The 72,089-nt window shown below is 40.5% G+C and overlaps 1 protein-coding gene across 4 annotated transcripts; it reads right to left on the minus strand.

Moving 5' to 3' along the window:
- Positions 1–19,542: 19,542 nt before the first annotated feature.
- Positions 19,543–25,836, minus strand: CTSV (cathepsin V). 4 transcript variants are annotated; one of them, XM_027550286.1, is made up of 8 exons: positions 25,687–25,836; positions 24,183–24,319; positions 23,697–23,819; positions 23,447–23,593; positions 23,114–23,338; positions 22,270–22,435; positions 21,599–21,716; positions 19,543–20,867 (listed from the first exon to the last, which is right to left on the minus strand). In XM_027550286.1, exons 2-8 carry the CDS (start codon positions 24,306–24,308, stop codon positions 20,768–20,770), a joined length of 1,005 nt encoding a protein of 334 aa, XP_027406087.1. In that variant the 5' UTR covers positions 24,309–24,319; positions 25,687–25,836; the 3' UTR covers positions 19,543–20,767. The 4 variants fall into 4 exon arrangements, with proteins under 4 accessions (XP_027406087.1, XP_027406088.1, XP_027406089.1 ...); XM_027550287.1 differs by having other exon boundaries at positions 25,520–25,786; XM_027550288.1 differs by having other exon boundaries at positions 24,903–25,786.
- Between the last annotated feature and the right edge of the window lie 46,253 nt (positions 25,837–72,089).

Genomic DNA, 72,089 nt, shown 5'->3' on the forward strand with positions numbered 1-72,089 from the left:
ATATATCAACATAAATTGACCATAGGTATATATATGTCCCCTCCCTCCCACCTCCCACCCCACGCCAATTACTATAGTTTTATGGTAATTTTTCAAATCAAATAATATAAGTTCTCCAATTTTATTTTTATTTTATAAACTGTTTTAGTTATTTAGATCTTTTGCATTTCCATCTGAGTATTAAAAACTTTTCTTGTTAGTTTGATAAAAAGTGCCTGGATTGCATAAAATGAAATATTTTGGAAATGTGTGTGTATGTTTATTCTAACAACATATTATCAGAGATCTAATAAAATGTGGAAAATCATATTTAGATTAAAAGTGTTCAGAATTTAGTCAATTACTTGACATTTATGTAGATTGATTTGACCAAAAAATAGGTTAAGTCCAAGGGACCTAAATTCATGAAAAGTCAGTTTGTATTTTAAGAATCGCCAGTCCAGGTTCGATGCATAATACAGGGTGCTCACAGCTGGTGCACTGGGATGACCCAGCGGGATGGGATGGGGAGGGAGGTGGGAAGGGGGTTCAGGATGGGGAACACATGTACATCCATGCTGGATTCAAGTCAATGTATGGCAAAACCAATACAATATTGTAAAGTAAAATAAATAAATAAATAAAATTTAAAAGATTCTACAGTTTTCTGTGAACATCAGGATTTTAAAGGCTCTGAGAAATGTGGCTATCAGTTCAGTTCAGTGGCTCATTCATATCAGACTCTTTGCGACCTCATGGACTGCACAACACCAGGCTTCCCTGTCCATCACCAACTCCCGGAGCATACTCAAACTCGTGTTCATCGAGTCGGTGATGCCATCCAACCATCTCATCCTCTGTCATCCCCTTCTCCTCCCACCTTCAATCTTTCCCAGCAACAGGGTCTTTTCAGATGAGTTAGCTCTTCGCATGAGGTGGCCAAAGTATTGGAGTTTCAGCTTTAGCATCATTCCTTCCAAAGAACACCCAGGACCGATCTCCTTTAGAATGGACTGGTTGGATCTCCTTGCAGTCCAAGGGACTCTCAAGAGTCTTCTCCAACACAGCATTTCAAAAGCATCAATTCTTTGGCGCTCAGTATAAAGATATTGTCCAACAACATAAAGATATTTTTCAACTCTCACATCCATACATGACCACTGGAAAAACCATAGCTTTGACTAAACACACTTCTGTTGGCAAAGTAATGTCTCTGCCTTTTATGCTGTCTAGGTTGGTCATAGCTTTTCTTCCAAAGAAGAAGCGTCTTTTAATTTAATGGCTGCAGTCACCATTTGTGGTGATTTTGAAGCTCAAAATAATAAAGTCTCTCACTGCTTCCATTATTTTCCCCACCTATTTGCCATGAAGTAATGGGACCAGGTACCAGGACCTTAGTTTTCTGAATGTTGAGTTTTAAGCCAGCTTTTTCACTCTCTTCTTTCACTTTCATCAAGAGGTTCTTTAGTTCTTCACTTTCTGCCATAAAGGTGGTATCATCTGCATATCTGAGGTTATTGATATTTTTCCCAGAAATCTTGATTCCAGCTTGTGCTTCATCCAGCCCAGCGTTTCTCATGATGTACTCTGCATATAAGTTAAATAAGCAGGGTGACAATATACAGCCTTGACATAATCCATTCCCAATTTGGAACCAGTCTGTTTTTCCATGTCTGGTTCTAACTGTTGCTTATTGACCTGCGTACAGATTTCTTAGGAGGCAGATCAGGTGGTCTGGTAATCCCATCTCTTTCAGAATTTTCCACAGTTTGTTGTGATCCACACAGTCAAAGGCTTTGGCGCAGTCAATAAAGCAGAAATAGATGTTTTTCTGGGACTCTTGTGTTTTTTTGATGATCCAACGGATGTTGGCAATTTGATCTCTGGTTCCTCTGCCTATTCTAAAACCAGCTTGAACATCTGGAAGTTCACATACAGTTGAAGCCTGGCTTGGAGAATTTTGAGCATTACTTTGCTAGTGTGTGAGATGAGTGCAGTTGTGCAGTAGTTTGAACATTCTTTGACATTGCTCTTCTTTGGGATTGGAATGAAAACTGACCTTTTCCAGTCCTGTGGCCACTGCTGAGTTTTCCTAATTTGCTAGCATATCGAGTGCAGCACTTTCACAGCATCATCTTTTAGGATTCTTAAATAGCTCATCTGGAATTCTATCACCTCCAGTAGCTTTGTTTGTCATGATGCTTCCTAAGGCCTACTTGACTTCCCATTCCAGGATGTCTGGCTCTAGGTGAGTGATCTGGGTTATCTGGGTCATGAAGATCTTTTAGTTTTTAAAAATATAAACTACTTGCTGAGTTATTGGAGGGAAGCAGCCCTAGTTATTTAGAATTATAGCATATTTATTTATTAGTAACCATGAGGAAGGAGAAGGCAATGGCACCCCACTCCAGTACTCTTGCCTGGAAAAACCCATGGATGGAGGAGCCTGGTAGGCTGCAGTCCATGGGGTCGCTAAGAGTCGGACGTGACTGAGCGACTTCACTTTCACTTTTCACTTTCATGCACTGCAGAAGGAAATGGCAACCCACTCCAGTATTCTTGCCTGGAGAATCCCAGGGACTGGGGAGCCTGTTGGGCTGCCATCTCTGGGGTCGCACAGAGTTGGACACGACTGAAGCGACTTAGCAGCAGCAGCAGCCACCATAAGGAAGACATATTAGTAGCCTTTAACCAGTAAGTTTTTCATTATTTCCTTATGCAAATTTCAAATAATAAATTCCTTTTAAGCTTGAGTACCAATGGAAAATTGGCCATTTCTAAAAGAAGGATAGGCTTCCTTTAATAGGGATTTTGAATTATCCTTTGATTCTCAACTAGAGAAATTAATTTCTTGATAAAATTACTTTCTATTTCATTTTAAAAGATGACTTTCTTAGACTTATTTTAATCTCTATTGCTTGGCAACTGTGGAACCAAGCCTCTCACTTAAAAAATTGCAAAAGCATTAGTACGGAAAAATCAGTCTCATTCTTAGTCATGTGGCAAGACTTTTATGTATTAATTTTAACTGGATGCATATTTATATTATGCCTAATTATAAAATGTTACTGTCAATATAGAAATTTTAAACTTGAAAAATACATCCCATCTTTCCACATTGTTGGATGTAAAAGACTAGCTGAAGTTTCCTTTACTTCAATTATCACCATTGATAATTGAATTGATACTAATTGATAATTGAAAATGATAACTCTTTTTCTTCTTCTTCTTCTTTTTTTTTTTTTAAGGGAACCATTGTATGTTTAATTTACCTTTTTTGTCTATTGGTCTCCTCTTCGTCATGACCCCCTCCTCCCTTTTCCTAATGAAAGCAGTGTTAAATTAATCACTGGATAAACTGCTTCATCTTTTTATTTTAGTGGAATGTATGCCACAGTTGTAAAGCAATGAGATTTGAGGTAAACATATGAAATTTTGCTTTTGCTAAATGGTAGCAAGTTCAACAGTAATCAAAAAATGTAGAAGGTTTTAGTTAAAAGTTATTGGTTCTTTCTCTACCTGAATTTTTAAAAAATCAGTTATCATCTAATACGAATTTATATTCTATATGCAAAAATATGGATGTCCAAAAAAAATCATGACTTTGAACTTCCATTGATGGGTCAGGTAAGAGATAAAGATAAATTCTGAACTGCTACCTAAAGTATTCATGTTTTTTACCATGGGGCAGGGCAGGGAATTGAGGTTGCCTAAACTTGTTGGGAAATAGATGGGGAAACAGTGGAAACAGTGTCAGACTTTATTTTTGGGGGCTCCAAAATCACTGCAGATGGTGATTGCAGCCATGAAATTAAAAGATGCTTACTCCTTGGAAGGAAAGTTATGACCAACCTAGATAGCATATTCAAAAGCAGAGACATTACTTTGCCAACAAAAGTCCGTCTAGTCAAGGCTATGGTTTTTCCAGTGGTCATGTATGGATGTGAGAGTTGGACTATGAAGAAAGCTGAGCACCGAAGAATTGATGCTTTTGAACTGTGGTGTTGGAGAAGACTCTTGAGAGTCCCTTGGACTGAAAGGAGATCCAACCAGTCCATTCTAAAGGAGATCGGTCCTGGGTGTTCTTTGGAAGGAATGATGCTAAAGCTGAAAGTCTAGTACTTTGGCTACCTTATGCGAAGAGTTGACTTATTGGAAAAGACCCTGAAGCTGGGAGTGATTGGGGGCAGAAGGAGAAGGGGATGACAGAGGATGAGATGGCTGGATGGCATCACTGACTCTGAGTGAACTCCAGGAGTTGGTGATGGACAGGGAGGCCTGGCGAGCTGCAATTCATGGGGTCGCAAAGAGTCGGACATGACTGAGTGACTGAACTGAACTGAAACTTGTTTAGGGATGTGGGTTTGCTTGTTTGTTTTAGTTTGATCACTTGTTGTCTCTAGGAGACTCGGAGCCAGTGATCCTTTTATTCTGCTATAGTCTTTAAAAAACTTAAAAAAAAAAAGCAAGGGCCACCAAAACTTAAATCTTTCTTGATTCCCTATTTCATTCTCTAATGGTTCATGTATCTATTCTGTTTCTTGGATAAAAATTTTTTATCAAGGATCAAAAGAAGAAACCCTAGAATTTAGATGGAGAGATCTATGTATCTCAGTGGATTACTTCTCAAACTGACAATGCTTAGGTTGAAAGCAAATAAAGTCCCAGTTAATGTGAAACTCAATCACAAAGACTTGAGATTTTTGCTTTATGAAAACAGAGATTTGAAATTCTTTTATGCCATAAATGTGCATTCACAGTCCATGAACTGCACTCTGTTTTAATTTAGGGATAGAATGTTTCCCTGTCAGACCTGGCTCTTCCCATTTCTTGGTAGAAACATGGTGTGGAGTGCATCTCTTGGCTTCTTGGTAGTGCACAGGACACTCCTACACAGCCTACTCGCAGTGCCCACCAGCCCTCTCTAGGACATGATTTCTCCATTCTGTTCTTCACTTCATATCCTGTGCTTGATGGGAGTATGTGAAATGCTGCTCTGACACTATTTGATTAGCATTTGTCTTTATACTGGTGCCCTTGCTTACTGCATATGTCCCTTACAACAGCAGTTTAAGGAGCTCTGTGGGATAGAGAAACTATGCATTCAGGAGGCCTGTGTGCAGTTGATAAGAGACCAGTTACATGCCTTAGGAAAGCAGTCAGGAGACAGACCTGTAGGTTTACTTCTCCTCATTCTGATACCATGAGCTAATAGGAACAAGGTTTAGGGGGTCTTAAAGTGAAAGAGGAGAGTGAAAAAGTTGGCTTAAAGCTCAACATTCAGAAAACTAAGATCATGGCATCTGGTCCCATCACTTCATGGGAAATAGATGGGGAAACAGTGGAAACAGTGTCAGACTTTATTTTGGGGGCTCCAAAATCACTGCAGATGGTGATTTCAGCCATGAAATTAAAAGATACTTACTCCTTAGAAGGAAAGTTATGACCAACCTAGATAGCATATTCAAAAGCAGAGACATTAGTTTGCCAACAAAGGTCCGTCTAGTCAAGGCTATGGTTTTCCAGTGGTCATGTATAGATGTGAGAGTTGGACTGTGAAGAAAGCTGAGCACCAAAGAATTGATGCTTTTGAACTGTGGTGTTGGAAAAGACTCTTGAGAGTCCCTTGGACTGCAAGGAGATCCAACCAGTCCATTCTAAAGGAGATTGGTCCTGGGTGTTCTTTGGGAGGACTGAGGCTAAAGCTGAAACTCCAATACTTTGGCAACCTCATGTGAAGAGTTGATTCATTGGAAAAGACTCTGATGCTGGGAGGGATTGGGGGCAGGAGGAGAAGGGGATGACAGAGGATGAGATGGCTGGATGGCATCACCGACTTGATGGAGGTGAGTTTGAGTGAACTCTGGGAGTTGGTGATGGACAGGGAGGCCTGGCGTGCTGCGATTCATGGGGTTGCGGAGTCAGACACGACTGAGCGACTGAACTAAATTGAACTGAACCGAATGCACTAATGGGCTTCCCAGGTGGTTCAGTGGGTAAAGAAACTGCCTACAATGCAGGGGATCCCAGAAATATGGGTTCAATTCCTGGGTTGGGAAGATCCCCTGGAGGATGGCATGGCAACCCACTCTAGTACTCTTGCCTGGAGAATCCCCATGGACAGAGGAGCCTGGCTGGCTACAGTCCATAGATTGCAGAGTTTACTGGACGCAACTGAAGTGACTGAGCACATCATCATTGAACTTGTGGGAGGGATGGCTTAAATCAGTCATTGACTCAAAATGAGAATTCTCTCTTCTGTTTGGATAACCTGTGAGTACCTGTGATGCCACTTTATCCATGAAGAAACAATGGAGAGAGAGAGAGTACCACACAGACTGTTCTGAGAAGAATGAATGATAGAAAATAAGAATGGAAAGAGAGATGGGATTCTTGGAAGACAATGAAAGTGGCAAAAAAGTTGTTTAGTCATTCTAAACTACTACATAAAAAAACAAAACAACTAGATATCAAAACAAAACTAAATATCAAGCATCAGGGATAAATTTACCCCCCCCCAAAAAAAAGAAAAGAAAAAAGATGACAAGATAGCCCCATAAATCCCAAAATATGGGTGTAGAGACACACCATCTGCACATTAGTAGCATCTGTGAAAGAGAATGCAAGGGAAACAATGAGATGGGCTAGTTTGAGAACAGCAGCTCTAAAAGGAAGTTCATTGTCTCCAGTACCACTTTAGTGCAAGGGGCCTATGTTAAGATAGAGTAAAAACAGAGAGAGCAATATAACTGCTATGAACTCTGAGTTGACCTGCCGGGGTTCCCTTTTTGTGAGACAAAGTCCCACAATGAAAAGAAATTGTTTGCAGTTGAATCAAAATCAAGTGTGATAAGGAAAACAGAGATGATGAAAAGAGGAGATTTAAATTGAAATGAGAGAGGAGAATAAAAACAGGAGATCTCACAAAGCAAAGCCATCATATTTTTGAAACCCAGACACAAATAAGGAGAGAAAGAGTAGTATTTGAAAGGGCTGAAATTCCATACTTTCCTAGATGCAGGCAGTGGCCTGATTCCCCTCTGCTTCTTCAGGAGAACATCAGTGGGGTCAAGCCTTGAACTGATCCTCCACTCCCACATGCTAACAGTGAAACTTCACAAGGTTGTACAAGGGAGATGTAGTTACAACAAGGCTTCACCTCTCTTACCCCTGTCATCAAGGCCTATTGGGGACCTAACTCTCTACCTTATCTGGCATCAGAGAGGCAGAACGGACTAGTACAATGAGAGGAAGTTCATGCTTTGCCTCTCCCCTCGCCTTATGTCAGTGGGGCCCCATGGGGAGCTGACCCTTTACCCCTACCCACAGTAACAAAATGGTGTAAGTCAGACTTCTGCTCACTCTTCTTTCCCACCTGGAAGGCAGTAGAGCCAAGCAGTGAACTGATCATACAACATCACTCAGAGAAAACAATGTGATGTGAGTCACTGCCCCACCTTTGCCTGACAAATGACGATGAGGTGATGAGGGATCTGAACTTTTACCCTACCCATTTGCAATAAAGGAGCATGAGTCAGTGCCCCATTTTGGCCAGGATGCTTTGGAAGATCCTGACAGGAAGCTGAACAAATACACCCACCTGGCTCTTGAACTATGACTGCTAAAAAGAAGATTAAATAAGATCCATAATCTCATAATAATATATAAAATATCTCAGATATAATAACAAAACAAACACACACACACACAAAACACGTGTTTTACCAAGACCAGGAAAATCACAAAAGAAATGAGAAAAGACAATGAACAGATACCAGCCCCAAGATATATATGATATAATTATCTGACAAGGGTGTTATTTATTTATATATTTTATTATTATTATTATTATTATTTTTACTTTACAATATTGTATTGGTTTTGCCATATATCAACATGCATCCTCCATGGGTGTACACATGTTCCCCATTCTGAACCCCCCTCCCACCTCCCTCCCCATACCATCCATACCTCTGGGTCATCCCAGTGCACCAGCCCCAGGCTTCCTGTATCCTGCATCGAACCTGGACTGGCGATTCGTTTCTTATATGATATTATACATGTTTCAATGCCATTCTCCCAAATCATCCCACCCCCTCTCCCACAGAGTCCAAAAGACTGTTCTATACATCTGTGTCTCTTTTGCTGTCTCACATACAGGGTTATCGTTACCATCTTTCTAAATTCCATATATATGCATTAGTATACTGTATTGGTGTTTTTCTTTCTGGCTGACTTCACTCTGTATAATAGGCTCCAGTTTCATCCACCTCATTAGCACGGATTCAAATGTATTCTTTTTAATGGCTGAGTAATACTCCATTGTGTATATGTACCACTGCTTTCTTATCCATTCATCTGCTGATGGACATTTAGGTTGCTTCCATGTCCTGGCTATTATAAACAGTGCAATGATGAACACTGGGGTACACGTGTCTCTTTCAATTCTGGTTGCCTCGGTGTGTATGCCCAGCAGTGGGATTGCTGGGTCATAAGGCAGTTCTATTTCCAGTTTTTTAAGGAATCTCCACACTGTTCTCCATAGTGGCTGTACTAGTTTGCATTCCCACCAACAATGTAAGAGGGTTCCCTCTTCTCTACATCCTTTCCAGCATTTATTGCTTATAGACTTTTGGGTTGCAGCCATTCTGACTGGAGTGAAATGGCACCTCATTGTGGTTTTGATTTGCATTTCTCTGATAATGAGTGATGTTGAGCATCTTTTCATGTGTTTGTTAGCCATCTGTATGTCTTCTTTGGAGAAATGCCTATTTAGTTCTTTGGCCCATTTTTTGATTGGGTCCTTTATTTTTCTGGAATTGAGCTGCAGGAGTTGCTTGTATATTTTTGAGATTAGTTGTTTGTCAGTTGCTTCATTTGCTATTATTTTCTCCCATTCTGAAGGCTGTCTTTTCACCTTGCTTATAGTTTCTTTTGTTGTGCAAAAGCTTTTAATTTTAATTAGATCCCATTTGTTTATTTTTGCTTTTATTTCCAATATTCTGGGAGGTGGGTCATAGAGGATCCTGCTGTGATGTATGTCAGCGAGTGTTTTGCCTATGTTCTCCTCTAAGAGTTTTATAGTTTCTGGTCTTATGTTTAGATCTTTAATCCATTTTGAGTTTATTTTTGTGTATGGTGTTAGAAAGTGTTCTAGTTTCATTCTTTTACAAGTGGTTGACCAGTTTTCCCAGCACCGCTTGTTAAAGAGATTGTCTTTTCTCCATTGTATATTCTTGCCTCCTTTGTCAAAGATAAGGTGTCCATAGGTGCGTGGGTTTATCTCTGGGCTTTCTATTTTGTTCCATTGATCTATATTTCTGTCTTTGTGCCAATACCATACTGTCTCAATGACTGTGGCTTTGTAGTAGAGCCTGAAGTCAGATAGGTTGATTCCTCCAGTTCCATTCTTCTTTCTCAAGATTGCTTTGGCTATTCGAGGTTTTTTGTATTTCCATACAAATTGTGAAATTGTTTGTTCTAGCTCTGAAAAATACTGTTGGTAGCTTGATAGGGATTGCATTGAATCTATAGATTGCTTTGGGTAGTATACTCATTTTCACTATATTGATTCTTCCAATCCATGAACATGGTATATTTCTCCATCTATTTATGTCATCTTTGATTTCTTTCATCAGTGTTTTATAGTTTTCTATATATAGGTCTTTAGTTTCTTTAGGTAGATATATTCCTAAGTATTTTATTCTTTTCATTGCAATGGTGAATGGAATTGTTTCCTTAATTTCTCTTTCTGTTTTCTCATTATTAGTGTATAGGAATGCAAGGGATTTCTCTGTGTTGATTTTATATCCTGCAACTTTACTATATTCATTGATTAGCTCTAGTAATTTTCTGGTGGAGTTTTTAGGGTTTTCTTTGTAGAGGATAATGTCATCTGCAAACAGTGAGAGTTTTACTTCTTCTTTCCCAATCTGGATTCCTTTTATTTCTTTTTCTGCTCTGATTGCTGTGGCCAAAACTTCCAAAACTACGTTGAATAGTAGTGGTGAGAGTGGGCACCCTTGTTTGTTCCTGACTTTAGGGGAAATGCTTTCAATTTTTCACCATTGAGGATAATGTTTGCTGTGGGTTTGTCATATATAGCTTTTATTATGTTGAGGTATGTTCCTTCTATTCCTGCTTTCTGGAGAGTTTTTATCATAAATGGATGTTGAATTTTATCAAAGGCTTTCTCTGCATCTATTGAGATAATCATATGGGTTTTATTTTTCAATATGTTAATGTGGTGTATTACACTAATTGATTTGCAGATATGGAAGAATTTGATTTGCGAATATTGAAGAATCCTTGCATCCCTGGGATAAAGCCCACTTAGTCATGGTGTATGATCTTTTTAATGTGTTGTTGGATTCTGATTGCTAGAATTTTATTAAGGATTTTTGCATCTATGTTCATCAGTGATATTGGCCTGTAGTTTTCTTTTTTTGTGGCATCGTCTGACAAGGGTTTTAAAGTAGTCATCTTAAAAATGTTTCAACAAGCAGCTACATATTTTTGGAAACGTGAAAAATAGAAAATCTAACCAAAGAAATAAAAATTCAAAAAATAAGCAAATGAAGATTAAAGAACTGAAAAATACAATAATCAGAATGAAAAACTTGCTGTATAAGCTCAATAGTAAGGTGGACACAACAGAAGGTAGATTCAGAGATATGAAGACAAATCAGTAGAAATCACCATATGTGAGAAACCACAACTACAAAATAGAAGTTTAAAAAAGACAGCATCTCAAGGACTTGTAGGACAATAACAAAAGAGTTAACACACATGCCATCAGAAACACAGAAAGAGAGGCGAGAAAGAGTAGCACTGAAAAAGTACTTGAAAAAATAGTGTCTGAAACTTCTCAAATTTGGGAAAAGATATAAATCTTGGAGTGCAAAGTCAAGTGGGCCTTAGGAAGCATCACTAGGAACAAAGCTAGTGGAGGTGATGGAATTCCAGCTGACCAGGCTCCTTTGTCCATGGGGATTCTCCAGGCAATAATACTAGAGTGGGTTGCCATCCACTCCAGGAGATCTTCCCAACCCAGGGATCAAACCCAGGTCTCCTGCATTGCAGGCAGATTCTTTACCAAGTGAGGCACAAGGGAAGCCCAAGAATACTGGAGTGGATAGCCTATCCCTTTCTCCAGGGGATCTTCCCGACCCAAGAATCAAACTGGTGTCTCCTGCGTTGCAAGCAGATTCTTTACCAACTGAGCTATGAGGGAAGCTGCAAGAACTATGGCCCAATTAGAGTATTTTCCTAGCCTCTGGCAGTTAACATTCCAAGGGCCTCTTTGGCTGGTTCTTCTCTGTTGCTGCACACATTAGGCACTTAAAGGGCCACCCTCTATGGAGTCTTTCTCTATTTCTCTGTTGCTGGTGCTGGTGTGTGGGAAAAGAGAGTCTACAGTGATGGCTCCACCCACTGTGTGTGACTCAGGAGTATTGCCTTGCCTCCATAGCTGCTCAGCTTTCCTCCACAGGCATTTCAAACTGCGATCTCCTGACTCACATCCGCTTTGGCCGTTTACCCATAGTCAACAGCAGACTTCACCCTGGGACTGCTCTCCAATCCCTGCACTTGAGCTTCCAGCCACTGTGGTTTTTAGGAACTGTCTTCCTGTCCAGGGTATGTAGGGCTACAGCAAGAATTGCTGACCCCTGTGTCAGTTCCCCCACCCACTGGATGCAAATCCAGTCCCGCTCACTCTCCTTTCCACCCCCCCGCCTCTTTCCTTCATCTTACCAAGTTTTATATGGATCTATATATTCCTTTCTGGTGGTCAGGGACTCCTGGCCACTCTGAGCTGGTATTCTGCAAGACATTCTTTGTCTAAGGTGTATTCCTGATGCATCCAAGGAGAGAGATGTACTCCACGTTCACCTACTCTTCCGCCATCTTGTCTCTCACCCTCATCAAGAGGCTCTTTAGTTTCTCTTCACTTTCTGTTATTAGAGTGGTATCATCTGCATATCTGAGGTTGTTGATATTTCTCCTGGTAATCCTGGTTCCAGCTTGTTATTCATCAAGGCTGGCATTTCGCATGATGTACTCTGCATATAAGTTAAATAAGCAGGGTGACAATATACAGTCTTGATGTACTTCTTTCCCAATTTTGAACCAATCCATGGTCCCATGTCCAGTTCTAACTGTTGCTTCTTGACCTGCATACAGGTTTCTCAGGAGATAGGTAAGCTGGTCTGGTATTCCCCTCTATTTAAGAATTTTCCACAGTTGTTGTGATCCACACAGTCAAAGGCTTTCATGTAGTCAATGAAGCAAAAGTGGATGTTTTTCTGGAACTCACTTGCTTTCTCTATGATCCAATGTATGTTGGCAATTTGATCTCTGGTTCTTCTGCCTCTTTTAAACCCAGTTTGTACATCAAGAAGTTTTTGGTTCACATACTGCTGAAGCCTAGTTTCAAGGATTTGGAGCATAACCTTGCTAGCATGTGAAATGAGGGCAATTATATGGTAGTTTGAACATTCTTTGTCACTGTCCTTCTTTGGGGTTGGAATGAAAACTGACCTTTTCTAGTCCTGTGTCCACTGCTGAGTTTTCCAAATTTGCTGACATATTGAGTGCAGCATGTTAACAGCATCATCTTTTAGGATTTTTAAATAGCTCAGCTGGAATTCTATTACCTACCCTAGCTTTGTTTGTACTGACGCTCCCTGAGCCCACTTGACTTTATAATCCAGGATGCCTGGCTAGAGTTGAGTGACCACACCATTGCGGTTATCCAGGTCATTAAGACCTTTTTTGTATAGTTTTTTGTGTATTCTTGCCACCTCTTCTTAATCTTTTCTGCTTCTTTTAGGTCCTTACCATTTCTGCCCTTTATTGTGCCCATCCTTGCATGGAATATTCTCTTGATATCTCCAATTTTCTTGAAGAGATCTCTAGTCTTTCCCATTCTATTATTTTCCTTTATTCCTTTGCATTATTCACTTAAGAAGGCTTTCTTATCTCTCCTTGCTATTCTCTGGAACTTTGCCTTCAGCTGGGTATATCTTTCTCTTTCACCCTTGCCTTTCACGTTTCTTCTTTTCTCAGTTATTTGTAAAGTTTCCTCAGACAACCACTTTGTCTTCTTGCATTTCTTTTTCTTTGGGATGATTTTGGTCACTGCCCCATGTACAACGTTATGAACCTCCATCCATACTTCTTCAGGCACTCTGTCTACCAGAGATAATCCCTTGACTCTATTTGTCACTTTCACTACATAATCATAAGAGATTTGATTTAGGTCATACCTGAATGGTGAAAGATTGTTGCTGAACCATGCAAAGACTCCAGGATTCTTGGCCTCCGGAGGAGAAGAATTCAATCCAGGGCCAGAGACGAGGCTTGATCGTGCAGAGCTTTTGTGTAATAAAGTTTTATTAAAGTATAAAGGAGATAGAGAAAGCTTCTGACATAGACATCAGAAGGGGGTAGAGAGAGTACCCCCTTGCTAGTGTTAGCAATGGAGTTATATACTCTCCAATGAATCCAAAGAATGTCTGGAGGTTGTAAAGTCCTCACCAGACCTACTCCCATAATTTACATTTTAAGATAACAGAATTAGCCAGAAGGTTTAATCCAGAGACTGTCCTCAGGCAGGATACATTATTGTTATATCATCCTTGTAAAGACCAGACCTACTCCCATAACTTACATTTTAAGATAACAGGATTAGCCAGGTTTAATCCAGAGACTGTCCTCAGGCAGGATACATTATTGTTATATAATCCTAAGGAATGTGGAGGGGAAAAAAAGTTTGTCCTTTCTTCCTCCTTGAGAATTCCAGACCCCTCTCTCCTTGGGGACCCCTAGACTTCTTATCAACCTGCCTAGGAAATGACTCTCTCAATGGTCTAGTGGTTTTCCCTACTTTCTTCAATTTAAGTCTGAATTTGATATAAGGAGTTCATGATCTGAGACACAGTCATTTCCAGGTCTTTTTTTGATGACTGTATAGAGCTTTCCCATCTTTGGCTGCAAAGAATATAATCAATCTGATTTTGGTATTGACTGTCTGGTGATGTCCATGTATAGAGCTGTCTTTTTTATTGTTGGAAGAGGGTATTTGCTATGACCAGTTCGTTCTCTTGACAAAACTCTTACCTTTTTTTCTAAACTCTATTACCTTTTTTTCTGCTTCATTTTGTACCCAAGGCCAAAATTGCCTGTTACTCCAAGTATCTCTTGAGTTCCTACTTTTGCATTCCAACCCCCTATAGTTCTAGAAGGTTTTCTAAGTCTTCGTAGAACTGGTCAGCCTCAGCTTGTTTGGCATCAGTGGTTGGGGAATAGACTTGGATTACTACGATGTTGAATGGTTTGCCTTGGAAATGAACTGAGATCATTCTGTCATTTTTGAGACTGCACCCAAGTCTTGCATTTCAGACTCTTTGGTTGACTATGAGGGCTACTTCGTTTCTTCTAAGGGATTCTTTCCCATAGTCATGGATATAATGGTTATATTAATTATATTCACCCATTCTTGTCCATTTTAGTTCATTGATTCCTAAGATGTTGGTGTTCACTCTTGCCATCTCCTTCTTGACCATATCGAATTTACCTTGGTTCATAGAACTAACATTTCAGGTTCCTATGCAGTATTGTTAATAGCATCAGACTTTACTTTCACCACCAGATACATCCACAACTGAGCATTTTTTCCACTTTTGCCCAGCCTCTTCATTCTCTCTGGAGCTATTATTAATTGTTCTTCCTTCTTCCCCAATAGCAAACTTCCAACCTGTGGGGCTCATCTTCTGGTATCATATACTTTTGCCTTTTCATACTGGTCATGGGGTTCTTACAGCAAGAATACTGAAGTGGTTTGTCATTCCCTCTTCCAGTGGAGCACATTTTGTCAGAACTTTTCACTATGACCCATCTTTCTTGGGTGGCCCTGCATGGTATGGCTTCATTGAGTTATGCAAGTCCCTTCACCATGACAAAGTTGTGATTCATGAAGGGGTTACATGTGGGCTGAGGGCTATTATGGTAGGAAAAGCCTATTGGAAGCCACTAGAACTGCCTCTATCAAGCACAATATTAATAATAAACCAAAAGGAATGACTCATTCCCTCAAGATTCCAATGATTAGTACCACCATCAAGAACTTGATGGTTGCAGGGGTTGTAACTTTCACCCCCTTCTCATTCTACTTGCCTATTTGACCTGTGAAGAAAACAGATGTATCTAGGGGACATACAGTGAATTATCATTAATGTAACCTGGTGGTAATTCCAACTGTAGATGCTGTTCCAGATGTTCTGTTAAGTAGCTTAAGCAAATTAATAATCCCCTAGTTCCTGGTATACAGTATATTAATTTGGCAAATGCTTTTCTCTCCATACATATTAGGACAGATCACTAGAAACAGTTTGTCTTCAACTGGTAAGGTCAGTAATACATTATAATTGTCTTGCCTTGGGTATATATCAACTTTCTAGCTCTATTTCATAATTTAGATTGCATGGGTCTTGATTGTCTTTTCCTTCATCAAGACATCATACTGATTCATTACACTGGTGACATTATGTTAAACTAGTGAGCAAGAAGTAGCAACTACCATAGACTTATTTGTCCCATTAGTGGAGACACTTTCACAAAGGGTGGATAATAAATTCTACAAAAATTCAGTGGCTCCTCATTTCAGTTAAATTTCTAGTTGTTCAGTTGAACCTGTCAAGATATCCCTTCTAAGAAGAAGGATGAGTTGTTTCATCTGGCCCCTCTTATAACCAAAAGAGAGGCGGGCCCAATGCTTAGTGTGCTTCTTAGGATTTTAGAGGCAGCATAGTTCTCATTTGGGCAAGCTACTTTGGTCCATTGATTGAGCAACCCAAATAGCTTAGTTTTGAGTGGGACTCAGACAAACACAATTGCACTCATCTCCCATGCTACTAAAGTGATAGTTAAAGTTGCTCAGTCGTGTCCAACTCTGCAACCTCATGACTATACAGTCCATGGAATTCTCCAGGCCAGAATACTGGAGTGGGTAGCCTTTCCCTTCGCCAGGGGCTCTTCTCAACCCAGGGATTGAACTCAGGTCTCCTGCAATGCAGGCAGATTCTTTACCAGCTGAGCCCCACCGTGCTAGTAAGGTCATGGTTAAAATCTTGCATGCTAAGCTTCAGCTTTATGAGAACCAAGAACTTCCATTGTCTAAGCTGAGTTTGGGAAAGGAAGAGGAGCCAGACATCAAATTGTCAATATTTGCTGGATCATAGACAAAGCTAGGGAATTACAGAAACACATCTACTTCTATTTCATTGACTATACCAAAGCCTTTGACTGTGTGGATCATAATAAACTGTGGAAAGCTCTTAAAGAGATGGGAATACCAGACCATCTTACCTGTCTCCTGAGAAACCTGTATGCAGGTCAAGAAGCAACAGTTATAACCCTGTATGGAACAACTCATTGGTTCAAGATTGAGAAAGAAGTATGACAGAACTTTCTGCTGTCACCCTGCTTGTTTAATCTGTATGCTGAGCACATCATGAGAAATGCTGGGCTGGATGAGTTACAAGCTGGAATCAAGATAGGTGGGAAAAACATAAACAACCTCAGATATGCAGATGATACCACTCTAATGGCAGAAAGTGAAAAGGAACTAAAGAGACTCTTGATGAGGGTGAAGGAGGAGAGTGAGAGTCAGCTTAAAACTGAATACTAAAAAAACTAAGATCATGTGATCCGGCCCCATGACTTCATGGCAAATGGAGGGAGAAAAGGTGGTAGTGACAGCTTTCCACTTCTTGGGCTCTAAAATCATTGCAGATGATGACTGCGGCCATGAAATCAGAAGACATTTCCTTCTTAGCAGGAAAGCTATGACAAGCTAGACAGTGTGTTGAAAAGCAGAGACATTACTCTGCCAACAAAAGTCCATATAATCAAGGCTATGGTCTTCCCAGTGGTCATGTATGGTTGTGAGAGCTGGACCATAAAGAAGGCAGAGTGCCAAAGAATTGATGCCTTCAAATTGTGGTGCTGGGGAAGATTCCTCAAAGTCCCTTGGACAGCAAGGAGATCAAATCAATCCATCTTAAGGGAAATCAACCCTGAATACTCGGAAGGACTGATGTTGAAGCTGAAACTCCAGTGTTTTGGTCATTTGATGTGTGTGAAAAGCTGACTCATTGGAAAAGTCCCTGGTACTGGGAAAGATTGATGGCAGAAGAAGAGGGTGTCAGAGGATGAGATGGCTGGATGGCATCACTGAGGCAAGGGACGTGAACTTGGGCAAACTTCTGGAGATGGTGAGGGACAGAGAGGCCTGGTGTTCTGCAGTCCATGTGTTGCAGAGTCAGACATGACTGGGCAGCTGAACAACAGAACAAGATTCTCTAACAAGTCCAGGATGCCAATGTTGCCATGTAAGCTGCTCTGCCACTTGAGCTAAGTGATCCAGTAGATCTAATTGTGTTTAAAGTATCAGTAGCAAAGAGAGATGCTATTTGGAATCACTGAGACTCTGATAGGCAAATCTTAATGCAGACCCTTGGCTTTTGGAACAAAGTCATGGTATCCTCTGTGGATAACTATGCTTTTGAGAAATAGCTTTTATATTGCTACTGGGTCTTAGTAGAGAATGAATGTTTAAATATGGGCTACAGAAGGTTTTGCATGATATACAGGCACCAAGTGAAATGGACAGCTGCAGCACTAAAGTCCTTTTCTGGGACATTCCTAGGACAGGGACAAAGGATAATTCTCCCTGTAAGCAGAATGTTGAGCATCTTGTTCATTTTGCTTAGAAGGAAAAATGGCCAGGAGTATATACTGATCCATGGACTGTGGCCACGGTTTGGCTGGATGATCAGAGATCTGGAACATAACTGGAAAATTGGTCTGGAGACAACATAGAGGTCTGGAGAAGAGGTATGTGGATAGAGCTCTCTGAATGGGCAAAAAGCATAAGTATATTTGAGTCCTAGGTGAATGCTCACCTAAGGGTGACCTCAGTAAATCAAGTGAATAGGATGAAGTGTGCTGTGGATACCAGATTCTTTACCCAGCCACTCCTATCATTGCCAATGGGCTTGTGAACAAAGTGGCCATTGTGGCCGGGATGGAGGTTATGCATAGGCTCAGCAACATGAGAATGTGAGCTCCATGATGGAGGGACTGTGACTGTTTGCTTTACTCCTGTGCCCCCAGAGCCCATCCAGTGTTGTCACATAAAAGTGGGATTTTAATACTTGAATGTACATACACTACAAAAGTTTCAAAATATGGTACTAAGGAACAAGACCATGGAGTAGCTCTTGGCAATAGTTTATTATTTCGAAATAGAGATGATCATGGACATTTGTGAAATTCTGTGCTTAAAGTGAGTCGGTGAGTGAGTGATGGTCGGTCAGTCATGTCCAACTCTTTGGGACCCCATGGACTGGAGCCCACCAGGCTCCTCTGTCCATGGAATCTCTAGGCAAGAATACTGGAGTGGGTTGCCATTTCCTTCTCCACTGCTTAAAGTGAAGATATCACTAATATTTGCTTTTCTAAATCCCAGAAGTTTTCCTTTGCTTTTCATATACCAGTCAAAAGGTAACTAAGATTAGAAAATATGACCAAATTTGAATTTTACATGCAAAACACTTAATGTGGCCTAATTGCTCTAACTTTTGTCAATCACCAATTATTAACAGAAATAGGCAGGCTACACTTGATTTTAAGGATTTAAAAAATGTTTACAAATTTTAAGAATTTGTAAAAACAGTTTATATAGGTATGTAGCTCTAACACTTGCATGCCTGCATAAGTTGCTTCAGTCATGTCTGACTCTTGGCAACCCCATGACTACAGTCTATGGAATTCTCCAGTCCCTAAGACTGGAGTGGGTAGCATTTCCCTTCTCCAGGGGATCTTCCCAACCCAGGAATCAAACCCACGTCTCCCACATTGCAGGTGGATTCTTTACCAGCTGAGTCACAGGGAAGCCCCCAAATACCTTCAATACATACTGACTGAAGTATGTGCTATGAATGAAGCTTTATTACAGAGCCCTTCCCTTCCCTTTGACTTCCCAGGTGGCACTAGTGGTAAAGAACCTGCTGCCAGTGCAGGAGACGTAAGAGACATGGGTTCCATTTCTGGGTCCCCTGGAGGAGGGCATAGTAAAACCCTCCATATTCTTGCCTGGAGAATCCCATGGACAGAGGGGCCTGGTGGGCTACAGTCCACTGGGTTGCAGAGAGTCAGACATGACTGAAGTGACTTAGCGTACATGCATGCAATCGTTAGAGCTACATACCCACATAAACTAATTTGCTGAATTCTCTCTCACCTTTCTTTACTTCCTTTGCAATTTAACTATTATAAGGAACTATTCAAATATCTGGACTATAGGAAGTACTTGTAGTAAGTTTGTACTTCAGATTTTTGTGATGATCAAATTTGTTTCCAGCTCTATTTCAAGTCTATTGTCTCCTCTGAAAAAAAATCTTGTTAGATGACAGATGTGGTTTGGAACTTTTTGCAAGCTAAAGTTATAGAAACATCAAATATACTAAAATACAATTTAGACATCTACAGGAGGTATTCTGCTTTGACAGACTTGAAACTTTATTATTTAAATAAAAATCCATCATACTTTCACTCAATTTAGCATCTACATGTTTGCTTAGTCTTCAGTTGTTTCAGGAGTCTGTAGACAGCACTGAGTTAGCCTGCTGTTGTAAAGTAAGATGAAGGGAAGCCTGACTGAATGTGATAAACTGCATTTTCCAGAAATGGCTGTGGACAAAGACTATTAAAGGTTTTGTGGGATATAAGGTTCCAGTTGTCCTCCATCTCTTATTTCCTTCACAATAGATTATGGCTAAATTAAATACTTCTGCAGCGCATTCTTTGTATTTCCTTGACTGGGAACATGAGACTTTTAAAACATGTATGCGTGCTTCTTTAGCTTACAGGAAATGTACATATATTTTTACAATTTTTTTCCTAATAAAAATACATGGTTTCTTCAGAACAGCTTAAAGAAAATAATCATCCCTAATTCATCCAGAAGTTTGGCATATTTCCTTCCCATCTTTTAAGTATACAAAAATACTGTTTTATTTGTAGTCACTGTATAGCCATATGATTAGCCTCTTTTGTTCCTTTCTGAGGTTCTTTAATTCAGAGATTAGGTAGCTAAGCCCAAGTGTGCCCTAGTGATCTCATCAGTCTTCTGAGGCCAGAGGACTATTCTTGTAGCTCAGCCTCATTTCTTATGGATCTTGAACACATTTCTCCAGTTATTAACAAGCACCTGAAAATCTGTTAATCACAACCATTAAATTTACTTTTGGAAACACTAGGTAACACAGTTGACATAAAACATGTGTATTTAAAACTAAAATATTTGCAAAGTCACCCAGTGTCTAGTCCTAATGCAACATTGACATAGTCACTTATGTCTTTAAAGGCCAATTATATACTCCAACTACTACAAGTTAATGCATTAAAAAGAAAAAGTTCCACCTTTATGTATTGAATTAAAATTTATTGTAAAAGGCAGAGTTTTATATATCCTTTTAAAAAATGAAAATTCAAAAGTCTTAGAGTTAAGCAATGAGTCTTCAACATTATAAAGCTATTTATAATAGTAATTAAAGTAGTGGTAACATTTTACCCTTATAAAAATGTCACAGCATTCAAATCACAACTTGGATCCTCAATGATTCAAGTGTATGATCTTATACAGTAAGGGTTTGGTCAGTTTTAAGATAAAATTCCTCCAGATAGGCTGTCCTCAAGTCCTCTACCATCACCATCCATCAGCTCAAACAGTTGGATAGCTGGCTGCTGTGGCAATTCCACAATGGTTGTTCTGGTCTTTGGCCATTTTCACGTAGCCATTCCAGCCCCATTCTGGACCCCAACTGAAAGAAGAACATGTTTTCCATTTTATACAAAGAATCAAGTACACATTAGTTGCATTAACAATAACAACTAATAATTAAAACAGTACTTATCATGTATTAGGTACAATTGTAAGTTCTGTTACATATATTTATATTACTCCTGTGGGTCCTTATCTTTACTTTTTAAGGTAAAAAAATTGAGGCAGAACTGAGATTCCAATGTAGCAGTCCATCTCCACAGGCTATCTTACACCTCACTTTAAAGAGCTTTAGCTGTGAAAATTGATTCTTACAACCCTCACAGACCTCTAATCACTGGGAGTAAAATGCAATGGCAGGACATCAAATGATAATAGAAAGAAAGGATGCACAGAGGCCACTGGACTCTTGGACAATCTTTCAGACTGAAACAATCAGCAGAGGCAAATGTTTTTTGCCCACTATTCCTTGTTCAAAAATTAGAGACAGAAAAAGGAAGGCAGCTCTCAACTCTACAGGTGAAAAATTCTTTATCTAAAACACTTGGGCTAAATGTGTTTCTGAATTAAGAAAATTTTCAGAATTTAAAAATGCAATGTTACAAATACATAATAACCCCAACAAACTCACTAAAGAATCTTATAATCACATATTAGTACTTCTCTGTTTATTCTAACAAGGAGAAAGACTTTCTGGGATTTCAGAATTTTTGTACCTGTAATTAAATACTTTCCTTTTCAATTTAAAATATAACATTTGGGGTTTTATACCTGTTCTTGACAATCCAGAATTTATTGTTATTTGAATCTGTTCCTTCAAAGCCATAGCCAACCACCAAAACACCATGATCCAGGTCTTTGCTGCTGCAATCTGGATCATAATAAATACCTGGGAGAGTAAAATTCAGTGTTGGGATAAGGAGCTCCAAGTGACACATGAAAGTAACCCATTCTATTGACTAATTAAAAGAGAAGCCATCTCAAAATTCAAAGAAATGTCATAAACAAATTCCAAATAAGACTTAAACAGTCAACCAAAAATGACTGATGAAAAATAAAAATAAAAACTCAACTTACTAGAAATCAACAAAATTCAACAAAATAGATAAATTTTGCACTTAAAAAAATACTTGAACTATTGGATTCTTTACAGTTCTAACTATAATAGTAAAACACTTTGAAAAAGGGCCCAACAATTGAAGAATAGTTACATATAGGTTGTATATAAAGAATTAATTACATAGCCATTTAAAAATATTTATGAAGAGTTTGTCATCATGAGAAAACGCTTAAAGTATAATGTCAAATGGAAACACCGTTATTAAATGAATACACTCAAAATTCTTTAGTCCTAGAAAACAGGACTCCATGCCAAAGTCAATCATGGTGGTGTCTTCCAATTTTGACTGCCTGAATTTCTATAATAAAAGACAAACACCTACCTGATTTATAGAACTGGAAGGATGTATGGCCTGCATCAATAGCAACAGAGATGGGGCCCACAGTTGCCACTGCCTTCATAAGGGCCTTCTCCCGCTGAGGGATGTCAACGAAGCCAGTGTCATTGGCGGCAGAACACTCAGGCTTATAGTTACAGCTATTTGTGTCCTTTTAAAGGTAAAGGGGAAAAAGGCTTGATTACTACCATTCACCTCCTGGGCAACATGAATTCTAGGACCATTAAGACTCAGCAGTTTGCAACTTAATGATTTCTAAGTCAATTTTGTTATAAAGCAGCCCAGAAAAATGCTACTGATTGGTTTGAAGTTGAAAAAGTAGTAGGTATTTCTTCAATGAGGCCATTAAGATCTACCTGGCCATAATAAATTTTTCACTATGGAGAAATATGCATTATATACAGAATGGTGTTTCCTACCTGGCGCTAGTGGTAAAGAATCCACCTGCCAATTCAGGAGACATAATAAGACACGGGTTAGGAAGATCCCCTGGAGGAGGGCATGGCAACCCACCCCAGTATTCTTGCCTGGAGAATCCCATGGACAGAGGAGCCTGGCGGGCTACAGTCCATGATGTCATAAAGAGTCTGACATGACTGGCGTGACTTAGCACGCGTGCATGCATAGAAATGGCACACATATTCTCCATGTTGCATAGAAGACAAACTATGTTAACCATCTAAAATCAGAGACCTCTGCAATAGCTGATAATTTATAATGGTGGTTCTAACAGTTTGCATCTAAAATGTGAATGCTGAATAAGGTGTCTCTTATCTCTGAAAATGTTAGAAAGCAGAGCTGTAATGACAAGATAAGGAGCTCCTTTTACCGTTGCAAGATATGGATAAGATTCCTCTGAGTCCAGGCCTCCGTTGTCCTTAATATACTGGAAGGCATTATCCATTAGGCCACCATTGCAACCCTGATTGCCTTGAGCCCGAGAGCAGTCCACCAGGTTTTGCTCACTCAGTGAAACAAGTTTGCCAGTTTTCCGGAACATCTGTCCTTCAAGAGCACCAGTGGCACTAAACGCCCAACAAGAACCACACTGACCCTGAAAATAAAAGAGCCATCAGTTTATAAGCCAGATACAAAGACCAACAACAATTCATATACCCAAACACTCCTAAGTTAGAAGACCTGGATTTGAATACTGTCATACCTGATTCTTCACAGGAGTTACATAGCCTTTCTTAGTCCAATCCACAGATTTGGGGACGTCAACAAGGAGAGGTTCATGAAACAGTTTCCCCTTCTTATGCTTCTGATTTTGAAAACCATTCATCACCTGCCTAAATTCTTCATTGGTCTTTAAGGAAAAGTAAATAAAATGTAGAAAAAGTAAGAAGTTATTTTGCTAAAGTACAGAGGAGAGGAGGCACAAAAAATTCAGCAACTCATGCCACACTCACCATGTCACCAAAGGCATTCATTGCCATGCGGAAGCCATGTTTCCCTTCGCTGTATTCCTGATTATGCAGGTCAATTATTTTCTTATTCTTCTCCCACACTGCTCTCCTCCATTCTTCTTCATTCTAGATGTAAACATATAATTGATCATTTTTATTTCTCCTTAAAACCCAACCCATGTTCACCAAATGGATTTTCAGACAGAGAAAAATTGTCAGGAATGGCTTTATACTTCTGGGAGCCGTTCTCTAAACTCCCACACAGGAATGCCCATGCTGTGCTCAGAAATATATGCTATTAAGTTACCTATACTTCTGGGAGCTGTTCTCCAAACTCCCACACAGGAATGCCCATGCTGTGCTCAGAAATATATGCTATTAAGTTACCACCTTGGTCAAAGTTGACAAAACTACTCCAGAAACTATTCAGACCAACAGCACAGACCATTCTCTGTGGGGGTCCCTCTGGATATTTCAGATGTTACCAACCATGCCATATAACCTCCTGTGAGTTGCCTTCCACTGGTGCCAATGTGCATCTAAATTTGGATCAAGTTTGGGAGCAGCTGATGCTACTCCCAAGCAAAGGACAGTCAGGAAGAATGAAGGATTCATATTTCAAAAACCTAAGAAAGAAAAAGAAATTAGTAAGTATTTGATGAGGCCAATCCTTAAATAAAAAAAGCTTTCTTCTGAGATGTTACAGCTACTATAGTGGACTGAGAACATTTAAATGATCTTCTCAAATATTTATGAAAGGTCTGTAGAAAAAGGTTAAAGATACAGATGGAGAAAAACAGATAAAATATTACACAAAATTATTACTTTTTGGTTCAGCCATCAAATTGAAAAAACAGGCTGACAAGCGCTATAGGAATTGAAACCGACTTCACTATGAGTGCACTGAAAATTCACCATGGTAAGGATCGCTCAGCTGGTAAAGAACCCGCCTGCCAATGAAGGAGACGAAATAGACTCCAGTTCAACCCCTCAGTCGGGAAGATCCTCTGGAGAAGGAAATGGCAACCCACTTAGATATTCCTGCCTGGAAAATTCCATGGACAGAAGAGCTTGGCGGCTACAGTCCATGGGTCGCAGAGTCGGACAAGACTGAATGCACATGTACGCGGGCACGCACGGGTCTCTGCCATTTTACGGGTCGGAGTCCAGACAATAATAGCTAGGAAACCATTGGTTCAGGTTACTTACTGAAGAAGGTACGGAGGTGACGAAAAATTTATCAAGACGTCTGATCCAAAGTAGGGACAGACATGAATTCCGAAAAATTAGGTGCTACCTCACACCTTTCTTCTTGATTAATATACTGCAGAGGGAGAGTTACACCTTCGAATCTCCGCTACTTGAAAACTTTCTGAAAAGCCTCCCCAAGACAAAATGGGCCGAAGTGCACCCAGCCCTCCACCCGTCCTTCCCCTTGTCCTGTGTAGCCCACACTCCTTCTCTCTCCCTCCAACTGGCACGCGATCACGACGGCGACCTCAGCCCCAGTTCTCGTGCCAGACAGGGCCCGACTCTGACTCCTAGGGCTCGGAGAACCCTGCCGGGCTGAGCTCGCACCAGCGCTGCAGGTGGGGCCAGCCCAGGAACGTTGCCGCCCCACTCTCAGGCCTCCTCCACACTAGCCAGTCGCTTCCAGAGGATGTTTACGGTGGCGCAGCGAGCGACTGGTCCCGTAACCCTACGTTCGGAGGTCCGACTACAGCGATCCACCGGGACTTTGTGCCCAGAGACTGACCGGCCTAGTACCCACTGTGGTCTCAGCTTCGCCCTGGGTTTCCCCAAAATAGCCCTTCCCCCTTCACCACCTCAAGGAGGCCAAAGCTCGAGGCAGTGCCGACCCAACTTCGTTAACTCCCGGCGGATAGACGCTGTTGTTTCCTGGAGGTCGCGCCTACTCCCTCCCCGGAGTCCCTGGATATCGCCTCCTCCAGTCTCTGGCCCGGACCCGCCTCAGCCCGACTGGGTTCCTGACCTGCGGCTTCCAAAGCTGCGCAGGCGCACTCCACGGTCGCACGTTTATCTCTCCAAAGGTCGCCGAGGCCCGAGGTGCTGGCCAGGTCGCGCTTGACTCAGCCTTTAAGGCCTGGGTTTGCGGCCCGCCCGGCCCCGCCCCTCCCGCCTTCCCGCGCAGCGATTGGCTGAGCTGGTTAGCGGGCAGGGCCTCCAGGCGTGGGTACTCTGGGCGCGTGATGCGACTCTGTTCCAACTTGTCCCAGGGAAGGCCGTCCCAGCCTCAATGGGACCGACTACGAAGAGCTGGGGGTCCGTGGGCAGTGTTGAGGAGGGGTCCGGCGCCTTCCTGGGGACCAACATCAGCTAATTACCTCGAATTCCTATGCTCGGCTGGGTTCACAAAAAGAAGCTTACAGGGAGCCCCAACTGGATTTTCAGTGTAACTGTGTACCTCCTTTAGTCCTTGGTGAAAATCTGCGGGAGCACTGAGAACTGTCTTGTCTAGGGATTCCCGCTTATTCAACAGCAAAGGTGGGGCAGCCTGGAGGAACCCCGAGCCCGCAGGCAGACGTGTTCCCTCCCGGGTTGAGGGTGGTACCAGCTGAATTTGAGAAGAATCAGAGCGGAATGGCATTTCCTCAAAGCTTGTGCCCAAAACTCAGGAGGCAAAGGGATGGGCTGGGTGGGTCTGCAGAGACGGAGTGCATTTTGTTAAGCCCCTGTCCTGTTTTTCCCAATCAGGGGGTCTTCTCGCCTTTCAAGCCTGTCTTAAAACCAACAGAAATGAGCTATTTACAGAAAATATGTCTTAATAAAAATGAGAAGAGTCGAGGAAAAAGGGTGGAAACCACTTTTGCTTCCCCACTTTCTGAATTATGGATTATTGCCTTCCTTCAAGAGAAGGATAGACTATCTTACTTCAAGAGAAGTATCCAAAGTACTTCTCTTGAGTTGTAAGAAATCCACTTCTAAAATCAGTGGTTTAATTATGTTTAATGTTAGAATATAAGTTTACATGGTTAAAAGAAAAGTTTTGGATAGAGGAAAAAATAGAGAGCTAAAGATTTGAGGAAATTAATTCAGAAACTTTTTAAAAAGTTACTTAAAAATTATATAAGAAACATTCGTTATAGAAAATGTATTTTAGAAAATAAACACCCTCAACCACTCACCCATAACTCTTTTATATGTATATAACAAAAATAGTCATAGTGCATATCGATTTGAAAACTTAGTTAAAATTAGTAACTTTCATAGAAGTACAAATATTTTTAAAAATCAATTTATTAAAAATGTCTATTTTATGTTCTTTGAAGTAGAATCTCTTTCCTTTCAAACACAGCTAGCAGCCAGGAATTCTCGGGTGGTTACAGAAATATATATTGTATGGTGAATCACTAGAAATTTTTGTTTTGTTCTTTTTTTTTTCTTTATTTAGAAGTAGTTGGGGTGATCAATGGGGCTTCCTAGGTGGTTCAGTGGTAAAGAATCCGCCTGCCAATGCAGGAGATGCAGGAGATGCGTCTCTCTGGGTCAGGAGGATTCTCTTGGAGGAAGGCATGGCAATCCACTCCGGTATTCTTGCATGGAGAATCCCTTGGACAGAAGAGCCTGGTGGGCTACAGTCCATAGGGTGGCAAGAATTGGACACTTGAACAACTGAGTATGTACACACGCATGGCGGTCAACGCAAGTATCGTTCGCACGTGGAAATAAGTGAAGAGCACCTACATGGGAACAACTTGTTCCCTACATGGAAACAACATGATATAGGGAAGGATGCAATTCTTGTCTGGGTGATGGAAAGCTTTATAATGAGAAAAGGGGAAAGTTTCCATAATCCCTGATTGAAGTGAAGTCAAGTCGCTCAGTCGTGTCCGACTCTTTGCGACCCCATGGACTGTATGTAGCCAACTACGCTCCTCCGTCCATGGGATTTTCCAGGCAAGAGTACTGGAGTGGGTTGCCATTTCCTTCTCCAGAGGATCTTCCTGACCCAGGGGTCGAATCCAGGTCTCCCACACTGTAGGCAGACGCTTTACCCTCTGCACCCCCAGGGAAGTCCCTGATTACAGGCTGTTATTATAAGCAAGCTGGAAGAAGAGTACCTAGAAATGATACATCTTATGTTTTGGGAGAATATTTTGATTTCTTTGGTTTGTCCTGAAATTGGAAAGAAAAAATAAGTTGTTAGCCACTCACTTAAGTCCTGACAGTTCGGAAGTGGTTGCTGCAACGTTTTCTTTTGTGTGTTAAGAGTTCTATTGTCGTATGAAGTCGAATCATTGTCCGTTTGTTTACTCAGTCTATCACAAGAAATCTAAGTTATTCTAACACGTGGGTTTTACAGTTGCCCTTGGGTCACAGCTCCTTAAGATTGCAGAGGGTGGAAAAACCTGCTTACTTCTTGACTGTTTGCCTTGAGCAATACCTGAAGGGAGGCTGTGTAACTGGTGCTGCTCCAAAGAATGGCATCTCCTTTGTTTCTTGGAATGTGATAAAAACACAATGTAGGGGAAATGGACTCTTTTTTTCCTTTAAGCAAATATCCTCAAACCCTAAATTTAAGAAATATCTAAATTCGGGAAAACTCATGAAATATGCTAACAACATTATCTCTTAAATAATGCATTACAAAGTTGTGTTATTACTAACTATTATGTTCCTTTTCTTCTTCTATTCCCACTTTTTTGCAAAGTAACTTAGGTGAGTGTTAATTATTGAAACAGTCACATTTTAGCCAAGTAACCAAGCCTTAGCTCTGCTTTTGATAAAATGCAGTTGGTATAACTTAACAACTATCTGTGAAAGGATATTTTTGTGTGAATCTGTCTAGATTTCTTTTGCTTAATTGTGAAACAGGATATAAATTCTTTATCCCGTCTCTGGAAGTGTAAACCATACTGGAATGAACAAATCTTATGTGGTGGTATTCAAGACCCTGAGGCCACTTAACATCTCTCCCCAATATAACAGCCCCCTCTAATTTGTTTAACTTCAATAAGCCATTAATTACTCCTAAAAATCATTATCCAATCCATTTGTAAAGTGTTTTACTAGTTATAATTTAATAGAAAAGTGTTTATAATTTTATAGAAAAGTTTGTTTATGATTAGATGTTCAAATAAAGCCACTTTTAATGAGGTGGATGAAACTGGAGCCTATTATACAGAGTGAAGTAAGCCAGAAAGAAAAATACACCAATACAGTATACTAACGCATATATATGGAATTTAGAAAGATGCTAACAATAACCCTGTGTACGAGACAGCAAAAGAGACACTGATGTATAGAACAGTCTTACGGACTCTGTTGCAGAGAGAGAGGGTGGGAAGATTTGGAAGAATGGCATTGAAACATGTATAATATCATGTATGAAACGAGTTGCCAGTCCAGGTTCAATGCACGATACTGGATGCTTGGGGCTAGTGCACTGGGATGACCCAGAGGGATGGTATGGGGAGGGAGGAGGGAGGAGGGTTCAGGATGGGGAACACATGTATACCTGTGGCGGATTCATTTTGATATTTGGCAAAACTAATACAATTTGTAAAGTTTAAAAATAAAATAAAATTAAAAAAAAAAAAGAAGAAATAACCTATTTTTCTAAGCTTCTGTAACCTTGCTTTTCCTATAGGGTTAAACAGCCAATTTGTTAAGTGAGTGAGTAAATCAATCTACAAGAATTAATTAAATTCTTACTTTGTGCTTGTTGACCACTCCTGGTGTAGTTTGTGCATTTACTTAGACATGTCTACATGTAAAGACTTCCCCACTGGCTCAATGGTAAAGAATCTGCCTGCAATGTAGGAGACACGGGAGACATGGGTTCAATCATTGAGTCAGGAAGATTTTCTGGAGGAGGAAATGGCAATCTAAGTCCAGGATCCTTGCCCGGAAAATCCTATGGATAGCGAAGCCTGGCGGGCAGCAGTCCCTAGGATTGCAAAGAGTCGGACACAGCTGAGTGACAGCACGCAGCACGCACATTCTACATATAACTTTCCCGACAGCTTTTCTGAAGCTCAGCCTTTCCATTTAAACAAACTAAGATTAACTACAGTAGTCTTGATTTTACAGCATATGTGCACAGCCATGATTAATATATTTAAATGAGATTATGGCAAAGCATATTGGTGCAGTAGGTAACATAGGAGCTGACCTTGGGGGATTTTCCCTACTCCTAAGATTATAAGGAGCTTCCCTTGTGGCTCAGCTGGTAAAGAATCCACCTGCAAGGCGGGAGACCTGGGTTCAATCCCTGGATTGGGAAGATCCCCTGGAGAAGGGAAAGGCTAGATGTCACATGAGTGTATGTTCTTCAGTTCTTTGTCTCGTCACAACAAAGATTTAGAGTGACGGACATTAAAGCCCCCTCGACGTGTCACAGCTCTCAGGTCTTGGATAGACCGCGTTATAGCTCTCAGGTCTCGAATGGACCATGTTATAGCTCTTAGACAAACCAGTGTTACAGCTCAGTGTTGTAGCTCTATTTTATTTAGAAGATAGCAGGAAAATTCATCTTCGAGGTGTGAGGGCACGTCAATCCAAAGACACGAGGAAAAGAGCGCCCTGCGAGAGCTAGAGTGAGAGAGAGAGAGAGCCCCTGCGAGCAGCGAGCTAGCTTTGGCTCCTCTTTTTATATGTTTATCTCTCCCTGGGCCTGTCCTATGTAAATTGGGCCAGCCAGGAGTGTTGTTTGTTTTACCTTAGGTCCTCATTCCAGTCCTGGACCTTCTTTTGTTCTATTTTCAGGGGCTTTTCTTTTAGCCACCGCCATTTTGGACTCCTTTTCCCTATTCTACCTACCTAACATTACCCATTCCAGTATTCTGGCCTAGAGAATTCCATGGACTGTATAGTCCATGGGGTTTCAAAGAGTCAGACACGACTGAGCAACTTTTTTATTTTTTATTTAAGATTATGAGGATCTCTTCCTAAAATCTGAAAGTCTGTTAATGAAACAAGGTATATGAGTTTCTTATGGTTGCTATAGCAAATTCCCACAAGTTTGGTGGCTTAAAACAATAAGAATTTATTCTCTCACAGTTGTGAAGATCAGAAGTCCAAATTCAGCATCCCTTTGGGTTGAAAACTGGGGGTTGATAGGGCTGTACTCCCTCCAGAGGCTCTAAGAGAAAACCTGCTCCTCCTTTCTTCCAGCTTCTGAGGCCGCCAGGCACTCCTTGATTTGTGGCTGCATCACTCTCATCTCTGCCTCTGTGGTCACATTGCCTTCTCCCCTTCAGTCTGTGTCACATATCCCCTCACCTCCGTCTTATAAGAATATTTAGGCCCACCCAGATAATGCAGGGTAATCTTTCCATCGCAAATATGTAATCACATTTGCAAAATATTTATAATATAAGGTAACATTTACAGGTTCCAAGAATTAAGACCTTGTATGTTTGGGGTCCTAACATGGTATATGTAAAGAATGGTATAAGTGAGAATCAGTTTTTTTGACTGTGTTTCAAACTTGTGTTTAACATATCTTTAGGCTGGCTTCACTAGTACAGCTAAGCCCTGTATGGCACCTTCCCACTCTGTAACTTTTTTGCTCATGTACCCTATTGCAGACAACAGTTTTGCCTTAACTCTCCTGTTAGTGCAAAGTTTGACACAGTTTTTTTAGGTTTCAAGACTCCCACACAGCAGTTTTTATTACCTCCCTTTCCCTCTTTTCACAACCACCTATTCCATGGTCTCTGCATATAAAAGCATTGCTCACCCACTCCTACCCTGAGATACTTCTGGTTTAGGCTTGAGCATCTTTCTATTGCAATCGTCCCTATTAATAGTCTTTCCCTGAACATACTGCATCATTATGTAAAGAGGTCAAGACAGAGAAGACCTTTGTGCTGTTAATAGAGCTTACATATATTCATGGGGTGGGGGTATGGGGGAGCAGAGTTTCATAGGAAAGATAACTCCATCTGTGAATACCTGGTACTTCTGGAAATTAAAATATAATCAGAAAAGAGTCCCCTGATGATAATGATGATTCTAATAGCTAAATAACACAGGTGCCAGGCACTGTTCTAAGAATGTTATTTGTGTGCCTTCATTTAAGTTCCCAACAACAGTATGACAGTAATTCTCAAACTTGAAGTGCATCAGAATCACCTGGGGGCAGGGCAGGGGCTTGTAACAACTCAGATTGTTGACCTCTAACCCCCAGTGTCTGAGTCAGTGGATCTGGCATAGGGTTCCTGAATTTGCTCTTCTAATAAGTTCACAAGTGATGTAGATGTTTCAGATAAGGGGACCCACTTGGAGAACGACTGCCCCAGGAGACGGGTGCCCCATTTTACAGATGGAGATGGTCATGGCAGTGGGCTATACAAAACCAAGGGTGGTGCCAGATTCCTCTCTAAAGTGAAGAAATAAATGCACTCTAGGCAGGCAGAACTTAGAAAAGGAAGCTGAGCTTTGGAGACTTGGCCTTTGTCTCTCACCCCCAGCCCCCATCCCTCACTCTGCAAATTGGATTCTGGTTGCCAGAGGGCACAAGGAAAATGAAGCAAGAGCACTGAGGAAACGTGAGATAAGGAACCACAATTTCTCAGGGCCAGGCTCTGGAGTTCAATGCTGATGCTGGCTTACCTGGTGTCATGTGAAAGGAGGAAAAGATAGATGAGTCACACAGAAGGCATGTGACTGCCTGAGGAGTCATGCCTGCCCTGGGCTGGGCCTCTTTCCACCGGATCAGCTTCTAGCAGGGTGTTTTGCTTGTGCCTCCTGAGTGTTTCCCTGCTTGATCATTTCTCAGAGACAAAAGCTCTATGTCTTCCCTATAATCAAGTCATTGTTAGATTTTTAAGCCTACCTTTGATGACAGTGCTTCAACAACTCATGATTTTGAGAAGCTCATGTATTCACCAATTATAAAAACACACACATGAAATATTCCATTTTTTAAAAATTGAAGCCACAAAAAGGAAATATAACCATAGAATTAGGTATACCCAATTCCCTATATGATCATCTCAAAAACCAAAACCAGGGAATTTTTTTCAATAGAAGCTCTGGTAATTTTGCTGAGTTACCGAATCCACTCTGGTCATTTATGTATGCTTTTTCTTGTGTCCTGTGTATTCAACCCTCCACTCCCTGCCCCCCACCAAAAAAACCTGTGATTGCTACCACTCTATCTTAGTTTCATTGTCCTCAAAGCAGTCCTATAGCTGTGGTCTCAATCACATCTAAACTTTATCCTTATGTCCATAATATCCACAGAGGAACTCAGCTTCTACTTTGAGAACTAACCTACTCTTACAAATATGGAACCTGATCTTTTTTGGGAATCACTGCTAACATGGCCAGATAAAATAGCATGTAAGAGTTCTGTATAGAACACACAACTCTGGTTGAAGATGGTGTTCTCCAACTCTAGGAAGAGAAAACAGGCAGTTGGCAGAATGCATAGGTTCTGACCAGTCTTGTAGCCCCACCACACCATTGAATTAGTAAGCTTGGAGTCTGATTATTCTGCCTGAGTGTTTCCTTTCCATCATGCTATGCTTCTTGTCTAAAGAACAAAGATCACACAAGGTGGCCATTCCAAGGCTAATTAGCATCTACACTGAGGATATGGCATGTATGTCTTCTAAATGCACCCACCCCTCTGCATAGCATTTTACCCCTAACACACACTTTCCCAGTTTTGAAGCTTCCCTGTCAGTCCAGTGGTTAGGACTCTGTGCTTTCACTGCCAAGGGCCCGGATTCAATTCCTGGTCAAGGAACTAGGATCCCACATGCTGTGTGTCAAGGCCAATAAATAAATAAATTAAATAAAAGTAAAAATAAGAAACATTTCTGCGGACTTACTGTAAAAATTATTGTCATGCAATGCTCAGTAACAGTGTTCAGTGATGGTTGCATGACTCTGTGGAAAGTGAATGGAATTTGTGTAAATTTGGATAGTGGTAAAAGAAGAATTTTTTCTCCAAGTTCAAAAGGGGAAATGGAACTAAAGGATAATTTGATGTAAAAATATGTGTTTTAGTTGCACAAGGAGGACTGACAAAGCTAAGTTTCATATTTGATCTCCCCAACAAAATCATTTTGAGGACAAAGACTTTGTTTTACAGTCTTGGGGTCTCCAGTGTGTGACAGACATGCAATAACATCACTGCAGAATGACAGTCACTGGGCTAAGACAGGGATTGTTGCCAATTTGACTACAATTTCCTGGGGACCATGGTACTTGGTCCAGAAATCAGTGGGTCTCCTGTGGACTTGGGAAACTTCTCTTGCTCCCAGAACACAGAAATCCTAGACCCTCTTCACTATCTTTCAAATGCTTAGAAATACCATAGGGAGCTTAGAACTATTTCTTTCCTTAGAGAGTCTCCAAGATCAGGAGCTAATCAGCAAAGGTGCCCTGAGTCTTACCACCCCATCCTCAGAGTCCTGATGCTAAAACTCTGCTGGAATCCACCAAGGCAGTCCAGGAGGTAACAGTAAGTGGCCTCTTTAGATGGTAAGCCAAGAAGCTCTCATTCCTGCCTGATCCCAAGGAGGTGTGCTAGTCTTCTCCTGCACCTCTCTTAGGAGAACCCTGGAGAAGGAAATGGCAACCCACTCCAGTGTTCTTGCCTGGAGAATCCCAGGGACAGGGGAGCCTGGTGGGCTGCCATCTATGGGGTCACACAGAGTCGGACACGACTGAAGCAACTTAGCAGCAGCAGCAGCAGCAGCAGCAAAGGGACATTAAGGAAAAACAAATAGAGATGCATGAGAGAAATAGTAAAAATGAGCATGCAAGTAAGACTCATCTAATCAAGTGTTTAATCTAGTGATTTCCAAGAACACACTGTACTAACATAATAAATTCATTTGGTATCATGTGACATTTCCCTCTGTTGAATACTCTGAAAATCTAGGCACTGAATCCAATAGACAATGAAATCTTTCTGTAAGAACAATGGGGAGTTGCCATTGAAAGCTGATAGTTTGATCATTTTGCTCAGTTAGTGAAAGAGCAGGAAACACTGGGGACTTGTGTGAACTTTCATTTCTGTTTTACCTTTACAGTCTTTCTTTTGGATTGAGAAGCTGTGAAAAACATTTATACTTTCTCTTCTTCCTGTTTATTATTTTGATTGAAATGGAGGAGAGAACTGATAAATAAAAATTCTTTGCTGAAAACATTAAACTTTGATATCCAATTAAATAATATTCTAAAACTTCTACTTTAAAACTCTTCTATGTTATGACCATGTCTTCATGAAAAAGTCAGTGGAAAAATGACAAACCAATAAAAGCAACAACTTTCAGTAGGCTTTGACCCAATTTACTACCCAGTTGCACTCTCTTCAAAATATAGATAGTTCCAAGCTCAACTTTGGTAGTCATAAACTTTGTGCAAATAACATATCCTCTCCAAGCTTCATCCTTGAAGATTCAAACCATATCTTCACTATAAGATGTGGTTTCATCCACTATAAGATGTGGATAATACTAATCACCTCGTAAGATTGTACTAAAAATTAAATGAGATAACATGAATACTGATACAAGCAGCCACATTCAGAATTTCTCTCTCTAAAATGGACATATCCTTGAATGACATTCATTCCAAAGGTACATTAACATTGCCATGACCTCTGTTGCAACTGAGATATGATCTGTTGGTCGTGTTATTGCTTTTATCATTCATCTAGAATCCTACTGTAAGGCAGTAGAGAAGGTTGGAACTAGATCCAGGGAAACAGCCCTCAATTACCACAAAACCATGGGAGCTGGCATCCTTCCCATTCAGGATGATCCTCTGCCAAATTTCTTCCCTTTTTTTCATGTTATTGTCCTAGGAAGGTCTCCCCTCCAGAAACTCACATGAACCTATGAGAGGATTTGAAATCCTCTAAAAGAGTGATAGAACTGTAAAATATGTTTCCAATTTCCTTTAAGGAATTTGAGTGGTAGGCATGAGACAAAGGGTCTTGAGGTGTTTCGGCATCGTGTACCAGGCCTGCATCCAGAATGACATGAATGACAGCCTCGCCCTTACTGCTTGCCCTTTAGTCGGATCTGTAGGACCGAGTGTTACATCCGTCTCCTCCCCACTCTCTGCCTCCTGGGGATACTGTATAAGAGGTTGGAATGGAAGGGTGGAGCCTTGGGATAATAACAGCACAGTGGCTGGATTCAGGAAGTGATGTTTTGCCGTTCATCCTAGGAATCCTTACTGAGTCCCTTTTATGTCAGGCCCTGTGCTGAGGACTCAGTGATGAACAAATACTGATACTTGCCTGTGCTGGAGAAGCTTACATCCATGCAGTAGAGAAGAATCAAATATTCCCTTTGAATAATATATAGACTTGTGCTTGCTTCCTTCCACTGTTCACCTAACAATCTTGGCACCTTCTTATTTTGTGGGTCTACAGGTAATAAAGTTTCCATATAGCCATTCCGTGCCCCCGGTAGAGGGAGGCTCAGAAAGTGTGGCTGCTTCTATCTTCTCTGGATTTCATCAGGAAAAACAGGAGTCCTGAACAACATCGAATAAACGATCTTCTGACCTTCATTACAGCTCAGACATGCCTGGTTGATTCAGATGTTTCTGCTATAACCACAGGGGCACCTGGCTCTGCTCCAACTCACCCGACTGTGACCTGATGTCTGACCTCTGTGTTCAGGGAGTCTGACTGCACCACTGGCCCTCAGGCTGTCCTCATGGTCTCCTTGTGGTGACCTCACCATTACCTTCTGCAGGTCCCCCTGTGTTAACAGAGAAAACAGGGGCCAATATTCCAATCAGAGAGGACAGGTAGTGGAGGAATGGTGTAGCCTTTGAGGTTTTAACCAAAACACTTTCATCACCACCTTGAAGTTATTTCTCCAGGGGAAAATGTTTGTTTTAACAGAATGGGTACAGGACCATCCCCTGTCTACCACCAAAGGTATTACCCGAAACATCTAGGATCATGTTGTTGTTCAGTCACCAAGTTGTGTCTGACTCCTTGCAACCCTGAGAACTGTAGCGCCCATGAACTGTAGCACACTAGGTCTCCCTGTCCTTCACTATCTCCCGGATGATAAATGGTATCAATAATACAAACTCGGGTCTTCCCTGGCGACTCAGTGGTAAAGAACCTGTCTGCTAATGCAAGACACATGGGTTCAACCCCTCGTCTGGGGAGATCCTACATGCCGTGGAGCAACTAAGCCCATGCAACACAACTATTGAGCCTGTGGTCTAGAGCCTGGGAGCCATAACTACTGAGCCCACATGCCACAACTACTGAGGCCTGCACGCCCTAGAGCCTGTGCTCCGCAACAGGAGAAGCCACCACAACGAGAAGCCCACACATCACAACTAGAGAGTCGCCCCTGCTCTCCACAACTAGAGAAAAGCTCATGCAGCAGTGAAGACCCAGCAGAGCCAAAAACAAACTAACAAATAAAAATAAAATTAAAAAATGCAAGCTCTTCTATTTTAGATCTGGTACTATACCATGGATATAATTTCTTTTCAATACCTATAGTATTCCCTTGTTTGACTATATCGTAATTCCTTTAATACTCTCCTTTTCTTTTATTGATGAGCATTTAGATTTTTTTTTTCATTTACAAACAACACTGCATTGAACATCTTTGCACATATATCTTTACAAATATGTTCAAGTGTTATAAAACTAATTCCTGGAAATGGAGCTACTTGCTGAATATGTATCTAATACACACTCCCATCTGTAGTGAAGGAGATGTGCATTTCCTCACAACTTGTGCATCAGCTCATTTATAAGCAAAATATGATCTAATTGTTGTTTTATCACATTGAGAATCAATTGTTCCAGGGACTTTACGTATGCAGCTGGAATTGACAATTGAATATATTCCTTTCAACAACCACATGAGGTAAGAATTGCTAACCATTTTACAACTGAAAAACCAAATGTGAGTTAGCTATGTGCCTAATGGCACATAGTTTAAGCACTCAGCACTTTCAGTCCCCTAGTAGAAAAACGGAAATTGTAGTACTGTCCATATTTGCTGTATGGGTGTGATGGTCAATTTATGTGCCAATTTGGGTAGGCTATAGTCCCCAGTTATTCAATAAAAATAATCTAGTTGTTTTAGGTATTTTAATCTAATTGTTGTAGGTATTTTAAAATGTGATAAAAGTCCATATTGGTTGACTTTAAGTAAGGGAGATTATCCTAGATAATCTGGGTGGGCCTGATTCAATTAATTGAAAGATCTTAAAAGTAGAGCTGAGGCGTCCCTGAGGAAGAAGAACTCTTATCTGTGGACTTAGTTGGGCATGAGAATTCCATCATGTTTTTCCTGATGACCTGCCCCACAAATTTTGGACCTACCCAGCCAGCCCCACAATTGCATAAATGAATTCCTTGCAATGAATCTCTTAATATATGCTTCTTACTGGTTTTCTGCCTCTGGCTGAACACAACGAGGGTGTGTTAAAGATTAAAAGTACTATATATCTGCAAAGTATTTTAGGATGTCTGTGAATTGTGTGATATGATACATTTACATTTTAAATATCCTAGGGGGGGATGGCAGAATAGAAAGAAGACTGAAAAGACTAGGTCCTGGGGTGTTTTATAACCACCACCAGGCTGTATAACTTTGAATAAATGACATCATTTCTGAGCCACCATTTCCTCACTTAAAAATATAAAAATAAAGAGTTCCACTAGATGATCTCTAAGGACTTTTCAGAGCTAAATTTTTGAATTTGAATTTGCTTTATAGCCACAATCAGGCTTTAAACTTTTTTTTATTATCAGCTTTGTGGTATCATTCACAAAGAAATTCATTAGTTTTAAGTGCTCAGGTTGATGAGTTTGACAAATACATCCAGTCATGTAACCACTACCACCATAATTATGATCACAGAACACTTCCATTACTCCACTAATTTCCCTCCTGCCCCTTTGCAGTCCTTCCCCTCCCCCAAGCCCAGGCCCTGGCAATTAGCTTTCTGATTTCTGTCACTGTAGCTTTGCCTTTATTGAAAGTTCATATAAATGGACTCATACAGTATGCTTTCTCTTGTGTCTGGCTTCTTTCACTTAGCACTATGCTTTTGAGATTCATATCTTTGATTATTAGTGCATTTTGCTATAATTTCACATTGGTTCTTTGTATTTGTTCTAAAATCAACTGTTTATGTAGTTTTCCCATTTTCTATTGGTATATTGCTTTTTTCTTGTACATTTATGGAAACAAAAATTTTAAAAAGTCAGTGAATAATATGGAAGTTGATTTTATTTTTCTAAAGCTTCCTGAGTGCCTTTTTCCACCCAAGGGCCTCCTTGGAGCAGCGATAGCTATAGATATCACCTTCATTCTCTCTTCTGCCACCTCTGGAGGTGCTTCTTCCCTTCCACTTCCCAGCTCACCGCAGAGGAGCACATGCTGGCCTGCTGCTCACACTGCCTGGGTGGGCTGAGGGGCCCTGGAAGGGGACAGCAGAGGACAGAGTCCCTGCTTCCACCCTGCTCCTCGGCGCCCATCTAGGGTGATGTCCCCACTGCACGCTTGTCTCCAGACCCAGCTCACTGTTCTTGTGCCTGTGCACCTGGTCCTGGGACCAGAGATACTGTTTGGCCAAAGCTTGGATTTGCTCTGACCTGCAGCAAGCCTCCTTTTTGTCCTGTGCTATGGGATGAACCAAGGGGTGGAGGAGGGACTGTCTGCTTCTTCATGTTCTGCCTTGTTTCTCCCCGGAAAGACTCAGAAAACCTCCACAGGGATAGGCAGTCTCCGCAGTGGCCAATTCCTTTTAGAGAAAAGGGAAGTCTGGGCAGGTGTACGGGCCTGGGAAACAAAGGGTCTGGGGAACCTCCTGGCACAGACAGGGTCCCATCAGCCCCCACAGCCCCAGGCCACCTGGGTGCCACCCCCATGCCTCCTCTCTCCCAGGATGCACTGTCATGTCGTGATGCTGGAAGAGCCCGCCATCTCTCAAGCCCCACAGGCCTGGATCTGCTGTGCTGGGTCAGGTGTGTGCCTGGCTTCCCGGGAGAGCTTACTGCCCATTGTGAGGTTCTATTGGGTGCCATCAGCAGGGTCCCACCGCAGGTGCACCCCGGTTAACAGGCTATCCTGTACCAGCCTCAGTGCCTAACCACCACACAGTTGACACTTGAAGGAAAATATGTCTTGCTTTCCAATCAGCCCACTGGGCACACACTAAGGACACGCACCCTGCTTATAAACTGGGGTTACTCTGTTTAAATCTCATAGAAAGCTTAGGAGTGCTTCTAGGTCAGGCACAAGTGGATTTTGCTGTTTTCCTTTTTATTCTGTCTCTATCTAGTTCAAGATGGCATTGAAGAGGATACATAGCAGCATGGAGTAATTCAAAATGAGAATGATGACGATGGTGAAAAAATAGTCTTGGTTCAATTCCAATGCATACCTAAAACTTATTAAAAATTATTAACTGGAAAATATGTGTAGAACTGTCCTCCTATGATGATTTCATATGTGTTTTTTTTCCTAGAATTTCTTTATGGAACTCTCCAAAATTCCCAGCTCTTAACCAACTGAATCTTCCCTAGAATCTCCAAATTCCCCACCTTTTAGAGATTTGATGGGCCTTGTAAAAGGATTCTGGAGATTTTAACTCAATAGTCAATAAAGGCCCTCCCAAACGTTTTGTCTGGCTCTGGGGTCCACAAACAGACTGGAAGCCCTTCTCAGCATCTTTATGTGGAAAGACCATCCTCTGTTGTGACACAAATAACCACTGTGAAGTTTGATGGTTAGTTTCAATAAGTTTATTTTACCACGTGTGACCCAGGTAGGCTTGGACTTATAGGTATGTTTATGCTATGTTTCATATTCAAATGCACAGTTCCAACAGTTTACTTTATAAGTTGTACTCTTTGTCTTCCTTGTATTCTGTCAAGCACCAGGTACAGTGTCATCTCCGTGTGGGTGCTCTGCAAACACTAATTGGTGGTGATCAGGATAATGATGTTGACAAATGACTCCATGAAACTGATGAATCATCTGGTGGAAGAGGCCAGGTACAGCAATTACGTAACTTTGCTCTACCAAACAGGTAATGTTTCATACCTCACAGCAATACAGAATATTTTGCCTGTCAGTCACTATTTCCAGTCACAGTCAAAAAGGCTTCTTTGTAGAGAGCAGAACTATTGAAACATATTGACCCTGTAGGCAGACTCAATGCAAGAGATATAGCTATTTCCTTTTGGTTCAGGCTACTATCAAAATATGGCTCCCTCATAAACAAAAAGATGAAGTAAGAAGTGTGAATCAGCCAATAAAAACAAATAAACTAATTCATGTAAGCATTAACACTTCAAAGGTATTGTTCCGACGCCCCCCCTTCCCACCCCCATGGAAAGATCTGGACCTGTTAAAATAAATTGCCCATGGAATAGACAAGTTTACAGAAAAGCTTTTGGTTTATCCATATGAGGTTGCACACATTCAACCATTTTTTTTTATCTTCAAGATGGCAATTTCATGTGGTTCAACTGAATGAAGGGCTTCCCTGGTGGCTCAGAGGTTAAAGTGTCTGCCTGCAATGCAGGAGACCTGGGTTCGATCCCTGGGTCAGGAAGATCCCCTGGAGAAGGAAATGGCAACCCACTCCAGTATTCTTGCCTGGAGAATCCCATGGAGGGAGGAGCCTGGTAGGCTACAGTCCACAGGGTCCCAAAGAGTCGGACTTGACTGAGCTACTTCACTTCACTTCACTTCAACTGAATGAAAGGCTGAAGAATTCTTTTGCTCAGAATGTGTCTATATAAACAGAGATAAATACTTAAGTAAAGAAACTAATTTTTAATATTTGTTTTCTGGCAAATTCATTATTTCACTTGATCTTCCTTTTAAGATGTAGATCGGGCAAAAAAAGTACTTTATATGTTTATTAAAAACTAAGTTTTATCTTAATTTTTAAACAAAAATTAACAAAAACCATAGTTTAAAATTTTTTAAATAGTTAAATATTATAATTAATAGTAGAATTTTTAATATAAGGGCACATTTTTCTATAGAAATCTTGTATTTAGATGTATTTCTTTGGCTAATCAGAGTCTTTATCATTTTAGGTCAGAGGTTGCAATATCATAAACAAGTGTGCCCAATTATTAACACTGAAGAAAATGCGAATCCTTTAAATAAAGGCTACACTCTCCAGTTTCCAAAGACCCCACTACTCTCTGTTGTTTCCCTTCAGCATTTATTTGCATTTTTCGTAAGGGATACCAAAGTATTTCAATTTGCAACTTCCGTTTTAGATGAAATTATGTCTCATTACTTTTGCTCCTCTGATGTGTTAAGAACATTCTGAGTCAGGGAATTAAGAGGGTATATCCTGCCTCCTCCACAGATTTCACCTTAATGCCTATTTTGTTCTGAGGGTGAATAAAAGGAGGTGAAATGCTCAGCCCCTCTTGTAATCCAGGAGCTACAATTTAAAATAAGATCTCTATTTTTAACCTCTGAGTTTTACAAAAGTAAAAATACTGATGAAATTTAGGGTTGGAAAGAATGTGGAGAAATGGAAATTTGCTGATAAACTGAGCCATTTTTTGACCAAAAGATAGGAAATGTTTGTAATTTTGTAAATGTATATACTGTTTGTCTCGGCAAATCTACTTTTTCCTAAAAATGTAGTTTACATAAGCATGGGTATTGCATACTTCACATATTTGAAGACTTCTGTTGTAGCATAGTGTGTAATAGGAAAGAGCTGAAAATAATCTAAATGTTTATTGATAGAGAAATGTTTTATCATGGCTGCATAGATCCTTTAAAAAATAAAGTGTATCTCTGTGTGTAATGGAAAGGTGTAAAGGATATGTCCGAGTGCAAAAAGCAAACTTCAGCACAATGTTTATAATATGATCCCGTTCAAAAAATAAGATAACTATATATGTGTATTTTAACAGGCAGGTGTAGGTATATGCATTGAGAAAGGTATATCCATAATATTTTGCTATCATAATATTTTGCTGTATTTAAGTAAATTTCTATATCAATGTATTTCTTTGAAATTAAAGCAAATGAGAAATACTAGACTTTGGCTGGGAGGGAGTTGGAAATTGTAGGGAAGGGTTATTCATTTTCACTCACAAAGATAGTCCACTTCTAGCAGTTGGGAAGCTAAACAATAATTTTAAAATTGAGACAAAATAGCTCTTTTGGGCAAAGAAGTATTTGCTGCCCAGTAGATAGCAAATTTATCCTTGGAATACTGATTTTGCTCTATTTAGAAAGATAGTTCCACATTTTAGATGGTCAGTGCTTCTTTACTCTGAAATACCTCTATAAAGCCTCCAGAGTTATCAGCTCACAGGTCCTCTCCTAAGTACAGCACAGGACTGAGAGTGCCCACATTCCCAGTGGCAGGAAGCTGAAGGTAGCCTTGATCCAACAGCTACAAGAAACTGAAGTCCTCAGTGCCTCAATCTTTGTGAAACTGAAATTCTGCCAATAAGCATGTGAGCTTGACAATGATTTCATTCTGCCAGCCTGCCAGACACCTGGATTACAGCCTAAAGGAGAGGCCCAGGAGCAGAGGACCTCCTAAACTGTATCCAGACTCCTGATCCACAAAAACTGTAAGATAAGAAATGTATGTTGTTTTGAGCTGCTATTTGTGATAATTTTTAATGCCCCAATAGACAACTGTTACAGTTGTGAAATCTCACAAGTTTTGACAATGAGTCAGTGCTAGAGCAGCTGCTAATCACTGAATTTTCCTTTGCCACAAAGACTGCCATAACATCATTCCACTGGCCAGGAGAGTTAGGTTAAAAGGAATCAGAGAAGACAAAATTACCTCCATGACAAGTTAAGGCATTTAGGATTTGTGTATCTGAAAGACTCAAGCACGATCCTCAAGTGTATTTTCACTCTAAAATACTTTAAAATCTGATACACATCATTATCCAAACACAAGCATTATTTTGGACCATACATCAAGAACCCAGGGATGATGGTCCACCAGGCTTCTTTTGGTTTGAAAACTTCCAAAGGAAAATGCCCTATAATGAGGGAGTTTCTATTGCCTTGTGAAAAATTTGTTTCCTGGGAACTGAACTTATTGAAAGTATTTTGAAGTGAGTCATGTCAGTCAGTTCACAGGAGTACATACGGCCCTTGGGCCAACAGCCAACCATGTGAGCCTGACAATGTTCCCTAATTTCAATTTTCTCTAGTTGAGACATCATTCTGCCAGTCTGTCAGACACCTAGTTTACAGTCTTAAGGAGAGGTTGGGTTTCAAGATTTCAGGAGTGGGTATCATCAGATAAAGAGTACTCTCAAAAAACTGATGAACATCCCCATGGCATGAGGACCTCCCACAGAGTTGTCACATTGAGAAATGTCTCCTTGAGTCCTAATTTACTCTCTTGTTTATGATAAGCTATTATCTTTCTTCAAGCTCCTTTAAAGGAATACAGATCATTACTTTGATTTTAGCAGTACTAATAAAATAGATAATGATGAGGTTATTACTTTCTGATATCTTACTTTGTGCTAGACATTGCTTTAAGTGACTGACATAAATTAGGAAACATTTCCTAAAAGAACTGTAGTTGATAATAATCATTATCCACCATTTCTCAGAGGAGGAAACTGGGTTTATGAATGAGATGTGACTTGCCCAAGATCACACATGGACAGGGAGCAGGGAATAAATTTACAACTAACTCTGTCTCATCAAAAAATGAGATCCTACAACTCACCTATATCATTTTTTAAATCAACTGAGGTATAATTTACATACGGTAAGTTGTATACATTTTCCCATACACTTTAATGATTTTAAATGTTTATACAGCTACATAATCACCATCAGAATCTAAATTTAGACCTTTCCATCATCTAAAAATTTCCATTTCCCTACCTATCAATCCCCACCCTTACTTCCAGGCAGCCACTGATCTGTTTCCTGTCCCTCCAGGCTAGATTTGTCTTTCCTAGAATTCTGTATAAGTAGGATCATAGAGTTTTACTCTCCTGTGTCTGACTTCTTTTATTCAATATAATCTTGAGATTTATCGATACTGTTTTGTGTTGAGTAGTCTTTTTTTATTGCTATGTGCTACACTTATGTGTGGTTATATATTTTATTGATTTTAGGAGGTCAGCATTATCCTAATAACAAAATCAAACATAGATTTTACATGAAAATGAAACTGAAGGCCAAAATCTCTTGTGAATATATGCAATAATCCTCAAGGAAATATTAGCAAATGAGATCCAGAAACATATAAAAAGGATAACTCATGATGAAAACTGATTTTGCATTTGAAAATCAATCACCATAATTCACCATATTAAGAGACTAAATTTTTAAAAACATATGATTATCTCAATAGGTGAAGAAAAAGCAATTCAACAGTCACTCATGGTAAAAACTCTCAGCAAACTAGGAATATGCAGACTTAACATAATCTTATAAAAATCTACAGCTAATATCATAATCCCATAAGATTAGTAAAAGGGCAAGAAATTCTTACTCAACATTGGGCTGAGAGCTCTGGTTAGTAATAACAAGGTTATAAAGAAGGAAAGAAGGACAAAAGAAAGAAGGAAAGAAAGCTCATATAGATTGCTGCTGCTGCTGCTGCTAAGTTGCTTCAGTCATGTCCGACTCCGTGTGACCCCACATATGGCAGCCCACCAGGCTTTGCCATCCCTGGGATTTTCCAGGCAAGAACACTGGAGTGGGTTGCCATTTCCTTCTCCAATGCATGAAAGTGAAAATGAAGTCGCTCAGTAAGTGTCCGACTCTTCCTGACCCCATGGACTACAGCCTACAGGCTCCTCCATCCATGGGATTTTCCAGGCAAGAGTACTGGAATGGGTTGCCATTGCCTTCTCCATCATACAGATTAAAAAGAAATAAAACTCTATTTGCAGGCAGCATGATTATCTACAGAGAACATCTAAACAAATCCCTACAAACACCTTCTAAAACTAATGAGTTTATCAGGGTAGGATGATAGAAGGTACACATACAAAAGTCTATTCTATTCACATAGAACAGCATTCAGTTCAGTTCAGTTCAGTTCAGTTGCTCAGTTGTGTCTGACTCTTTGCGACCCCATGAATCGCAGCATGCCAGGCCTCCCTGTCCATCACCAACTCCCAGAGTTCACCCAAACTCATGTCCATCGAGTCAGTGATGCCATCCAGCCATCTCATCCTCTGTTGTCCCTTTCTCCTCCTGCCCCCAATTCCTCCCACCATCAGAATCTTTTCCAATGAGTCAACTCTTCGCATGAGGTGGCCAAAGTATTGGAGTTTCAGCTTCAACATCAGTCCTTCCAAAGAACACCCAGGACTGATCTCTTTTAGAATGGGCTGGTTGGATCTCCTGGCAGTCCAAGGGACTCTCAAGAGTCTTCTCCAAAACCACAGTTCAAAAACATCAATTCTTCAGTGCTCAGCTTTACACAGCATTAGACAACTGGAATCTGAAATTTTAAAAACGTACCATTTACAACAGCATCAAAAATTTACTTATACATTTAAAACAAATTTGTGCATGGGAAAAATTCCATGTTCATGGATTGGAAGACTCAATATTGTTAAAATGTCAATTTACCCAAATTAATATAAATTTCAGTATAATTCTAATGCAAATGCCAGAAAAATTTTCTGTGGCTACTGACAAGTGAATCCTAAAATTCATATGGAATGCCAAAAAAACAGCCAAAACAATTCTGGAAGAAAAAAAGTTGAGCTTGTATCGCTCATTTTAAGAAGTCTGTAAAGCTGCAGTAATCAATGTGATTAGTGAAAGGATACATACATAGTGCAACAGAATACACTAAAGAGCCCAGAAATAGGCCAAAATGAACATTGTGAACTGATTTTTGGCAATGATACAAAAGAATTTTAATAGAGAAAGGATACTGTTTTTAAAAAATGGTGCTGAAACAACTGGACATAGACATCCTCCCCACTAAAAGTCCTAACTTTGACACATACTTCACATGTCACACAAAAATTAAATCAAAGTGGGTCATAGAAACATTGTCAAGTGAAAGAACCCAGAGACAAAGAACCAAATATTGTATAATTTAATTTATTTGATGTGTCCAGAATAGGCAAATTCATGGAGACAGAAAGTAGGCTAGTGATTGCCAGGGGCTGGGCTTGGGGGTTTAGTGTGATAGCTGACAGGTATTGAGTTTCTTTTTGAGGAAATTAAAAATATTCTGGAATTATATACAGTTGTGATGTTCCATAATTTTGTGAGTACAATAAAATTACTAAATTTTATACTTTAAGAGGGTGAATTTTATGGTATATGAATTATAGCTCAACTTTAAAATCCCTGGTACTTAAAAGTGTTTCTCAAAACAGTACTTCTAAGTAGAAAAAAAATGAGAAGTAATCTAGAGATAGGAAACCTTTAATAAATTTTGTCAGATTAACATGAAGAATATTTTTCAGATGTTAAAAAGTGCTTTTGTACACACCAAAGGTACAAACCATTAAAGGAATAATTGATAATCTGGACTTCATTAAAATTAGAAGTTTCTGCTCTGTGAAAGGCACTGTCAAGAGAATGAGAAGACAAGCTCACAGACTAGAACAAAATATTTGCAACGGACATCTGATAAAGCTTGTTACCCAAAATCTACCAAGAATGTAACAATAAGAAAACAAAGTATTGTGTATTAACACATATATATGGAATCTAGAAAGACGACACTGATGAACCTATTTGCAGGGCAGCAAAGGAGATGCAGACCTAAAGAACAGACTTACAGACAAGGTGCGGGATGGGGGGCAGCGGTAGGTGGAGGAAGGAGAGAAGGTGAGATGAATGGAGAGAGTAGCATGGAAGCATATACACTATATGTAAGATAGACAGCCAAAGGAAATTTGCTGTATGACCCAGGGAACTCAAACTGGGGCTCTGTAACAACTTAGAGGGGTGAGAAAGAGGGGGAGGTGGGAGGAGGTTCATGAGGGAGGGGACATGTGTATACCTATGGCTAATTCAGGGTTTCCCAAGTGGCTCAGTGGGTGAAGAATCTGCCTGCAATGCAGGAGAGCAGAAGACATGGGTGCAGTCCCTGGGTCAGGAAGATTCCCTGGAGGAGGGCAGAGCAATCCCCTCTACTATTCTTGCCTGGAAAATCCCATGGACAGAAGAGCCTGAGGGGCTACAGTCCATAGGGTTGCAAAGAGTCGGACACAAATGAAACAACCGAGCACAGCATAGAACATGGCAATTTCATGTTGATGTGTGGAAGAAATCAAAGCAATATTGTAACCCAATTATCCTTCAATTAAAAATAAATTTTTAAAAAGTCACCCTTCTGACTTGAAAAAAAAGAAAACAAATAGCCCAATGAAAAAATGGGCCAAAGATCTTAACACCTACTCACCAAAGAATATGCAATAACCAATAAGGCTTTGAAAAGATGCTCCACGTTGTATGTTATTCAGTTCAGTTCAGTTCAGTAGCTCAGTCATGTCCAACTCTTTCCGACCCCATGAACCCCAGCACGGCAGGCCTCCCTGTCCATCACCAACTCCTGGAGTCCACCCAAACCCATGTCCATTGAGTCGGTAATGCCATCCAACCATCTCATCCTCTGTCGTCCCCTTCTCCTCCTGCCTTCAATCTTTCCCAGCATCAGGGTCTTTTCATGTGAGTCAACTATTCGCATCAGATAGCCAAAGAGTAAAACTTGCACACAGATGTTTATGGCAGTTTTACTCATAACTGACAAAACTCAAAAGCAACCAAGGTGTCCTTCAGTAGGCAAATAGATAAACCATTTTATATCAAGACAATGTAATATTTATAGTTGTTGAATTGTGAAGTTGTGTCTGAGTCTTTTGCCACAGCATGGGCTGTAGCCTGCCAGGCTCCTTCACCCATGGGATTGTACAGGCAAGAATATTGGTAGTCATTTTCTCCTCCAGGGGATCTTCCTGACCTAGGAATTAAACCTGCATATCCTGCATTGGCAGGTGGATTCTTTACCACTGAGTCACCTGGGAAGCTTGGAAGATTTGTTATTCAATGCTAAAAAAGAAATGAGCTATCAAGTCATGTAAAGACATGGAGGAACCTTGAATGCATACAGCTATGTGAAAGAAAAATCTTCTTGAAAGGGCTACATAAGTGTATGATTCCAACTATATAACATTCAGGAAAAGGCAAGACTTTGGAGACAATGAAAGGATCAGTAGTTTCCAGTGTGTAGAGGAAACTGAGGGATGAATAGGCAGAGCACAGAAGATTTTAGGACTTTTTGATACTTTTTGATACTACAATAGTAGATATATGTTGCTATGCATTTTTCAACACCATAGAATATGTAACACCAAGAGTGAACTCTGATGTAAGCTTTGGACTTTGGGTGATAATAATGTGTCAGTATAGGTCCATGCTGCTAAGTCACTTCAGTCGTGTCCGACTCTGTGAGACCCCAAAGACGGCAGCCCACCAGGCTCCCCCGTCCCTGGGATTCTCCAGGCAAGAACACTGTCGCACAGTCGTGTACGACTCTTTGCGACCCCATGGACTGCAGCCTACCAGGCTCCTCCGTCCATGGGATTTTCCAGGCAAGAGTACTGGAGTGGGGTGCCATTGCCTTCTCCGATAGGTCCATGAGTTGTAACAAATGTATACTCTGGTGCTTGATGTTGGTAACGGGGAAGGTTAGTCATGTATGGAGGTAGAGAATATATGGGCACTCCCTATAACTTCTGTTCAATTTTTTGGTCAACCTTAAACTGTTCCAGAAAAACATCTATTTCTGCTTTACTGACTATGCCAAAGCCTTTGACTGTGTGGATCACAATCAACTGTGGAAAATTCTGAAAGAGATGGGAATACCAGACCACCTGACCTGCCTCTTGAGAAACCTGTATGCAGGTCAGGAAGCAACAGTTAGAACTGGACATGGAACAACAGACTGGTTCCAAATAGGAAAAGGAGTACATCAAGTCTGTATATTGTCACCCTGCTTATTTAACTTCTATGCAGAGTACATCATGAGAAACACTGGGCTGGAAGAAGTACAAGCTGGAATCAAGATGGCTGGGAAAAATATCAGTAACTTCAGATATGCAGATGACACCACCCTTATGGCAGAAAGTGAAGAGGAACTAAAAAGCCTCTTGATGAAAGTGAAAGAGGAGAGTGAAAACGTTGGCTTAAAGCTCAACATTCAGAAAACTAAGATCATGGCATCTGGTCCCATCACTTCATGGGAAATAGATGGGGAAACAGTGGAAACAGTGTCAGACTTTATTTTGGGGGGCCCCAAATTCACTACAGTTGGTGATTGCAGCCATGAAATTAAAAGACGCTTACTCCTTGGAAGGAAAGTTATGACCAACCTAGATAGCATATTCAAAAGCAGAGACAGTACTTTGTCAACAAAGGTCTGTCTAGTCAAGGCCATGGTTTTTCCAGTGGTCATGTATGGATGTGAGAGTTGGACTGTAAAGAAAGATGAACACCGAAGAATTGATGCTTTTGAACTGTGATGTTGGAGAAGACTCTTGAGAGTCCCTTGGACTGTAAGGAGATCCAACCAGTCCATTCTAAAGGAGATCAGTCCTGGGTGTTCATTGGAAGGACTGATGCTAAAGCTGAAACTCCAATACTTTGGCCACCTCATGCAAAGAGTTGACTCATTGGAAAAAACCCTGATGCTAGAGGGATTGGGGGCAGGAGGAGAAAGGGACAACAGAGGATGAGATGGCTGGATGGCATCACCCACTCGATGGACATGAGTTTGGGTAAACTCCGGGAGTTGGTGATGGACAGGGAGGCCTGGCGTGCTGCGATTCATAGGGTTACAAAAAGTCAGACACGACTGAGTGACTGAACTGAATTAAACTGAACAGAACTGAAACTGCTCTAAAGAATAAAGTCTCTCTCTTTATATTGAGCTTTTTCCTTATAGAAGAAGGCTTTTGACATACAGACAACTGAAAATTCATTTAATTGTATATATATATATTCTATATAAGGATTATAAAAATTGCGATAAATTATGTCCAAACATGTGCAAGTCTTTATAGCAGACAGTTCAGTTCATTCGCTCAGTCATGTCCAACTCTTTGCAACCCCTTGGTTGCAACACACCAGGCTTCCCTGTCCATCACCAACTCCCAGAGATTGCTCAAACTCATGTCCATTGAGTTGGTGATGCCATCCAACCATCTCATCCTCTGTCATCCCCTTCTCCTCTCGCCTTCAATCTTTCCCAGCATCAGCGTCTTTTCCAATGAGTCAGTTCTTCTCATCAGTTGGTCAAAGTATTAGAGTTTCAGCTTCATCATCAGTCCTTCCAATTAATATTCAAGACTGATTTCCTTTAGGATTAACTGGTTTGATTTCCTTGCAGTCCAAGGGACTCTCAAGAGTCTTCTCCAACACCACAGTTCAAAAGCATCAATTCTTCGGCACTCAGCTTTCTTTATGGTTCAACTCTCATATCCATAAATAACTACTGGAAAAACCATAGCCTTGACTAGATGGAACTTTGTCGACAAAGTAATGTCTCTGCTTTTCAATATGCTGTCTAGGTTTGTCACAGCTTTTCTTTCAAGGAGGAAGCATCTTTTAATTTCATGGCTGAAGTCACCATCTACAGTAATATTGGACCCCAAGAAAATAAAGTGAAAGTTTCTCAGCTGTGTCCAACTCTTTGCAACTCCATGGGCTGTACAGTCCATGTAATACTCCAGGCCAGAATACTGGAGTGGATAGCCTTTCCCTTTTTCAGGGGATCTTCCCAACCCAGGGATCAAACCCAGGTCTCCCACATTGCACACAGATTCTTTACCAGGTGAGCTACAAGGAAAGCCCAAGATAACTGGAGTGGATAGCCTATTCCTTTTCCAGCAGATCATCTCAACACAGGAATCAGACCAGGGTCTCCTACATTGCAGGCAGATTCTTTACCAACTGAGATCAGGGAAGATAAGTCTCACTGTTTCCATTGTTTCCAAATCTATTTGCCATAAAATGATGGGACTGAATGCCATGATCTTTGATTTTTGAATGTTGAGTTTTAAGCTTTTTCACGTGCCTCTTTCACTTTCATCAAGAGACTCTTTAGTTCCTCTTCACTTTCTGCCATAAGAATGGTGTCTTCTGCCTATCTGAGGTTATTGATATTTCTCTCAGCAATCTTGATTCTAGCTTGTGCTTCATCCAGTCTGGCATTCCTTGTGATGTACTCTGCATGTAAGTTAAATAAGCAGGGTGACAATATAGAGCCTTGACGTTTTCCTTTCCCAATTTGGAACCAGTCCATTGTTTGATGTCCAGTTCTAACTGTTTCTTCTGGACTTGCATACAGATTTCTCAGGAGGCAGGTAAGGTGGTCTGGAATTCCTGTCTGTTTAAGAATTTTCCAGTTTGTTGTGATCCAGACATTCAAAGGCTTTGGCGTAGTCAATGAAACAGAAGTAGATGTTTATCTGGAATTCTCTTGCTGTTTCTATGATCCAAGCGATGATGGCAATTTGATCTCTGGTTCCTGTCCCTTTTCTAAATCCAGCTTGACCATCTGGAAGTTCTCAGTTCATGTACTATTGAAGCCTAGCTTGGAGAATTTTGAGCATTATTTTGCTAGCATGTGAAATATGTACAACTGTGTGGTAGTTTGAACATTCTTTGGCATTGCCTTTCTTTGGGATTGGCATGAAAACTGACCTTTTCCAGTCTTGTGGCCACTGCTGAGTTTTCAAAATTTGTTGGCATAATGACTACAGCACTTTCACAGCATCATCTTTTAGCATTTGAAATAGCTCAACTGGAATTACATCACTTCTACTAGCTCTGCTCATAGTGATGCTTCCTAAGACCTACTTGACTTTGCATTCCAGGATGTCTGACTCTAGGTGAGTGATCACACTGTTGTGGTTATCTGGGTCATTAAGATCTTTTTGTATAGTTCTTTTGTGTATTCTTGCCACCTCTTAGTATCTTCTGCTTCTGTTAGGTCCATACCATTTCTGTCATTTATTGTGCCCATCTTTGCATGAAATGTTCCCTTGGCATCTCATTTTCTTGAAGAGATCTCTAGTCTTTCCCATTCTATTGTTTTCCTCTGTTTCTTTGCATTGATCACTGAGGAAGGCTTTCTTATCTCTCCTTGCTATTCTATGGAACTCTGCATTCAAATGGGTATATCTTTCCTTTTCTCCTTTGCTTTTGGCTTCTTTTCTTTTCTCAGGTGTTTGCAACGCCTCCTCAGACAATCATTTTGCCTTTTACATTTCTTTTTCTTAGGGATGATCTTGATTACTGCCTCCCATACAATGTCACAAACCTCTGTCCGTAGTTCATCAAGCACTCTGTCTATCAGATCTAATCCCTTGAATCTATTTCTCACTTCCACTGTATAATCATAAGGGATTTGATTTAGGCATACCTGAATGTTCTAGTGGTTTTCCCTATTTTCTTCAATTTCAGTCTGAATTTGGCAATAAGGAGTTCATGATCTGAGCCACAGTCAGCTCCCAGTCTTGTTTTTGCTAACTGTATAGCACTTATCCATATTTGGCTGCAAAGAATACAGTCAATCTGATTTCGGGTATTGACCATCTAGTGTTGTTCATGTGCAGAGTCGTTTCTTGTGTTGTTGGAAGAGAGTGTTTGCTATGACCAGTGTGTTCTCTTGTCAGAACCCTGTTAGCCTTTGTTTGCTTCATTTTGTGTTCGAAGGCCAAACTTGCCTGTTATTCCAAGTGTCTCTTGAATTCCTCCTTTTGCATTCTAGTCCCCTATGATGAAAAGGACATCTTTTTTGGTGTTAGTTCTAGAAGGTTTTGTAGGTCACCATAGAACCATTCAACTTCAGCTTCTTTGGCATTAGTGTTTGGGGCATAAACTTGGATTACTGTGATATTGAATGGTTTGTCTTGGAAACTAACAGATATTAATCTGTCGTTTTTGAGATTGCACCCAACTGGTGAATTTCAGACTCTTTGATTGACTATGAGGGCTAATCCATTTCTTCTAAGGGATTCTTGCCCACAGTAGTAGATATAATGGTCATCTGAATTAAATTCACCTGTTCCAGTCCATTTTAATTCACTGATTCATAAAGTGTGGATGTTCACTCTTTTTTTTTTTTTTTAATTTTATTTTATTTTTAAACTTTACATAATTGTATTAGTTTTGCCAAATATCAAAATGAATCCGCCACAGGCATACATGTGTTCCCCATCCTGAACCCTCCTCCCTCCTCCCTCCCCACACCATCCCTCTGGGTCGTCCCAGTGCACCAGCCCCAAGCATCCAGTATCGCGCATCGAACCTGGACTGGCAACTCGTTTCTTACATGATATTCTACATGTTTCAGTGTCACTCTCCCAAATCTTCCCACCCTCTCCCTCTCCCACAGAGTCCATAAACTGTTCTATACATCAGTGTCTCTTTTGCTGTCTCGTACACCAGGTTATTGTTACCATCTTTCTAAATTCCATATATATGCGTTAGTATACTGTATTTCTGTTTTTCCTTCTGGCTTACTTCACTCTGTATAATAGGCTCCAGTTTCAGGATATAAAATCAACACACAGAAATCCCTTGCATTCCTATACACTAATAATGAGAAAACAGAGAGAGAAATTAAGGAAACAATTCCATTCACCATTGCAACGGAAAGAATAAAATACTTAGGAATATATCAACCTAAAGAAACTAAAGACCTATATATAAAAAAGTATAAAACACTGGTGAAAGAAATCAAAGAGGACACTAATAGATGGAGAAATATACCATGTTCATGGATTGGAAGAATCAATATAGTGAAAATGAGTATACTACCCAAAGCAATTTATAGATTCAACGCAATCCCTATCAAGCTACCAACAGTATTCTTCACAGAGCTGGAACAAATAATTTCACAATTTGTATGGAAAAACAAAAAACCTCGAATAGCCAAAGCGATCATGAGAAAGAAGAATGGAACTGGAGGAATCAACCTACCTGACTTCAGGCTCTACTACAAAGCCACAGTTATCAAGACAGTATGGTACTGGCACAAAGACAGATATATAGATCAATGGAATAAAATAGAAAGCCCAGAGATAAACCCACGCACATATGGACACCTTATCTTTGACAAAGGAAGCAAGAATATACAATGGATTAAAGACAATCTCTTTAACAAGTGGTGCTGGGAAATCTGGTCAACCACGTGTAAAAGAATGAAACTAGACCACTTTCTAACACCATACACAAAAATAAACTCAAAATGGATTAAAGATCTAAACGTAAGACCAGAAACTATAAAACTCCTAGAGGAGAACATAGGCAAAACACTCTCTGACATACATCACAGCAGGATCCTCTATGACCCACCTCCCAGAATATTGGAAATAAAAGCAAAAATAAACAAATGGGACCTAATTAACCTTAAAAGCTTCTGCACATCAAAGGAAACTATTAGCAAGGTGAAAAGACAGCCTTCAGAATGGGAGAAAATAATAGCAAATGAAGCAACTGACAAACAACTCATCTCAAAAATATACAAGCAACTCCTACAGCTCAACTCCAGAAAAATAAATGACCCAATCAAAAAATGGGCCAAAGAACTAGATAGACATTTCTCCAAAGAAGACATACAGATGGCTAACAAACACATGAAAAGATGCTCAACATCACTCATTATCAGAGAAATGCAAACCAAAACCACTATGAGGTACCATTTCACACCAGTCAGAATGGCTGCGATCCAAAAGTCTACAAATAATACGTGCTGGAGAGGGTGTGGAGAAAAGGGAACCCTCTTACACTGTTGGTGGGAATGCAAACTAGTACAGCCACTATGGAGAACAGTGTGGAGATTCCTTAAAAAACTGGAAATAGAACTGCCTTATGACCCAGCAATCCCACTGCTGGGCATACACACTGAGGAAACCAGAATGGATGTTCACTCTTGCCATCTCCTGTTTGTGTACTTCCAATTTACCTTCATTCTTGGACCTAACATTCCAGGTTCCTATGCAATATTGCTTTTTACAGCATCAGATTTTATTTCCATCACCAGTCACATCCACAACTGGGTGTGTTTTCTCTTTGGCCTCATCTCTTCATTCTTTCTGTAGTTATTTCTCCACTGTTCTCCAGTAGCATATTGGGCACCTACATCTCAGTGTCATTTTTTTTTTTTTTGCCTTTTCATACTGTTGAAAGACAAATGGCTGTTTAAACAATTTTTTATGCTTATTTTCCCTACTTTTTGGCAATGTGCAAGCATTTTTCTCAGAGAAGGCAATGGCAACCCACTCCAGTACTCTTGCCTGGAAAATCCCATGGACAGAGGAGCCTGGTAGGCTGCAGTCCATGGGGTTGCTAAAAGTCGGGTATGACTAAGCGACTTCACTTTTACTTTTCACTTTCATGCATTGGAGAAGGAAATGCAACCCACTCCAGTGTTCTTGCCTGGAGAATCCCATGGACAGGGAAGCCTGGTGGGCTGCCATCTATGGGGTCGCACAGAGTCGGACACGACTGAGGTGACTTAGCAAGGATTTTTCTCATCAAACTTCTCCTGTATCTACTCCATCGAAGGCTATTTAGGTCTACTCTAGGTATCCATTGAATGTTAGGATGATGACAGCATAAAAAAGAATTAATACAGCAAGCCTGAGATGGTCATATATAGAAAGCCTTTCTTGCCAAACTACCCCTTTGCTGGCATTTGTGGAAAGATTTTGAGGCTTCCCATCATTTCCCAAATTGATATGGGTGCCTAAATTATTTGTGAAAACAATGGTTTCCATTCAACAAGTGCTTTCCTTCTAAGAGTCTGGTACATGATAGGCAGAGGGTACCTAAGTGACCAACCCTCAATAAAAACCGTGGACTCTGGTTGGTTTAGGCTACTATAACAAGTTTAGTCTGGGTGACTTAAAAAGCAAACATTCATTTCTTACAGTTCTACAGGTTGGAAAATCTAAGATTAAGGTGCCAGAAGATCCTGTGTCTGATGTGCTTCTCCTTTTGGTTTGCAGATGGCTGTTTTCTCATTGTATCCTCACATGGTATAGAGAAGAGAGAGAAAGCAAGTTCTCTCAACATCTCTTTTATGAGGATACTAATCCCATCATGAGGGCTCCACCCTCAAGACCTAATTACTCCCAGTGGCTCCATCTCCAAATACCATTATACTGAGGACTAGGATTTCAACATAGAATTTCTGGGAAGATGTAAACATTCATTTCATAGCAGACACTGAAATTTTCTAATGAGCCACCCTTGCTGGCACATGTTGTTACATATCTTTGGAGGAGGAATTAATCCTCCTGCAACTTCACTTCAAGAGAACTCTTGGAAGCTGTGCCTGAATTCCTTTAGACTCCTACCACCCCCATGTGCCTTTTTCCTTTGCTGATTTTCCTCTGTATCCTTTATTGTAACAAAAGGTAACCAATAGTATAATAACTTTTATAACCTGTGAGTAGGTCTAGTGAATCATTGCATGTGAGAAGAGTGCTGGGGATCCAGAAATTCCACTTAGTTATAGACCCAGAAGAACTGAGAGCAGTGAGTGAGATACTTTTACACATGTTTCATAGCAGCATAAGTTCAGTTCAGTTGCTCAGTCATGTCCGACTCTTTGCAACCCCATGAACCGCAGTATGCCAGGCCTCCCTGTCCATCACCAACTCTCGGAGTTCACTCAAACTCACGTCCATCGAGTCGGTGATGCCATCCAGCCATCTCATCCTCTGTCGTCCCCTTCTCCTCCTGCCCCCAATCCCTCCCAGCATCAGAGTCCTTTCCAGTGGCTCAACTCTTCGCATGAGGTGGCCAAAGTACTGGAGTTTCAGCTTCAGCATCATTCCCTCTAAAGAAACCCCAGGGCTGATCGCCTTCAGAATGGACTGATTGGATCTCCTTGCAGTCCAAGGGACTCTCAAGAGTCTTCTCCAACACCACAGTTCAAAAGCATCAATTCTTCGGTGCTCAGCTTTCTTCACAGTCCAACTCTCATATCCATACATGACCACTGGAAAAACCATAAGTTACAACAGGTGAAAGAATAGAAGCAACCCAAATGCCCATCAACAGAAGAATGGACAAAGAAAGTGTGGTATATAAAATATAATAGAATATTTTCACCTTTAAAAAGCAATGAAGTTCTGATATATGCTACAGCACTGATGTACCTGGAAACACTTGCTAGGCTGGATATAGTCACATATTGCATGATTCCACTTATATGAAATATCTACAATGAGAAAGTTATAGAGATGGAATATAGACTAGAGGGTACTAGAAACCAGAGGGGAGAAGTCAAAACACAGTTATATAAGTTTTCTGAGACATGGGGCTGTACATTAGATGATGTATTATTGATATTTATGCAAACCATTTTCCAAAAATTTCCCTAAACCGGGAAAAAGGTTGTTCAGAGCAGAAATTTTACTCTTTATGTGTCATGAGTCACATTTGGAGACACAGCATTCAATATGAATTGGAGCACACTTTTCCCCTTAGGAAGCAGTTAAAATATTGAGGGACATGTGATCCTGTAGGACTGCTTTTCTTATCTTGGTGACTTCTAAATTGAGCAAGCTAATGACTTGATCACTATTGTTCAAAACTTTTTGAGTGAATTTTGTTAAAGCCTGTATGTGAGTGATAATATTTTTCCAAGTGAAGGAACACATTATTTTTGCCCAGTTGGCACCACAGTTTGAAGGCAACAATTCTTTGGTGCTCTGCCTTCTTTACAGTCCAGGTCTCACAACCATACATGACCACTAGGAAGACCATAGCCTTGACTATATGAACCTTTGTTGGCAGAGTAATGTCTCTGCTTTTCAACACACTGTCTGGGTTTGTCATAGCTTTTAGTTTTGTCTAAAAAGAAGGAACACATATTGAGAGCAAATGATTGTATCATTGGAAAACTGATTAAGCTCAACAAGCCTGCCTTAAGGGTAGGTTGGTAGGGGCTATTTCCAGGGTTACCCATAAGTGATCTTGGGCCCTAGGGAAATCAATTGTGCATCTTAACCACACTGGGAAAATCAAGATCATAAATCTGTTCCATAAATCCATTGGGCCCTATTAGGGTCTACCCAATATTTAACATCTAGTGAAAAGGAGTGTTTATGGCCAGGATTGGAATAGTCATCATTAATTGACCAGATAAGAGGGCCTCAGTTAGTGACATCGGTGGTTTAGCTTGCATGGTGCTAGAGTTTATTTCTTTTAAAATAAAATTTCTAAGGACCATCTAATTAGAGCCTTGGAAACGAGAAATCCACCAAGGCAACCTGAGAGTTCTGAACATAGGTAATTGACCAGAAACCCAACAGTTGGGTTGATTTCTGAAACTTGCAAATGATTGAGCCCAAAAAATGTTTGGTTGATAAGCGAAAGTATGAACAGCTGTCAAAGTAATCAGTATACAGTTCTGGTACATTATCTTGGGTCAGCTGTCTACTTTAGATGTCATTTTCTTGCCCTATTCTGGTAGTGCTGGTCTTAGTTAAAGTTGGGCCTTAGAAACAAGAGTTACAGTTCATTCAGGAAAGGAGGTCTGATATGGTGAGATATACAAAACCAAGAGCGTACTCTTTTAAGTTTTGCAGTACAACAATTTGTTAGCAAATATAACCCCTTCCAACATGACTGTAAAGAGTCCTTTATCTGAAGACTTTTACATTAGGCTTAACCTCCAGGTTGCAGGTCATGGCAAATCTGATCTTCATCAAAAGACAGATTGCTATGCTAAGCTTCAGAAACAAACTTAGATGTCCTTTTAATAACTAAACTTTACAAGGAGCTATCTGGGAAGTGAGTCTTAGTTTCAAATAATTTCCAATAAGAGTTTCCAAATTCTGGAGGAATCTGATAGAAAACATAAATGTTTCAACTCTACTTACAGATGTGTAGTGTAAAGGTTTCTTTATATCTGAAAAACATAAAGACCAGTAATATTTCAGACAAAACCTCCATATTATAACCATACTCGCCAATTCATTCAGTCCTGAGTTTTCAAAATTTGCTGGCATAATGACTACAGCACTTTCACAGCATCATCTTTTAGCATTAGAAATAGATCAACTGGAATTACATCACTTCCACTAGCTCTGTTCATAGTGATGCTCCCTAAAGCCTACTTGACTTTGCATTCCAGGATGTCTGACTCTAGGTGAGTGATCACACTATTGTGGTTATCTGGGTCATTAAGATCTTTTTTGTATAGTTCTTCTGTGTATTCTTGCCACCTCTTCTCTTCTGCTTCTGTTAGGTCCATACCATTTCTGTCATTTATTGTGCCCATCTTTGCATGAAATATTCCCTTGGCATCTCTCATTTTCTTGAAGAGGTCCCTAGTCTTTCCCATTCTATTATTTTCCTCCATTTCTTTGCATTGATCACTGAGGAAGGCTTTCTTTTCTCTCCTTGCTATTCTTTGGAACTCTGCGTTCAAATGGGTATATCTTTCATTTTCTCCTTTGCCTTTGGCTTCTTTTCTTTTCTCAGCTGTTTGTAAGGCCTCCTCAGACAACCATTTTGCCTTTTTGGATTTCTTTTTCTTGGGGATGGTTGCTGCCTCCTGTACAATGTCACGATCTTCTGTCCATAGTTCTTTAGGCACTCTATGAGATCTAATCCCTTGAATCTGTCACTTCCACTGTATAATCATAAGGGATGTGATTTTGGTCATACCTGAATGGTCTATTGGTTTTCCCTATTTTCTTCAATTTAAGTCTGAATTTGGCAATAAAGAGTTCATGATCTGAGCCATAGGCAGCTCCTGGTCTTGTTTTTGCTGATTGTATAGCACTTATCCATATTTGACTGCAAAGAATACAATCAGTCTGATTTCAGTATTGACCATCTGGTGATGTCCATGTGTAGAGTAGTTTCTTGTGTTGTTGGAAGAGGATGTTTGCTATGACCAGTGCGTTCTCTTGTCAGAACTCTGTTAGCCTTTGCCCTGCTTCATTTTGTGTTCCAAGGCCAAACTTGCCTGTAATTCCAGGCCTCTTGACTTCCTCCTTTTGCATTCCAGTCCCCTATGATGAAAAGGAAACCTTTTCTGGTGTTAGTTCTAGGAGGTCTTGTAGGTCATCATAGAACCATTCATCTTCAGCTTCTTTGGCATTAGTGTTTGAGGCATAAACTTGGATTACTGTGATATTGAAAGGTTTGCTTTGGAAACTAACAGATTTTAATCTGTCATTTTTGAGATTGCACCCAAATACTGCATTTCAGACTCTTTGATTGACTATGAGGGCTGCTGCTGCTGCTAAGTCACTTCAGTCGTGTCCGACTCTGTGCGACCCCATAGATGGCAGCCCACCAGGCTCCCCCGTCCCTGGGATTCTCCAGGTAAGAACACTGGGTGGGTCGCCATTTCCTTCTCTAGTGCATGAAAGTGAAAAGTGAAAGCGAAGTCACTCAGTCGTATCCAACTCGTAGTGACCCCATGGACTGCAGCCCACCAGGCTCCTCCGTCCATGGGATTTTCCAGGCAGGAGTACTATGAGGGCTAATCCATTTCTTTTAAGAGATTCTTGCCCACAGTAGTAGATATAATGGTCATCTGAATTAAATTTGCCCATTCCGGTCCATTTTAATTCACTGATTCCTAAAATGTCGATGTTCACGCTTGCCATCTCCTGTTTGTCCATTTCCAATTTACCTTGATTCTTGGACTTAACATTCCAGGTTCCTATGCAATATTGTTTTTTACAGCATCAGACTTTACTTCTATCACCAGTCACATCCACAACTGGGTGTTGTTTTCGCTTTGGCTCCGTCTCTTCATTCTTTCTGTAGTTATTTCTCCACTGTTCTCCAGTAGCATATTGGGCACCTACCGACCTGGGAGTTCATCTTTCAGTGTCCTATCTTTTTGCCTTTTCATACTGTTCATGGGGTTCTCAAGGAAGCATACTGAAGTGCTTTCCCATTCCCTTCTCCAGCGGACTACGTTTTGTCAGAACTCTCCCCAATAACCAGTCTGTCTTGGGTGGCCCTACACCGCATGACTTATAGTTTCACTGAGTTAGACAAGGCTGTGATCCTTGTGATTTGTTTGGTTAACTTTCTGTGATTGTGGTTTTCATTCTGTCTGCCCTCTGGTGAATAAGTATAAGAGCCTTGTGGAAGCATCCTGATGGGAGGGGACTGGCTTATACCCTTTAGGGAAAGTGAAAGTGAAATTGTTAGTGGTTCAGTCATGTCCAACTCTTTGTAACCCTAAGGACTGTAACCCACCAGGCTCCTCTGTCCATGGAATTCTCTAGGCAAGAATATTGGAGTGGGTTGCCATTTCTTTCTCCAGGAGAATTTCCTTACCCAAGGATCAAATCCATGTCTCTTATATCTCCCACACTGGCAGGCAGGTTTTTTACCACCAGGAAAGCCCTTTGGTACATTGCTCCAAATTTTTGTTGTGATGAGACTAGGACCAAGTAAGATAAATAAGCTAATCTGACTTAGGCATATACTTTTAGAATTTTAAGAAGCAATTTTAATTATTATATAAACTCTTATAAAATCAGACATCTTGTAGAGACTGATAATTTCCTGGCTTCTGTGCATATTTTTAATTGGGTCAACTTGAACTCTAAGGATAACAAGATTAATAGAATTTAGGAAAGCCTGGCTTGTCACTTGGATTTAAGAGTTGCTGGCTGTGCAGGGCTTTTGTTCTCCTACTCTGCTCTAGCAGAACAAAAGCTGCTAGTTTTTTTTTTTTTTTTCCCCTCAGAATCCTGTTCCTCTGATTCTGATTGCCTGAACCTGAGTCTAAACTGAAACCTGATATTGATACTACCTGCTGTGGGCTACTTCAACCTCAGCACAAATTCTGCAGGATTAAAAGCAGAAAAAACTCAGACTATTGTATCACTGTAGATTCAGGGCATGCCTGCATGGGGCCACAGAGTCTGAAAACATCATGGATGTTGGCTGGACTGCCTGGATCACACACAAATGTCCACATGAAAGAGCTTATTTTCTAATGGGACCATTTGAAATCAGGCTATATTACTGACACAAAAAGTAATTGCATTCCTAACCTATGATTTCTACCTCAAACTACAAGTCTAGGGAGGAATGTGAAGTCTCTGCCCAGTCCTGGCCGAGTGGACTCTTGACCCCCTCTTAGAGGTGGCTCACTGTTGTTGATTATATTCGCCTTACTGGATTGGTGGCAGTTTGCAACAACAGACGGATAAACTGACCCAACTTTCCTTGTCCTTCTCCTGGTACACATACTTTAGTAAAGCAAGTTGATCATTAGCGCAGTTACCCGCACAATGGATTAATTTTTTCTAGATGCTCACTGGATACTTCATCAGGTCGGGGAAGGTTGTGAAAACCCATTTTTCAATTTTTCAAAATTCAAAATTTTCTCCTGACTGATTCCTGAACATGTCTTTCTAGCTAAAGCTGTATAAAAATGGTTTACTATGAAAATATTTTTATTCCTCTTGCATACAACTCTTCCTGATGAAATGTCTGGATTAGAATAGGTAATGATTTAAAAAATGTAATGTTACAATGATTAAAAAGGACACACTGATTTTGCAACAAGAGTGGAAAAAATAAAACCCCAGTAGTATCTGGAAGGCATATAGGGATGGGGGACAGGGAGTGGTGAATTAACGATCTTTGTTTTTCAAAACCCTTCCAGGAAGGGTTGCATTGTCCATCGACAGAGGAATAGATAAAGATGATGTGGTATATACATCATTGTATGGAGCAATGGAGTTGATCTCAGGTTGCCTTGACCTGCAGCAGCTTGAAGCAAGATTTCAGTCCCCAGCTGCTGAGAAAGTTCTGAATTCACACTGACCTGCTGAAATTTGATCACTCACAGTGGTATTGGCAACAGGACAGTGTGGGTGGCCTCAACTTCTCACTGTTAATTCAAAACACACATGCTAAACTGGAACTGACTGCCTCCTCGCAGCCCCTCTAAAATCAAGGACTCACACTAAAAATTTCCATCTGAACTAGAAATCCCACAGCTGGGGACTGTGGCAGTATTTTGTGTCCTGCTTGGGGTGCACTAATGATTGAACTGTGTCCTTGGGGATTGTACTGTTCCTGTTTGTCCCCTGGTGGTTATGACACTGCCTCAGCTGGAAGACATTTAGGTCAACTCCAATTTATTGGCCAGGGTTATTCTGTGCTTGAATTGATGCCTTAGGTCACCAAAGAAGATTCATACAGAAACTTGAGGGGGAAGATACCTGCTTTTTTTCAAAGTAGAGCTTTATAATTGGTGGGATTTTTTTTAAATGTTCATTTTATATTGGAATATGATTGATTAACAATGATGTGTTAGTTTCAGGTGTACAGCAAAGTGACCCAGTTATGTATATATAAGTATCTATTCTTTCTCAAATTCTTTTCCTATTTAGGTTATTGTAGAATTTTGAGCAGAGTTCTCTGTGCTATACAGTAGGTCCTTGTTAGTTATCTGTTTTAAATATAGTAGTGTATACAAGTCCATCCCAAATTCCCTGTCTATCCTCCTCCTCTCACCCTTTCCCCCACCTCCACCCAGTAACCAGAAATGTGTTGTCTAAGTCTGTGAGTGTTTCAGGTTTGTAAAGAAGTTTATTTGTATCTTTTTTTAAAAAAAGATTCTACCTGTAAATGATACCATATGATATTTATCTTTCTTTGTCTGACTTACTTCATTTAGTTTGATAACCTCCAGATCCATCTATGTTGCTACAAATGGTATTATTTCATTCTTTTCAATGCCTGAATAATATTGAGGCAAGAGATAAATGGGCCCCACAACGAACAGCTGGAGTTGTCCCCTTGGGCAGATACTTCAAGATGAAGAGGAGGAGGAACTAAGCCCTGCCCAGATAAGAGATAAAAGACCACGTATTCTTCATTTTCGACGACAAAGAGACCTTCCCCACTATACATGTGCAGAAAGGCTCCTTGAAGGTTAAAGAGGGAGAAGACACCACCCCATAGTAGGTGATGTCAACCCATCCATAGGCCTCTTTGCTAGAATCCACCCTGGCTAAGAGATGCGCATGCTCACATGGAAGGACCCTGAGATATACCAGATATGGACTCAAAACCAGGCAAAGCAAGATGATAGGCCGAAGGAAACCTGAAAGAAATGCCCCATATAATGATTCAAGCTACCATGAGGGCATGACTTTCTGAGCCCACTTGTGTGTCTATCCACAAGTACTTTTTTTCCTAACAAACACTTTGTTTACTACTTTCTATCCTGACATAGAAATTCACTTTTACACAGCTCACAGGCCAGGACCTTGTCACTGGCCACTGATACCTAGTGTCTAGTGGTTAGTATTCAATACTCTCACTGCTATGGCCTGACTTCAATCTCTGGCTGGGGACTGAAATCTTGCTTCATGCTGCTGCAGGTCAAGGCAACCTGAGATCAACTCCATTGCTCCATACATTGATGTATATACCACATCATCTTTATCTATCCCTCTGTTGATGGACATTTAGGTTGCTCCATGTCCTGGTTCATGTACCTTCATGTACCAGAAATGGTATGGACCTAACAGAAGCAGAAGACATTAAGAAGAGGTGGCAAGAAGAACTGGTACAGAAGAACTATACGAAAAAGATCTTCATGACCCAGATAATCATGATGGTGTGATCACTCACCTAGAGCCAGATATCCTGGAATGTGAAGTCAAGTGGGCCTTAGAAAGCATCACTACTAACAAAGCTAGTGGAGGTGATGGAATTCCAGTTGAGCTATTTCAAACCCTGAAAGATGATGCTGTGAAAGTGCTGCACTCAATATGCCAGCAAATTTGGAAAACTAAGCAGTGACCACAGGACTGGAAAAGGTCAGTTTTCATTCCAATCCCAAAGAAAGGCAATGCCAAAGAATGCTCAAACTACTGCACAATTTTACTCATCTCACACGCTAGTAAAGTAATGCTCAAAACTCTCCAAGCCGGGCTTCAGCAATACATGAACCGTGAACTTCCAGTTGTTCAAGCTGGTTTTAGAAAAGGCAGAGGAAACAGAGATCAAATTGCCAACATCCACTGGATCATCGAGAAAGCAAAGGAATTCAAGAAAAACATCTATTTCTGCTTTATTGACTATGCCAAAGCCTTTGACTGTGTGGATCACAATAAACTGTGGAAAATTCTGAAAGAGATGGGAATACCAGACCACCTGACATGCCTCTTGAGAAACCTATATGCAGGTCAGGAAGCAACAGTTAGAACTGGATATAGAACAATCGACTGGTTCCAAATAGGAAAAGGAGTAAGTCAAGGCTGTATATTGTCATCCTGCTTATTTAACTTCTATGCAGAGTACATCATGAGAAACGCTGGACTGGAAGAAGCACAAGCTGGAATCAAGATTGCTGGGAGAAATATCAATAACCTCAGATATGCAGATGACACCACGCTTATGGCAGAAAGTGAAGAAGAACTAAAAAGCCTATGATGAAGGTGAAAGAGGAGAGTGAAAATGTTGGCTTAAAACTCAACACTCAGAAAACTAAGATCATGGCATCTGGTCCCATCACTTCATGGGAAATAGATGGGGAAACAGTGGAAACAGTGTCAGACTTTATTTTTTGGGGTCCAAAATCACTTCAGATGGTGACTGCAGCCATGAAATTAAAAGACGCTTACTCCTTGGAAGAAAAATTATGACCAACCTAGATAGCATATTGAAAAGCAGAGACATTACTTTGCCAACAAAAGTTTGTCTAGTCAAGGATATGGTTTTTCCAGTGGTCATGTATGGATTTGAGAGTTGGACTGTGAAGAAAGCTGTGCGCTGAAGAATTGATGCTTTTGAACTGTGGTGTTGGAGAAGACTCTTGAGAGTCCCTTGGACTGCAAAGAGATCCAACCAGTCCATTCTGAAGGAAATCAGCCCTGGGGTTTCTTTGGAAGGACTGATGCTAAAACTGAAACTCCAGTATTTTGGCCACCTCGTGTGAAGAGTTGACCCATTGGAAAAGACTCTGATGCTGGGAGGGATTGGGGGCAGGAGGAGAAGGGGACGACAGAGGATGAGATGGCTGGATGGCATCACTGACTCGATGGACATGAGTTTGGGTGAACTCCAGGAGTTGGTGATGGACAGGGAGGCCTGGTGTGCTGCAATTCATGGGGTCGCAATGAGTTGGACACGACTGAGCGACTGAACTGAACTGATGGCAGTTCTATTTCCAGTATTTTAAGGAATCTCCACACTGTTCTCCATAGAGGCTGTACTAGTGTGCATTCCCACCAACAGTGTGAGAGGGTTCCATTTTCTCCACACTCTCTCCAGCATTTACTGCTTGTAGACTTCTTGATAACAGCCATTCTGACTGGCATGAGAAGATAGCTCATTGTGGTTTTGATTTGCATTTCTCTGATAATGAGTGATGTTGAGCATCTTTTCATGTGTTTGTTAGCCATATGTATGTCTTCTTTGGAGAAATGTCTGTTTAGTTCTTTGGCCCACTTTTTGATTGGGTCATTTATTTTTCTGGAATTGAGCTGCAGGAGCTGCTTGTATATTTTGGAGATTAATTCTTTGTCAGTTGCTTCATTTGCTATTATTTTCTCCCATTCTGAAGGCTGTCTTTTCACCTTGCTTATAGTTTCCTTCGTTGTGCAAAAGCTTTTAAGTTTAATTAGGTCCCATTTGATTATTTTTGCTTTTATTTCCATTACTCTGAAAGGTGGGTCATAGAGGATCCTGCTGTGATTTATGTCAGAGAGTGTTTTGCCTATGCTTTCTTCTAGGAGTTTTATAGTTTCTGGTCTTACAGACCAGATGGATTAAAGATCTTTAATCCATTTTGAGTTTATTTTTGCGTATTGTGTTAGAAAGTGTTCTAGTTTCATTCTTTTACAAGTGGTTGACCAGTTTTCCCAGCACCACTTGTTAAAGAGATTGTCTTTTCTCCATTGTATATTCTTGTTTCCTTTGTCAAAGATAAGGTATCCATAGGTGTGTGGCTTTATCTTTGGACTTTCTATTTTGTTCCATTGATCTATTCTTCTGTTTTTGTGCCATTACCATACTGTTTTGATGACTGTAGCTTTGTAGTAAAGTGTGAAGTCAAGCAGGTTGATTCCTTCAGTTCCATTCTTCTTTCTCAAGATTGCTTTGGCTATTAGAGGTTTTTTGTATTTCCATATAAATTGTGAAATTATTTGTTCTAGTTCTCTGAAAAATACTGTTGGTAACTTGATAGGGAGTGCATTGATCTATAGATTGCTTTGGGTCAGTTCAGTTCAGTTCAGTCACTCAGTCGTGTCCAACTCATTGCGACCCCATGAATCGCAGCATGTCAGGCCTGCCTGTCCATCACCAACTCCTGGAGTTGACCCAAACTCATGTCCATCAAGTCGGTGATGCCATCCAGCCATCTCATCCTCTGTCGTTCCCTTCTCCTCCTGCCCTCAATCCCTCCAAGCATAAAGGTCTTTTACAATGAGTCAACTCTTCACATGAGGTGGCCAAAGTACTGGAGTTTCAGCTTTAGCATCACTCCTTCCAAAGAATACCCAGGACTGATCTCCTTTAGAATGGACTGGTTGGATCTCTTTGCAGTCCAAGGGACTCTCAAGAGTCTTCTCCAACATCAAGTTCAAAAGCATCAATTCTTTGGCACTCAGCCTTCTTCACAGTCCTACTCTCACATCCATACACGACCACTGGAAAAACCATAGCCTTGATTAGATGGACCTTTGTTGGCAAAGTAATGTCTCTGCTTTTGAATATGCTACAGGTTGCTCATAACTTTCCTTCCAAGGAGTAAGCATCTTTTAATTTCATGGCTGCAGTCACCATCTGGAGTGATTTTGGAGCCCCCAAAAATATAGTCTGACACTGTTTCCACTGTTTCCCCATCTATTTCCCATGAAGTGATGGGACTAGATGCCATGATTTTAGTTTTCTGAATGTTGAGCTTTAAGCCAACGTTTTCACTCTCCTCTTTCACTTTCATCAAGAGACTTTTTAGTTCCTCTTCACTTTCTGCCATAAGGGTGGTGTCATCTGCATATCTGAGGTTATTGATATTTCACCTGGCAGTCTTGATTCCAGCTTGTGCTTCTTCCAGTCCAGTGTTTCTCATGATGTACTCTGCATAGAAGTTAAATAAGCAGGGTGACAATATACAAACTTGACGTACTCCTTTTCCAATTTGGAACCAGTCTGTTCTTCCATGTCCAGTTCTAACTGTTGCTTCCTGACCTGCATATAGGTTTCCCAAGAAGCAGGACAGGTGGTCTGGTATTCCCATCTCTTGAAGAATTTTCCACATTTTTTTGTGATCCACACAGTCAAAGTCTTTGGCATAGTCAATAAAGCAGAAATAGATATTTTTCTGGAACTCTCTTGCTTTTTTGATGATCCAGTGGATGTTTGCAATTTTATGTCTGATTCCTGTGCCTTTTCTAAAATCAGCTTGAACATCTGGAAGTTTATGGTTCATGTATTGCTGAAGCCTAGCTTGGAGAATTTTGAGCATTACTTTACTAGCATGTGAGATGAATGCAGTCACTTAAATCTATTTCTCACTTCCTCTGTATAATCATAAGGGATTTGATTTAAGTCATACCTGAATGGTCTAGTGGTTTTCCCTACTTTCTTCAATTTAAATCTGAATTTGGCAATTAGGAGTTCATGATCTGAGCCACAGTCAGCTCCCAGTCTTGTTTTTGCTGACTGTATAGAGCTTCTCTATCTTTGGCTGCAAAGAATATAATCAATCTGATTTCAGTGTTGACCATTTGGTGATGTCCATGTGTAGAGTCTTCTCTTGTGTTGTTGGAAGAGGGTGTTTGCTATGACCAGTGCGTTCTCTTGGCAAAACTCTATTAGTCTTTGCCCTGCTTCATTCTGTATTCCAAGGCCAAATATCTTAGAAAGCATCACTACAAACAAAGCTAGTGGAGGTGATGGAATTCCAGTTGAGCTATTCCAAATCCTGAAAGATGATGCTGTGAAAGTGCTGCACTCAATATGCCAGCAAATTTGGAAAACTCAGTAGTGGCCACAGGACTGGAAAAGGTCAGTTTTCATTCCAATCCTAAAGAAAGGCAATGCCAAAGAATGCTCAAACTACTGCACAATTGCACTCATCTCACACACTAGCAAAGTAATGCTCAAAATTCTCCAAGCCAGGCTTCAGCAATATGTGAACCGTGAACTTCCAGTTGTTCAAGCTGGTTTTAGAAAAGGCAGAGGAAACAGAGATCAAATTGCCAACATCCGCTGGATCATCGAAAAGCAAGAGAATTCAAGAAAAACATCTATTTCTGCTTTATTGACTATGCCAAAGCCTTTGACTGTGTGGATCACAATAAACTATGGAAAATTCTGAAGGAGATGGGAATACAAGACCACCTGACCTGTCTCTTGAGAAACCTGTATGCAGGAGGTTAGAAGCAACAGTTATAACTTGACACAGAACAACAGACTGGTTCCAAATAGGAAAAGGAGTAAGTCAAGTCTGTATATTGTCACCCTGCTTATTTAATTTATCTGCAGAGTACATCAAGAGAAACACTGGGCTGGATGAAGCCCAAGCTGGAATCAAGATTTCCAGGTGAAATATCAAAACCTCAGATATGCAGATGACACCAGCCTTGTGGCAGAAAGTGAAGAAGAACTAAAAAGCCTCTTGATGAAAGTGAAAGAGGAGAGTGAAAATGTTGGCTTAAAGCTCAACATTCAGAAAACTAAGATCACGGTATCCGATCCCATCACTTTATGGCAAATAGATGGGGAAACAGTGGAAACTGTCAGACTTTATTTTTCTGGGCTCCAAAATCACTACAGATGGTGATTGCAGCCATGAAATTAAAAGATGCTTACTTCTTGGAAGGAAAGTTATGACCTACCTAGACAGCATATTCAAAAGCAGAGACATTACTTTGTCAACAAAGTTCCATCTAGTCAAGGCTACAGTTTTCCCAGTGGTCATGTATGGATGTGAGAGTTGGACTACAAAGAAAGTGGAGCACCGAAGAATTGATGCTTTTGAACTGTGGTGTTGGAGAAGACTCTTGAGAGTCCCTTGGACTGCAACCAGTCCATCCTAAAGGAGATCAGTCCTGGGTGTTCATTGGTAGGACTAATGTTGAAGCTGAAACTCCAATACTTTGGCCACCTGATGCGAAGAGTTGACCCTTTTGAAAAGACCCTGATGCTGGGAAATTTTGAGGGCAGAGAAGAATGGGATGACAGAGGATAAGATGGTTGGATGGCATCACCAACTCAATGGCCATGGGTTTGAGTGAACTCCGGGAGTTGGTGATGGACAGGGAGGCCTGGCGTGCTGTGGTTCATGGGGTCGCAAACAGTCGGACAGGACTGAGCGACTGAACTGAAGTGCCATACATCACCATGAATTACCCAGAGGTATACATATGTCCCCTCCATCTTGAACCTCCCTCTCGTCTCCCTCCCCATCCCATTCCTCTAGGTTGTCACAGAGCACTGGCTTTGGGTTCCATGTGTCATACAGCAAATTCCAATTGGTTATCTATTTTATATACACTAATGTATATGTTTTAATGCTACTCTCTCAAGTCATCCCTCCCTCTCCTTCCCCACATGTGTCCAAAAGCCTGTGCTTTATGTCTGCATCTCCTTTGCTGCTCTACAAATAGGATTATCAGTACCATCTTTCTAGATTTCATATATTTGCATTACTATACAATAGTTGTCTTTCTCTTTCTGATTTACATCATTCTGCATAATAGGGTCTAGGTTCATCCACCTTATTAGAACTGATTCAAATATGTTCCTTTTTTTAAATAGCTGAGTAATATTCCACTCTGTACCACAGGTTCTTTGTCCACACAAATGTCAATGGACATCTAGATTCTTCCATGTAATAGCTATTGTTAATAGTGGTATGATGAACATTGGAGTACTCAGTTATGGTTTCCTCAGGGTATATGCCCAGTAGTGGGATGGTTGGGTCATATGGTAGACTTATTCATAGTTTTTAAAGAAATCTCCATACTGCTCTCCATAGTGGCTGTATAAATTTACATTGCCAGCAACAGTGCAAGAGGATACCCTTTTCCCCACACCCTCTCCAGCATTTATTGTTTTTAGACATTTTGATCATGGGCATTCTAATTGGTGTGGGATGTTACCTCATTGTAGTTTTGATTTGCATTTCTCTACTAATGAGTGATGCTGAGCATCTTTTCATTTGTTTATAAGTCATATGTAAGTCTTCTTTGAAGAAATGTCATTTTAAGTCCTCTATGCAATTTTTGATTGGTTTGTTTGTTTTTCTGGTATTGAGCTGCATGAACTGCTTATATGTTTTGGAGATTAATCCTTTGTCATTTATTTCATTTGCTATTATTTTCTTCCGCTCTGAGGGTTGTCTTTTCACCTTACTTATAGTTTTCTTTACTGTGTAAAAGCTTTTAAGTTTAATTAGGTCTCATTTGTTTAT

The sequence above is a fragment of the Bos indicus x Bos taurus genome, chromosome 8, assembly GCF_003369695.1.
Source record: "Bos indicus x Bos taurus breed Angus x Brahman F1 hybrid chromosome 8, Bos_hybrid_MaternalHap_v2.0, whole genome shotgun sequence".
NCBI lineage: Eukaryota > Metazoa > Chordata > Mammalia > Artiodactyla > Bovidae > Bos > Bos indicus x Bos taurus.

What these genes read in the sequence shown, in the direction of transcription:
- CTSV (XM_027550286.1), bottom strand. Translation starts at nt 24,308, where the DNA reads ATGAATCCTTCATTCTTCCTGACTGTCCTTTGCTTGGGAGTAGCATCA. An exon ending in CTTATCCATATCTTGCAACG is followed by an intron (nt 22,436 to 23,113) that starts GTAAAAGGAGCT and finishes TACCTTTAAAAG; the next exon opens with GACACAAATAGCTGTAACTA. An exon ending in TTCTGGATTGTCAAGAACAG is followed by an intron (nt 20,868 to 21,598) that starts GTATAAAACCCC and finishes TTCTTCTTTCAG; the next exon opens with TTGGGGTCCAGAATGGGGCT.